The 72,089-nt window shown below is 42.4% G+C and overlaps 2 protein-coding genes across 3 annotated transcripts in view; both read right to left on the bottom strand.

Moving 5' to 3' along the window:
* Nucleotides 1–8,681, bottom strand: part of LOC143924874 (NADPH oxidase organizer 1-like) — a 16,129-nt gene extending 7,448 nt beyond the window's left edge. The window contains exons 1-4 of the mRNA XM_077449379.1: nucleotides 8,560–8,681; nucleotides 7,473–7,553; nucleotides 4,645–4,720; nucleotides 897–1,074 (exon numbers count right to left, since the gene is read on the bottom strand). Coding sequence (XP_077305505.1) covers nucleotides 897–1,074; nucleotides 4,645–4,720; nucleotides 7,473–7,553; nucleotides 8,560–8,640 — 416 coding nt within the window. The 5' untranslated portion in view covers nucleotides 8,641–8,681. The remainder of the gene's footprint in view (nucleotides 1–896; nucleotides 1,075–4,644; nucleotides 4,721–7,472; nucleotides 7,554–8,559) is intronic.
* Nucleotides 8,682–16,460: 7,779 nt separating this feature from the next.
* On the bottom strand, nucleotides 16,461–53,598 carry LOC143924872 (NADPH oxidase organizer 1-like). 2 transcript variants are annotated; one of them, XM_077449377.1, is made up of 8 exons: nucleotides 53,522–53,598; nucleotides 48,702–48,782; nucleotides 48,251–48,326; nucleotides 37,369–37,546; nucleotides 34,070–34,269; nucleotides 30,827–30,937; nucleotides 28,868–28,985; nucleotides 16,461–18,921 (listed from the first exon to the last, which is right to left on the bottom strand). In XM_077449377.1, the coding sequence occupies exons 1-8, from the start codon at nucleotides 53,579–53,581 to the stop codon at nucleotides 18,330–18,332; spliced, it is 1,416 nt and encodes a 471-aa protein (XP_077305503.1). In that variant the 5' UTR covers nucleotides 53,582–53,598; the 3' UTR covers nucleotides 16,461–18,329. The 2 variants fall into 2 exon arrangements, with proteins under 2 accessions (XP_077305503.1, XP_077305504.1); XM_077449378.1 differs by lacking the exon at nucleotides 53,522–53,598 and adding an exon at nucleotides 49,309–49,415.
* Between the last annotated feature and the right edge of the window lie 18,491 nt (nucleotides 53,599–72,089).

Below are 72,089 nucleotides of genomic sequence, written 5' to 3'. Positions count from 1 at the left end.
ATGTAAAACCTCATATATACCAAGTAAAGTGAACAGCCTCAGGTGATATTCAGAGATGAAACAAATCTCCCTACATAAGTTTTACATGTATATCTGTTGTCTTCAGCTGAATATATATCCTTTATAAAGTGCTCTTCGTTGTTAAAGATTTTCTCTTTCTGGTTAGCACTGCAGTGAAGCCTGGGCATACAGCCAAGAATGATTGGAAGAGAGGCACACACCCCTTCTCCTTATAGGTAGAGACTTTCAGCTCTGTTTGTTGAATAGTTCAGGGCTCTGCTAATCTATATATAGCATCCTCCCCAACACAAAACTCTGGCTGCTTTTATCATATGTGTCAGAGAACTTATCAGGCTGATAACAGAAGAATGGAACAGGAGACAGCTACACGACTTAGTGCTTTGACGAGAGATAAGAAAACATTGCAGATGTATGTGCCCAGCTCAAATTTCATGAATCGGGTTTACATCCACTTTAAGCAATTAGTGAGTGTAGTTTTAGTGCCCCCCCCCCACTAGGGCCATAAGCCCCACCCACTAACAGAAGTTCTAACTCTCCCCCAACACTATCCAAAACTTTAAAAACACATTTGGACTGCAGAATATAACAAAAACTAAAACATCAGTTTGCGGTGGACTGGGTCTTGGAACAATTTAAACATTTCACAAAGACTCATCGCATGGTTTCATGGGACAATACAGCAGTAGATAAGAGCACCAGCTGGGGGCATGCCCAAGCGACTTCACATGAACCAGAGAGCCACATGTGGTCAAAAGCATTGGGCAGGATGACCACCGATCCCCAAAACAAGCAAATTTCTGGTAATCTGCCATACAGCAGCCAAAGCTTTTTTTTTTTGGTTTATCCATAGTTCTTAGAAAATAGTGAGGACACACCTGTTTTGGGGGAAATTTGGGTTGAGATCACTGCTGCTGGGTGTGAAGAAAGCCTTTACCACATCACAATGGGAGATTTTCTCATCAGCTGTCAGGAGCTGTTGACAATGATTTTCTAGCAGTCTCAGTCTCTCGATGAAGCGGCTGGTATTTCGGTTCATCCTAAAGATAGGGACATCTGTAGGAAACAGGATAACACGTGAGTGGCTGGGACTTACCCTCCACTTAATTACAGCTGCAAGAAACTCGTCTGACAGGTAAGGTGTGTGGATTGGTTTCTAAAGTCAATTATAATGTCCTGTCACACATTCCACAAACATCACAGGCTTATAAGAAAAGGTGCGTCAGACTGAATAATCATTTTTAGGAATAATCGGTATATTTTACAGCCAGGAGAGCAGACACCTCAAGTGCTGTAATGTCAAGGAAGGCAGTTCATCAACATGGCAGATATTTACCCCAATATATGTTTGCTATGGACTGCCTGCAAAAACTGCATACTACCCATAGTTATGCAATTGTCTCCCATTCCAATTAAATAAGCTAAAATGGGTGCTGATTATCATGTGCCTGTAAAAGTTAACCACTTGGTAACTGGGCACTAAAACCCCCCTCCTAACCAGACAAATTTTCAGCTTTCAGTGCTCTCACATTTTGAATGACAATTACTCAGTCATGATACACTTTACCCATATGAGCTTTCTTTTGGTGGTATTTCATCACTACTGGGTTTATAAATTAAAAATAAACATTTTCTTCATTTCTGTTTTCAAATTTTGCAAATTACTGTATTTATCGGCGTATAACACACGTCGGCGTATAACACGCGCCCCAAGTTTAGGAGGGAATTTTAAGGAAAAAAAAAACTTACATTTAAATGCCCATCAATGCAGCCTGATCAGTGTTCATCTGAAGCCTTGTCAGTGTCATGTGCAGCCTTGTCATGCAGCCTGTCCATCATTGCAGCCTTGTCATGCAGCCTGTCCATCATTGCAGCCTTGTCATGCAGCCTGTCCATCATTGCAGCCTTGTCATTGCAGCCTGTCCATCATTGCAGCCTTGTCATTGCAGCCTGTCCGTCATGCAGCCTGTCTGTCATTGCAGCCTTGTGCATCGTTGTTCCCTCAGTGAGTCAGCTTTTGTTTTTAAAAATGGTGCAGCCGAGATGTCTGTTGTATCTCAGCGGCGCCCGGAAGTTCTCAGCGGCTTTCGGTCGTACTCGGCGGCACTCGGCCGCCTTCGGCCGTAGTCGGCCGAGAAGGGCCAAGGCGGCCGAAAGCCGCAAGAAGGGCCGAAGGCGGCTGAAAGCTGCCCAGAGCCCAAAAATCACGGGGGATCGGCGTATGATTTTAAGGGGAAAAAAGTGCGTGTTATACGCTGATAAATACGGTAGTAATTTATCTTCGGAAATTTTGGCCAAAATTTATGCGGCTACATATCTTTGGTAAAAATAACCAAAATCAGTGTATCTTATTTGGTCTGTGTGAAATTTATAGTCTGCAAGCTATGGTGCCAATCATTGAAAATTGATCACACCTGATGTACTGATGGCCTATCTCATTTCTTGAGACACTAAGGTCCTGTTCACACTGAGGCAGCACGACTTGCAGCGCGACTGCCTCAGGCGACTTGGACTCGACTGTTGCGGCGACTTGCAAAATGACTTCTCTATAGAAGTCAATGCAAGTCACCTCAAGTCGCCCCCAAAGTCACATAGTTACATAGTTAGGTTGAAAAAAGACACAAGTCCATCCAGTTCAACCACAGAAAAAAATAATTAAAAAATAATAATAATATCATACAATCCCATATACCCAATTCTATACCCACAGTTGATCCAGAGGAAGGCAAAAAACACCAGCAGAGCATGATCCTATTTGCTAAAGCAGGGGAAAAAATTCCTTCCTGATCCCCCGAGAGGCAATCGGATTTTCTTCGGATCAAAGTCGTACAGGAACCTTTTTCTAAGTCGGAGCGACTTGTTTCGCTCCATTTAGAATGGTTCCATTGTACAGAACGGGACGTGACTTGTCAGGCAACTAAGTCACCTGACAAGTCGTCCCAGTGTGAACTGACCCTAACAAGCCAGGAAAGTACAAATACCCCCCAAATGACCCCTTTTTGGAAAGAAGACATTTCAAGCTATTTAGTAAGAGGCAGGGTGAGTTTTTTGTTGTCATTTTTTCCCACAATTCTTTGCAAAATAAAGATTTTTTTCTTCACAAAAAGTTGTCATATTAACAGGTTATTTCTCACACACAGCATACTTGCAACTACACCCCAAAACACATTCTACTACTCCTCCTGAGTATGGCGATACCACATGTGTGAGACTTTTCCACAGCCTGGCTACATACAGAGGTCCAACATGCAGGGAGCACCATCAGGTATTCTAGGAGCATAAATTACACATTTCATTTCATGACTACCTCTTACACTGTTGAAGGCCCTGGAGCACCAGGACAGTGGAAACGCCACAAAAAATTACCCAATTTTGAAAAGTAAACAACCCAACGTATAATCTATGAGGCATAATGAGTCTTTTTAACATGTAATTTTTTTTCACACGTTTTTGGAAAATGTGGAAAGAATATTGAAAACGCTTTTTTTTTTTTTTTACACAAAGTTGTCCATGTATAAGATATTTCTAACACATGTACATAGCAGAAATGATGCCCCAAAATACATTCTGCTACTCCTCCTAAGTATGGCATTACCACGTGTGTGAGACTTTTCCAGAGCCTGGCCACATACAGAGGCCCAACATGCAGGGAGCACCATTGGATGTTTTAGGGGCATACATTTTAAATCTAATTTGACTACCTATTACGCATGAATTGTGAGGCACTGTAGTGGCATGAATGTGGCATGGATGAGCACTGATGAGCATGGATGAGACGTGGATGGGCACAGATCAGCACTGTGGGCATGTCAGATCCAGCCCACAAGCGCTGCTTCACTGGCCCCCTCATCTCCTCACACACTATACCAATTGGTGAGAGGAGAGGGGAGGAGCTGAAACTGACATTTTCCGGTTTGTTGGCAAGTGATCATTCCGTCATTGGACGGATCGGTCACGTGGTAAGGGGCCGCTGTCATTAGCCCTTTACCCAATCCATAACACGCTGGGTCTGGAGGACACAATGGTCACGGACATTACTGTGTGCGCACCCAGGAGTGCATTTAAGAACATTTGCGTTACTTGAGTCTAATCTAGCTTAATAGTAATTGTTTCAGGTAAAACGTGGTCCAATACTGAAGCAGTTCAATGCTTCAATCTTTCCTGTTGCAGGCCAGTGCTCACTTTATTCAGTTCTGCCACTTTGAAGTTTTCTATTTGCTTGATACCATGCCTTCTACTGTTTACCTGCTTTGATATAATACATTTACTTAACCTGCTATCTGTTAGTCTGGGTCTAATTATCTGTGTATTGTTACATAACATAAGCTGCTCCTGCAGGGATAAGTGCTACAACCCTTTAAAAGACATGCACACTTATCCTTTTTAACGAAACTCAGCATAGGTGTGTGCAGCCTATTGGATTAGGGTGTGCACCCAAAGCTCAAACACTTGTGTGTACTTGTCTATATATATGACCCTGGCACATTGATCTTCTTTTATGAGTAATTTGTGAAATATGAGAATCAACACACATCTGGGGTTCAAACACTTCGTATATAATGTTATGTGATCTCAAAATAGACTAAATTCAATGGAATTGTGTGCTGGGAAAGGGAGAGTCCTCACCTCTTAGTTTTGGGATCATATTGTCTGATTTCCGTATCAGCCCAGATTCAAGAGGAAATTTCTTTTTTAGCTCTCTCTGTTAGAATAAAAAAGAAACACATGCAGGCATAGTGAGTTTTACAGACAGACAGACCTATGGAAAAATAATAATATATATATATATATATATATATATATATATATATATATATATATACATACACACATACTGTATTGCCAAAAGTATTGGGACACCTACCTTTACTTGAACTTTAATGGCATCCCTGTCTTAGTCGGTAGGGTTCAATATTGAGTTGGTCCACCCTTTGCAGCTATAACAGCTTCAACTCTTCTGGGAAGGCTGTCCACAAGGTTTAGGAGTGAACCCTATGGACTATTGCCCTGTACACACGGCAACAAATGTAGGATGTGAGTTTGTTGTCGGAAAGTCCAACCGTGTGTATGCTCCATAGAACATTTGTTGTCGTAATTTCCACCAACAAGTGTTTGAGAGCAGGTTCTCAAATTTTCCGACAACAAAAGTTCACGCATGCTCGGAATCAAGCAGATGAGCCGCACTGGCTATTGAACTTAATTTTTCTCGGCTCCTCGTATGTGTTGTACGTCAGCACGTTCTTGATGTTCGGAATTTCTGACATTTGTATGACCGTGTGTATGCAAGACAAGTTTGGGCCAACATCCTTGGGGAAAAAATCCACGGCTTTGTTGTCGGAAAATCCTATCGTGTGTACAGGGCATTAGACTGGGATGCCGTTAAAGTTCAAGTGTGCATAGAGGTAGGCGTCCCAATACTCTTAGTAATATTATATATATATATATATTTGTGTGTGTTTATATCACAGGTAAAAGATGTTTTGATTGGTTACTATAGGCAATATGGGCAAGACACTTTTTTAGAACACTTTTCATCTCAAAGAGTGATCTACATATAATGATTCTCATTACAAAGGAGGGCTGTTACTGATTAAAATTTTCATGTTTGATTAATCTTTTTTTTTTTTTAATCGATTAATCAAATAATTTGGATTAATTATAACGCACATACAGATCCAACTACTTTTATCTGATCTCTTTGCATTGCAACTCTGCATTAGTCAGTGGTAAATGTGGTATACACTATATGCAATCACCCAACACTAGTTAGTTTCCACAATCCATGACTTAACTTCACAGTTCACACAAATACGTTTTAAATTCAAACTGTAGCACTGACATAAGTAATTTTTTTTATTAAACTTTAAGAAAAACATAGAAAGTTAGTTTAACTTTAATTATAAAACGTATCTAGTATATTGACTGTCAGTCACTTTATAGTAGGCAAGTAGGCATCACTTTAGCCGGTCACGCAGACACACCAGAGTGTTTATATTTTGTTGTTTTTTTACAACAATGTTAAAAATAGAGGTTATCAAATTTGCCTACACTTAGCTCACTGAATGATCCCAGTTAACCACATCCATATTTACCATCACTATACAGGCTGTCTGGTGACGTCGATGTCACCGGACTCCTCTCCCCTTCTCTTTGTTAGCAAACGGAGGCACTTGAGGAAGGGTGGAGGAGCCCGGTGACATCTATGTCTGTGATGTCACCAGATCTCTGACCGAACTCCCTGAAGACCCAGAAACCGGCGGAGAGGTGAGTACCGATCAAAACTATTTTGATCGATCAAAAAAATTAACGATTAGGAATGAATTTTTAATTTTCCCAGCCTTATTACAAATCCTAAAGTTTTTCCCCTCATATTCATGATATAAATCATTCCTTTCTTTTGTGCCTGTGCATTCAGAACTGCAGGTACAGTATGTACAACACAGCTGTAACCTCATATATTAATTTATAAATTAATTGTCATTGCCTGACAGCTGATCACATGATCAAAACAAAAGCTCGGTGATCGAGCAGAGGAGAAAAAAAACAGCCGATCACCGACTCATCTGAAAGGGACATCGGTCCAGAAGAGGAAGAGGCAATTATGCCTCATCTATACCACCTGCCATTGCCACCTGACAGTGCCCACAAGTGCCACCTATCAATGCCCACAAGTGGTGCCAATCAGTGCCACTTAGAAGTGCTCCCTATCAGTGTAACCGATCAGTGCCTATCACTGCCACCCATCAGTGCCCATCACTGCCCTCTATCGGTGCAGTGATCAGCGTACATCAAAGACGGACAAAGATTAACTGTTTTAACATTTTATAACAAAATTTTAAAAATATCTATTTTTTTTAAATTTCGGTCTTTTAAAATTTTTTTAGCAAAAAATAAAAACCTCCGAGGTGATCAAATACCACCAAAAGAAAGCTCTATTTGTCGGGAAAAAAATGATAAATTTCATTCATTTCATTTGAGTACAGTGTAGCATGACCGCGCAATTGTCATGCTAAGTGCATCAGCGCTGAAAGCTGAAAATTGGTCTGGATAGGAGGCGGGTTTAAGTGCCCAGTAAGCAAATGATTGGCGTTACTTTAGGTTTTGCTAAAACTCATCAGTGCAAGAACTTTACACTATTTCCGTGGAGTAGATATTAAATAGAAGCAGGATAGTATAGGCAAAGATGGCAAAGATGGCAAAAATAAATAAATAAGGTTACCCTTATTGCCAAATCAGGTAAATTCTCATTACAAACTTACCATATACATAAAACATATGTGGATTATGTGGTAATTGTAACATTAAGGTGCTAACATCCAAAAATACCATATCAATAGCATACAATAGCAAACAATACCATCAATTAACGGGGCTTCAGTGGTGTAAAATTGATCACACTGATATTAAACCATTAAAAAGTAGCTATTTATATACATGTTACTTTACAAACTTACATTCATGTTTTTGAAATCTTCATACTTTCGATATATAAGTATATTGTTGTGGTCAGACCATAGGATCGAAAAAATGTTAATCTGTCAAAAATAAAGCAATAAAGTTACTAGTGATCCTTCCACATAAGATACCAATCTCCTTCAGGTTGCAGTACATATTGCATGGTAGTGGAGCTGCAATGGAGTCTACCTTGGATGCCTTTTTGGGCCTTATTTATAAAGATTATAAACAAGTGTTCACTCCCCATAAATCAATCAAATAGCAGCTCTCATATTTATTCCAGGTAAGACAATAAAATTGCATCTATGATGGCTCAAATATTCAGCAAGTGGTCCAATAAACAATGTGGCTCCTTTGGCATTGCATTCAGGTTCTCTTGGGTGATGGTTTATAAGTCATAGTCCCAAACCAAACCACTTGGAGTGCCCCATAGAAGATGGCACCCAATAACACCCATCAGGACATTTGGTTATAATAGTTATAATAGGTTATAATAGTAAAACATTCAACCTAATTCACTAACAGCTATTGACTTTTTTAGATAAGGCTTTGGACCTCTTAGCCCTTGTACACACGGTCGGACATTCCGACAACCAAATCCGTCGGATTTTGTCCGAAACTGTTGCATACACACGGTCGGACAAAGTTGTCGGAAAATCCGTTCGTTCAGAACGTGATGACGTTATCTCGTTACGACGGGACTACATTCAGGCTAGTAGCCAATAGCTTTGATGTAGGAATTTGATCTGAGCATGCGTAGCACTTTGTCCGATCGGAATTCTCTACACATGATCGGAGTATGTCCAATCGGAGCATTTTCTCCGAAAATTTTACCAACAAGTTGGAAAACTTGGTCCGTCGGATACTCCGATGGAAACATTCCGATGGAGACCACACACAGTCGGAATATCCGACAAAACAGTCCGATCGGACACATTCCGTCGGAATCTCCGACCGTGTGTACAAGGGCTTAGGTATGTCAATAGCTCTTGATGAATTAAAAGGCTGATCTACTGAGTATATGGCTGCCTCTGTTGAGTATTGGTAGCAGTTTTTTTTTTTTTTTAAATAGAGCTCCAAAACTACCTTGAGTCTTCCATGCTGTAAAACTCCTACAGCCTTGGCCTCCAATGGATGACGGCCATTTCCTCTCATCTGCTCCGGCATGGTGCCTAGTCCAGTGTTTTCTGCTGAATGAAAATAATGGCAGCTCCTCTTTATCTTCTCATATCAGATTTTTCATCCTATCACGAACCTTGTATTTCGGAAGGGGAACTCCCAATAGCTTTTAAGCTTCACTCCCCTTTGGTAGGACAGGGAAATGCTGTGGGATAGTCAGCACCCAGGAACTTGGGTTTTTCCCATTGTTCTTCATTACGTGTTTTCATTAGGAGCAGAGCCCTGCCTATATATCACACGCATTCAGTTTCCATAGCCAGCTGTCGGGGAAATGCACTCAGCCAGATGGGTAGCATTCCTTGCTGATAATGTAGTTGGGTTTTCTCAGGTCCCAAGGCAGGGAAATGCAACTTGTATTTATTACAAACGTCACAATTTATTTATTTATTTATCTTGGTTTGCAGGAAGTCAAGTGGAGGCTTGTACTAAGTTTACTAAATAGATTGACATGGGAGGGACTGATGTAAATAGAAGCTGTCATTTAATTTTCCAATGACTAAAATCTAAATTTAGCACAACAACCAAACAACCTTTTACTATGGGGAAAATACACTATATTACCAAAAGTATTGGGACACCTGCCTTTACACACACGTAGGGTTCAATATTGAGTTGGCCCACACTGCAGCGCCGCTTTGCCAGGGGTTCGGCGCCGTTGCCCATTGATTTCAATGGGCAGGGGCGCTTTAGGACTGGTGTATACAGTGCTCCTACAGCGCTGCAAAGATGCTGCTTGCGGGACTTTTTTTACCATCCTGAAAGCACACTGCTCCAGTGAGAGGAGAGGCTCTTTACAGGGGCTATTTTTAGTGCTATAGCGTCTGTAAAGCGCCTCAGTGTGAAAGCAGCCTTAGGGCCTGTGTTGATGGGCTTCTGTGCACATCCGGCAGCTTTTCCATTTCTATACAATTCTATAGGAATGGGTGAATACAGTAGGTTAGTATGTTTAATAGGGCAGGTGGGCATTCAAGTTAAAGTGGCATTAATTCCCAAAAGCAAACATTTATTACATTGCCGTTCACCAATTCTTAGATGTGATGGCTACATCCGTTCTTTTAGTCTTTCTTTCTTGTATATTCATCTGGTGATCCAGCCAGTATGTCTGTTGTTTTTCAAAAGAACAAGCTGTCTTGCAGATTGTATCAGTTTTTACCACTGACAGGGGTGCTTACAATGACCAGCTTTTATTTATTTTTGTAACACCTTTATCCCAAAAGAAAAAAAAACAGTTACTGTAACTGCCTGTGTATGTGTAACGGCAGTGTGAGTTCAATTTGTGTATCTAAATCTGCTAGTACATGCAACACTCTTCTCCCATCAGGCTGTCAATGCTCAAGTGCAAAGGTGTCTCTGTTGTTCCTTCATCCAAAGTGGGGGCACGTTAATATAGCAGGTGTGTTACTGGCCAGATCACCGGGTTAAAACAGAGGGAAAAAAGCCTTATAAAAGAAAACAAATGAAGCTACATTTTTTATTTTGGGTGCTTTAATCTTTTGCTTCTTTTGCTTTGTTCTGCAAGATTTTTTTGTGCTCTCTGTGTCCCATTGAGGGGATTTACTTCTACTTCCTCTCCACAAGAGAAAACAATAAGTGTTTCTTCCAAGGGGAGGGAAATTATCCTTTAGGCATTATGTCATCAGAACGAATGTCCCCATTGAAAGATTTACACTCTATTTCTGTCCCAGTGACTACACAAACACAATACATATTTGCAGCATTTATGAAACACATGGCAAAGCGCATATTTTCTGTGCAGTTTGGCATACGTTTAGAAACACACAGATGTGAATAGACCCTCATTGTTCCTCTGTAAATGCACCAATTTCACTTTCAGGCCTAGAGTAGTGGGAGCGCATGTTTTTTGTCTCATCTTTCTAGTGACATACATAGGGTGGCCAGTCGATTTCAATGGGCTACGCACCACCTGGCAAAGTAGCTCATAGGACATTTTTGTAAATTTGTTACTGCATTTGCCACCTGTTTTTTCATGTGGCAAAATGTGTGTTTTCTTCTCTGTTTGGTGTGCCGTTAACAATTAATGACACTGAAAGAGCAACTAAGTAATTTTAGGTGTTTTACAATCTCGTTACGATTTAACAAAACAATATAATAGGAGGAGACACCATCAATCCAATCACTCTGTATCCAATCAGACAGGCGCTTGCACAAAATCAGCGATGTCCCATGGGCTGCATGTGGCCCCAGGGAATTTTAGCATGCACTCTGAGCCCATCTGAAGGAACACTGGGGAAGTCAGGCAAATTCACACATGGAGGAAAGCCAGGGGGGCTGTGAAAACTTAGTTGATAGGTGAAGGTGTGCTAATGAGGGCAGCTGGTAAACTCTTTCCTGGGTCATACTGGCTAGTCTGTCCTGTGTGTCTGTCCTCTGTCTACCAGGAAGCTTCTGAAGTGATCTGCAAACTACAGCCATGGATGGATGTAGGCCTGGCCTTCAAAACCAAAGAAAACTTGTAATTTTGTTCAGCAGAGGTTCATTACTGGTATAAAAGTGAACTTAGCTTTTAAGACCCCTTTCACACCACACCGCCCTTTGCCGCTATTTTTAGCTGCGTTTTACCGCTGGATTTGCGGCGCATTTCGGCCGCTAGCGGGGCGCTTTTACCCCCGCTAGCGGCCGCGAAAGGGTTAAAACCGCCGGCAATTGCAGCGTTTTGCCAGCGGCATTACAGCGCTGCCCCATTGATTTCAATGGGGAACAGCGGTGGAGGAGCGGTAAACACACCGCTCCTTCACCGCTCCAAAGAAGCTGCTGGCAGGACTTTTTTCTGACATCCTGCCAGCGCACCGCTGTAGTGTGAAAGCCCTCGGGGCTTTCACACTACAGACAATGGTGCAGCTTCTTTAGGGCGGATTGCAGGCGATATTTCTAACGATATAGCGCCTGCAAAACGCCCTGGTGAGAAAGGGGTGTTAAGAGTTAAGATTGCAAGGAAAAAAATATATGGAGTTGATTTATTATTTTTTTCATTCACGAGTTACTCATTTTTATATAAGATTTAATTGGAAAAATTAGTGAATCTTGGATGAAAACGATAAATGAATAGGCCCCTATCTGTTTATAATGATAGAAACTTTGTAATGAATCCAGTGGTAATATGACTTGCTGCACCACTCTAATCCTATATAATAACTGATACTACAGCTTGGTAGTTGTAATTGTTGTCTTTCACACAATGTATACTGCTTCATTTTGGATGCAGCAGTCCTTTAATAGATTATCTGGGTCTTCCAAAAGGGATGAAATAGAATAAATGGAAAAATATTGTAAAGACGACCCTCAAGCTAGGGGCATAATCTCGACCTTATATGTTCAATTGTTAGCTAAACCTGAAACAGTAAAACCAGCTTATGTCCAGAAATGGGAGGTGGACTTAGAACAAACACTGGAAACCACAGAATGGAATCAAGTCTGGTTAACAACCAAAACAGCCTCTCCCAACATATTAGCGGTAGAGGCAAATTATAAAGTACTAATAAGATGGTACCTTGTACTGGGTAGAATAGCGAAATATGTGCATAACTACTCATCAGATTGTTACTGTGGATGCGCTGAGTTAGGAACACATTTCCACATTTGGTGATCATGTCCCAAAGCTCAAATTTATTGGAATGAGATCTTTACTATAGCATCTAAAATGTTAGGAATATCCATTACCCCAGATCCCTCAATGGCACTCATCAATCAAAAGCCAGACTTTCTAACACACACCCAATTTAAATGAATTGTTAATTTATTCACCGCAGCAAAACAAACACTTGTAAGAGCCTGGAAATTCCCTTCATTGATTGTGGATGAGGTAGTGAATAGGATGAACAACACTATGACGCAAGCCAAAATGGCAGCTCTTGAAGCTGACATGCTTATCAAATTTGAAAAAGTATGGCATCCGTGGATAAAACATTATTTACCATCAAATTTTAACAAAGAAGTTCTATTACCATGGTAGCTGACCCGATGGGTAAGTGATTACAGTATATGGATTCTGAGTGATATGGCGGCCCTTGACTCGACCCTGCGGAGCTCTCTTCTTCCCTTCCTAATTTATTCTCTTCCTATCTTTCCTTTCTTCTCTATCTATTCTTATTATGATTTTGAAGCTCCTTCCTACTTAAGAAGCTAATTCCTCTAATAAACCATACCATTAAAGAGGAAGTAAATCCTGATGGGTTTACTTCCTCTTTCATTCCCTGCAAAGGTAAAGCATAATGGACTACTATGCATCGCATAGTAGCCCATTATGTGTCACTTACCTGACACAGGAGCCAGCGAAGTCACCGCTGTCCCCTGTAGTCCGGCGCATCCATCTTCTCGTTGGGTCTCGCTGCTCCGCCGCTGTCATTTGGCGAAGCCGCGATGACGTCACTCCCGCGCATGCCCACGGGAGCCACCACGCGTGGCATCTTCGCCCATGACGGTGCCACGCTCAGTGCGCCTGTGCGCCGCTGTCTACGGTGCATGCGCCGTAGACAGCGGTGCCTGTCTTTGGGCAAATATCTCCTAAACCGTGTAGGTTTAGGAGATATTTCTTGGACCTACAGGTAAGCCTTAATCTAGGCTTACCTGTAGGTCAAAGTGTGTTGTAAGGGTTTACAACCACTTTAATATGCGTTATTGTTATAGTAGTAATTATAGTTGAATATATAATTTACATTGTATTGAATATATAACTCTGAGCTTCATTACTTCTGTTCTATATTATGTACTTAACCTATTGTATGTTCAATAAAATCTTTTTGACAAAGAAATAGAATAAATGGTTTTAAAACACTCAAAATTGTGTAATAGGGAGACCAGTCATCTTCTAGCACCATATGTTCAGTGTATACCGGTTTATATAAACACACACCTAGAGAGACGTATGTATGCTGGTGTACAAGATTCTGGCATGTACACATATCCTTATGATTAATGTGGTAATTCCTTCATAGCTTCCTTTACATACAAAGCATAACTAATACAATAACTGAATAAAACATGCAGCTATGGACTTTCCCTGTCCATGCTTTTGCACACATGAACTTTAATGGCATCCCAGTCTTAGTCCATATAGTTCAATATTGAGTTGGTCCACCCTTTGCAGCTATAACAGCTTCAACTCTTCTGAGAAGTCTGTCCACGAGGTTTAGGAGTGTGTCTATGGGAATGTTAGACCATTCTTCCAGAAGCGCATTTGTGAGGTCAGACACTGATGTTGGACAAGAAGGGCTTTCTCGCAGTCTCCGCTCTAATTCATCCCAAAGGTGTTCTTTCTGGTTGAGGTCAGGACTCTGTGCAAGCCAATGAAGTTCCTCCATCCCCAACTCGCTCAGCCATGTCTTTATGGACCTTGCTTTGTGCAATGGTGCGCAGTCATGTTGGAACGGGAAGGTGCCATCCCCAAACAGTTCCCACAATGTTGGGAGCATGAAATTGTCCAAAATATCTTGGTATGCTGAAACCTTAAGAGTTCCCTTCACTGGAACTAAGGAGCCAAGCCCACCCCCTGAAAAACAACCCAAACCATAATCCCCCCTCCACCAAATGATTTGGACCAGTGCACAAAGCAAGGTCCATAAAGACATGGATGAGCGAGTTTGGGGTGGAGGAACTGGACTTGACTGCACCTCAACCCGATAGAAGACCTTTGGGATGAATTAGAGCGGAGACTGCGAGCCAGGCCTCCCCGTCCCAATACTTTTGACAATATAGTATATATCCTGACCTTACAAATGTACTTCTGGAAGAATGGTCAAACATTCCCATAGACACACTCCTAAACCTTGTGGAAAGCCTTCCCAGAAGAGTGGAAAAAAGGGTGGGCCAATTCAATAATGAACTCTACAGACTAAAGCCAGGTACAAACGATCGGATTATAGGACAAATTTTCATCCATTTTTTGTATGTTTCTAAACTCACATCGAAAGTGAAGAGGTTACACAACATATGACAGAATTCAACTTTAGAAGTGATATAATGTGTTGAATTGTTTTGTATGTGTTCTTTCGTTCCTGAGCATGCGTAGTCTTGCTCTTACGATTTATTTCAGACGAAAACTGTCCTAGTTAAACAAAAATCAGACGTTGTGTTCACATCTGACAAAAATTTTAGAGCCTGCACATCAATTTTTTGTCATCTGAAAATTTGGAATCGGTGTCACAGGCACCATACTAACGATTAGAAAATCGGCAAATCGTTCATAGGAAAAATTTACTTTAGATTTTCTAATCGTGTGTACGGGCCTTAACACAGGATGCCATTAAAGTTCATGTGTATATAAAGGCAGTCCCAATACTTTTGACAATATAGAGTGTGTGTGTGTGTGTGTGTGTGTGTGTGTGTGTGTGTGTGTGTGTGTGTGTGTGTGTGTGTGTATATATATATACACATATACACACACACACACACACACACAGTATCTCACAAAAGTGAGTACACCCCTCTTATTTTTGTAACTATTTTATTATATCTTTTCATGTGACAACACTGAAGAAATGACACTTTGCTACAATGTAAAGTAGTGAGTGTACAGCTTGTATAACAGTGTAAATTTGCTGTCCCCTCAAAATAACTCAAAACACAGCCATTAATGTCTAAACTGCTGGCAACAAAAGTGAGTACACCCCTAAGTGAAAATGTCCAGATTGGGCCCAATTAACCATTTTCCCTCCGCGGTGTCAATATTTTTTTTATTTCTCTCTGATCTATGGATAACCTGTGCCATTGCCATATGTCACATTCAAATACCCGACTATACTAACCACTGTGAACCTCTAAGTAAGCTTCACTTTTCTGGCGTCTCATAGGCCTCATTTTTTTTATATGTTACAATGTATGACTTTTCATAACTACATGTTTTTGTATCTCTGGTGTTCAAACTGTATAGTTGGACCACCTTGTCTTTTCTATATACAGTTTGCATGTTTTGTACGCTTTTGTACTGATGACATTGCTGTTTGTCTTTCTGTATTCTGTAAAAGTTTGAAAACCCAAAGTTTATACCTAAATACCTAAATTTCACCTATTATCAGCCTTATACAGTCCATCGGTCACACAGAGAGGGAGAAGCAGCTGTGCTCATACACACCTATATGGAGCATATTAGTAAGAGCAGAGTGACACAGAGAGGAGCTCATCATTGTGCTCCTTCACTGTCCAATTACAAGCAGGGGGAGGGACAAGACCTGTAATGCCCCGTACACATGATTGGATTTTCCGACGGGAAATGTTGGATGTCAGGCTGTTGGCGGAACATCCAACCATGTGTACGCTCCATTGGACAATTGTTGTCGGACTTTCCGCCAACAAATGTTGGCTAGCAAGTCTTCAAATTTTCCACCAACAAATTTGTGTTGTCAGATTTTCTGATCGTGTGTACACAAGTCTGTCAGGCAAAAATCCAAAGCACAAATACGCACGCTCGGAAGCAGAAGCGGTCGGTCTTGTAAACTAGCGTTTGTTATGGAGAATTAAAATTCATGACGTGGCAGATTATCAAATCTCCAAATGCAGCGCACAATTCTCTTCTTCTTTAATGTGATAATAATGAAGATGCTTTGCTAGTGATACTGATGGAGTTATTGCAAACTGATTTTCAAAGTTTTTTTTTCTAGTGATATCAAGAATAATATTATGTTTTTTTTTTTGGTTTTTTTATTTGTGCAAGTTACCACAACACCATTATCCCGTAGTTTTTAATATCAAAGATACAACTATGTTGGTGTCCCTTGTCAGTTTTACATTGTACTTTTTTAAATGTAACTATCTACTCCCAAACTGTCATTTGAAGTAAAATACATAGCCAAGTATTATTCTACACAATTTTTTTTATTGTGAATTAAAAAAAAAAATTTGATGAGAACTTAACCAAAAAGTACATTCTATGCATCCAAAAATATAGAAAATATACCAAATCAAATCATTATTATTCAACCCAAAAAATAATGTCAAAGCAATAACTCCAAGGCCAATAATAAATAACACGTTATATCCTCCGATTCTGCAACGTGTCTGGTTGATGAACGGCCGTTCAGAAACAAATTGAAAAGCGCAAACTTAAAAGCGCTAAAGGAAAAATGCGAATCAACACTCACCAAACTTCTACTAACAGGAAATTAGCAGAAGGAGCCCAAAGGGTGGTGCTAAAAAGCTGAAAAAACACGTAGTACGTCTAGTGTGTCATTGCGTTTGTAATTGTTGGCCAAGATTTGTGTGACCGCGTGTATGCAAGACAAGTTTGTGCCAACACCCTTCGGACAAAATATCACGGTTTTGTTGACGGAAAGTCCGATCGTGTGTACGAGGCATAAGTGTTACTTAACAACAGCAGAGAAAGAAAAAAAACAGGCCTTCTGTCAGAAAATCCCAGAACTGAATGGACAGGAGAAACAAGTCCTTGACATTAGCAAGTAAATCAGCAATTATGTATATATTTCATATGTGATTTAAAGAGGGATTCCACCAAAAAAAAATATTAAAAGCCAGCAGCTATAAAATACTACAGCTGCTGACTTTTAATAAATGGACACTCACCTGTCCCGGGTTCCAGCGATGCCAGCAGCCAAGGCCGATCGATCGCTCGGCTCTCGGCTGCTGCCACCACCATTCTAGGTGAGGGAATCAGGAAGTGAAGCGAATCGGCTTCACTTCCCGGTTCCCTACTGCACATGCGCGAGTCGCGCAGCACAATAGGAATTCTCCGCGCTGTCACTGGGACCCGTGTGTGTCCCAGCAGACAGCGCGGCAGGGCAGGAAATGGCGTAGACTCCCACGGGAGTCTATGCCCGGAAGTGGGTGTAAATACCTGTCTTTGACAGGTATCTCCACCCCCCTCCCCCCTGAAAGGTGTCAATTGTGACACCGGAGGGGGGGAGGGATCCGATCAGCGGAGGTTCCACTTTAGGGTGGAACCCCGCTTTAAGCTGTGTGTCTGATGTTCCAAGTCAAACGCTACAATAAAAAATGCCAGCTGCCACTGAAATTTTGGGGGCCCTTCATCCTCCTGGTGCGCTGGTGAGAGAGCCAAAATCAACACTGGTTGTCTGGGGAAGGAGGTCCACAAGACAGTCTCCTGAAGTTCAGGGCCTGGCACCCTGCACCAAAATGTAGCCACAAGACTTCCATTCATGTCTATTTTATAAGAGCTTGCCAGGAGTACAAAAGAGGTCAGCATCAGATACATTTTAAAAGGTATAGTTCATCATTTAAGAACCTGGAGGCAAGGATGTGTGGTAGCTGTGTGTTGTCTGAGCTATGGAAGGTCTGGTGTTTCTTTTTAGCTGCTCCCCCCCCCCCCCCCGTGGGATTTTGTTTGCATCAGAAGTTTTTTCCCTCTATGCAAGTCAATGGAAATGCCAAAGTAGCTTAATGCAACTTGATACAGTTCATAAAAAGTTCAACTGCAGGTTAAATAAACTTGTGATGGAATGTAGACGCATCTCAAACTGCTTTTAAAAACAGAGTACACCTAAAAGCATATTGTATTTGCTCACCTACTAAAGTCAAAAGGGACCCGACTGAGCCCAGACAAGGCAGAAATATAAAAAAAAAAAAAAACTGGTAACCAATAAGTGGACATTTTGTGCTCAGTTGCTGTCCTCTCTCACCCTCTTTCCCTAGGCACAAACCCATGTTTGTGAGTATTGATCCAATTATGGCTGGTAGTCACTAGAACAGGTTCAGATATTGGGTTGTACAACAGCTCTCCTAGTGATGGTGGTACATCTGGCACAAATCTCCTGCAGTGAAGGTCTTTCGGGAATAGGGGGTAGTGTGTCACCATGGTTTGAAGCAATAGATATTGGAGGTGAATGTTGTTCATCAAATCCTGAATCTTTCCTCTGTCTTTCTTCCTCAAGTCCTGTTTTGTACTCTGAATGGGACTCATAGTTCTTCTGGAACAAGGATGAGCTTAGAGAATGAACAGTCTGAGGAGACCCAGATGTTACCGAGTCCTGTTTGCACCATTCTACATCAAAGTTCATTCTACTTAAACTGCTAAAGTCTGCATTTTCCTTATCAGAGTCTTGCAGATTAAACAAAGACCTTGATTTCCTCTTTTCTAACCGTTCCTTGCATGTCGTCTCCTCAAGCACCCCACTCGGAAGTTCTGGGCTTAGGTCTTTATTAAGGTTTCCACTGCTTACTGCCTTAAGGAGGTTGGGTGTGGAACCGAATATCTCATGATTGAATGATACCTGCAGGTTTTGGTGAGGATTCTTGTAGGGTTTAAGGAACATGCCCGGGGCATATCCAAATCTTCCACTGTAACTGGAGAAAAGAGGCAAGATTTAAGGGAAATTATAATGGTTTTGAGTCGATTTTATCATATTGTTAAATTTATAAACTCATATCTTGTATCTGTTTATTTTCAAGTGTTTCTAAATTCTTAATTTCTGTCTTTGTCCCATCTAGGACAATTCACCCACTATATTGTTACCAGAACAGAATTAAAAGGGAAATATTTCAAAGTAGACAATAGTTCCATTGATAACTGTTTAAGATGGAATTTCTACTCATTTTGTATCAATCTCCTCTAACTTTCTGCTTTGTCTACCTGACAGAAAGTAAAGGGATCTCCTCAAAGGGACATAGATGGAAAAAGAAAACTGATAGGGGTTTTACCGCTTGCCTACTCTATTCAAAACTCATTCTCAAACTCTTATTCCCAAAGGTCCTTCGGACTTGATCACACAATAGCAATAGCACCGCACTGTTAGCCCCTGTACACACGGTCGGAGATTCTGCCAACCAAATCCGTCGTATTTTGCCCGTCGGATTTAGTCCGACGGATTGTGTCCGAAACTGTTGCATACACACGGTCGGGCCAAGTTGGCGAAAAATCCGATCTTTCAGAACGTGATGACGTAATTTCGTTACGATGGGACTACATTCAATAGCTTTGATGTAGGAATTTGATCTGAGCATGCGTGGCACTTGGTCCGATCAAAATGCTCTACACATGATCGGATTAGGTCTGTCCGGCCCAGTTGGTCGGGAAATATTTCCAACATGTTGGAAAATTGGGTCGGACGGAGATTCGGATGGAATCAGTCCGATGCATACCACACACAGTCGGATTATCCGACGACACGGTCCGATAGGACACATTTCGACGGATTCTCCGACCGTGTGTACAAGGCTTCAGAGTTTAATTCACCGTGGTGTTGTGATGCGGTGGCTTGCAACACGCTTTGCTGAAAAAATGCAGTCCATGCAGTACTTTTTTCAGCAATGGTGTGAACTGACACCATAGGAAGCAAGGCATTTTGCATTGTCTATGCGTTGGCGTTGTGCTGGAAGTAGCTGCCAGTGCAGCTCCAACGCATCTGGTGTGAACAGGTCTATAAAGATCATGCCAAAAGTCATGTTTCGGAACCTTTCTAACAAATTAGAAACATCTGCTGCATGTTTGCATTAGCAATCCGGCAAGCTGCAATGATTCTGCTCTCTATAGAAAGTAGTAGGAAAAGAGTTAACCTAGGTTCACGCTGATAGCGGGACTGACATGCGGGATTCATACCCGCATGTCAGTCCAACTTCGAGGGCGATTTCAGAGACATCTGTGCAGGTTCCTGCCAAAAGTACTAAAGAAACTACTTTTGGGAATCGGTGCACATTTTCATATTTCAAATTTCCGAATTTCTTAATTTCCGAAGATTTACAATTTTGGTAATTCAAAAATTCAAAAACATGAAATTAGCAAATTACGAAATTTCGGAAATGACGAAATATGAAAATGTGGAAATTTGAAAATCCAAAAATAAGAATGAAAATCTGGAAATTCAAAAGAATGAAAATCTGAAATAATAACTAACTAATAATAACTATCAAATTATAAGTATTGGAATTTCCTTTCAAATTTGGCTATTGGTAAACGTAAAGTGTACAAATTTATCCGAAGTTACAAATTATCTGATATAACCAATGCGTATCTAAAGGAATGGAATGTAACAATCTAATAATGATAAATAGCAATAATAATAATAAAACCTTTTAATTATTATTTATTATTAATTTGTTCCATTCCATTTGTTTAGATGTGGCATTCGTTATTTCGGATAATTTGTAACTTCAGATAAATTTGTATCAGTTACGTTCACAAACAGACAAATTTGAAAGGAAATTCCAATACCTATAATTTAATAGTTAGTTATTATTAGTTAGTAATTTAGAATTTGACTGATTTTCTTTCTTTTTTTCAGATTTTCAAATTTTCTAATTTTTTGAATTTCCGAATTCCAAAAATTCAGAATTCTAAATTAGAAAATTTGAAAATTCGGAAATCTGAAAATTCGAAATTAGAAAATTCGGAATTCGGAAATTTGAAAATCCGAATTCCGAGTTTTCGATTTTCCGAAAAAAGCATAAAAAAATGAATGAAACCGAAAATGAACACATTTTTTTGTCAGTGTACATGTCTAATTAAAACCTATAGATCAGTCACTGATCTCATATGATAATAAGATATGTGTATAAATTCCAGCTTGAGAAACTGAGCTTTATAAACAAATGAAGTTTAACCACTTCCCACCTGGCCAATGTACATATACGGCCGGATAGGAGCTCTCTACTTCTGAGAGGACGTTCAGGAACGTCCTTCAGAAGGAGGGGGATTGCGCACGTGCTCGCGCAGCGGCGCAATCCCAATGCGCTCGTGTCACCCGGACACGGCGCATCTCGGATCGGCAGGAGGGCTCTGTGATTGGCCCTCCTGATCACATGACGGCCGTGTCCAATCACGGCCGTCATGTGATGTAAACAAATAGCCGGTTGCTAGGCAATCGGCTCCTCCTATCCTCACACAGAAGTCATCGCTGAGGAGAGGAGAGCAGATTGCTGCAGCCGGCTGATGATCAGTGAGTATGAGCTGTTTTTACAGCTTTTTACTCACTGATCACCAGCCTAGTGTAAACACACAACACACCACACAGTATAAACACAATGTCCCCACATATGTCCCCAAAACACACATGTCCCCAAAACATACATGTCCCCAAATAATAAAAACACATGTCCCTAATAATAAAAACATGTCCCCAAAACACACATGTCCCCAAATAATAAAAGCACATGTCCCTAATAATAAAAACATGTCCCCCATATGTCCCACTAAAATCACATGTCCCAATGATTATCTGCACACATATGTACGTGATCACCTGTACACATATGTACATGATCATTTGCGCACATATGTCCGTGATCACACAAACCAATTATTATACACTTAACCAAATTTTTTTTACCAAAGACATGTCACAGAATACATTTTGGCTTAAATTTATGACAAAATTAGATTTTATTGGATTTCTTTTAAAATAGAAAGAAGAAAATATTGTTTTTTTTCCAAATTTCCGCTCTTTTTTCGCTTATATCACAAAAAATAAAAAACTGAGTCGTTAATAAATAACACCAAAATAAAGCTCTATTTGTGCAAACAAAATGATAACAATTTAATTTGGGTACAGCGTAGCATGACCGCGCAATTGTCATTGAAAGTGCCAGAGCTATGAAAATTGGGCTGGGAAGGAAGGGGTGAAAGTGTCCTGTATTGTAGTGATTAAACAATGGGAGATAAAAGAAAAAAAGAAAATGTCAACACTGGCAAAAAATGTTTCTACTTTAATTTATTTAACCCTGACCATAATGATCAATAAATGAAATATGTACAGAAACACAATGTATCCTCTTTAGGAGATCAGAATCTTACCAGATCGGGGAGGGGATGGAGTGCTGTCCGTGAGAGAGGGGAGGGACCCGATGACGGCGCCAGCGTGAGCAGATGGGGGCGGTCCTAACGATCAGCTGGAGCAGCGCGAGGGGAAAGGACGCCGAGCTCCATGCATGAAGCCGCCCGGCCCGTACCACCTCATCCCTCCCGCATCTCGACGCACACGGCGGGCATGAGCAGAAGAGTACAACCATAGTGTGGCGGAGCCTTAACGGACCGGCAAGAAATCGCCGATTTCCCCCTCCACCTCCCCGCAAAGTGCGTGATGTACCTACACAAAGAGGAAACGAGATCAGCCATGCTCCAGGAACAGAAGGAAAGATAAATCAAACCAAAGCCTCAAGTTTACCCTGAAGCACTGGAAGACAGCGGAGCCCTAAGTAGACACTTGCTGCTTACCGCCTTCCGGACAAGATTCCCCTTCCTCCCCAGGTATTTATTTTTCTGATTATTATTCACTCTGATTTTTAGTTGCTGAATATTTGTTGAACTTTACCTGATCCTCTCCCTGATTGTCTAAACCTGTCGAATGCCCACGGAACCTGGGCTGGTGAGATCCTGGGGAGTGAAGAGAGGAACAGCAGGGGCTCAGCGAACTGATGCCAGAGGATTACATATTAAAGATCAAGATGTAAAACAGGATCAAACGGAATGTAACTATAAAGGATGTGTAAGAGGTAATATACCTAAAAATTGATGCAGCGGCTCTGAGCACAAAGTACAGTGGTCAAGTGCCGGAAGGCTAAGCGGGTTAAACGTGTGGCCCTTGCCGTGGAATCGCACTGCAATTTTCATCTTGAGAGCGTGTGAAATCGCAGCAAAAGCTATATGGGAGAGTTCACCCCGCTTAAAATCATAGAGCAGGTGAAAACGGATCTGAGGCTGGAGCCTTCAGCGCAGGACAGGTGCCACAACTAAGGAGAGACTGTACAAAGAATTGTCGCTTTTCTTTTTTGTGTGTTGTTTTTTCTGCCCTAATAAACCTGGGGAGGCAAAGGACAAAAGGGGTAAACATGAGGGGAAGAAATCAAAAGGCGAACGATCCAAAAGAGAACCTGAATACAAGCACGATTCAGAAATATCTGAAGGAAACCAGTTTAAAAAGCCCCGGTATAGAAAAAAAACAGCAGGGAGTAAAGGAGAAAAAGAGAGAAGGATCCAAGACAGCAGGGGCCCCGGGAGCTAATTCAGGGGAGGATACGGACCCAGAAATAGATGGTAATTCGCGGGGGCAGAGGGACATCGCCCAAATCCCCACTAAAAGTGAAATGTTGGAAATGTTCGCCAAACTTGAAAACACCATCAAAGTTGAAATCTCAAATGTCAGGATGGATATGGGCCATTTACTGAGGAGAGTGGAAGAGGCAAAGGAACTAACAGGAAAACAGGCCCACGAAATATTAGAACTGCAAACGCAAGTAAAGAAATTGCAAACAGATCAGCGGGACACTTTGTATAAATTGGATGAACAAGAAAACCAGAATAGACGGCAAAATCTGAGGGTCAGAGCATTGCCGGAACAACAGGGAGAAGATCTAGAGGCTAAGATGGGAAAAATTTTTAACCCCATTTTGGGAAAAGCAATAGTAGAGGTCTTAAAGATCGATCGGGTACATAGGGTGAGGAAACCCCTAGGTCTGAGGGAAGAGGTCCCAAAAGACGTAATCATCAAATTCAGCCACTATGACGACAAAGTTAAGATATGGAGCAGGCTTAAGGGGTCGCCCCCGTTAATATACGAAGGGGTTTCTATACAGATTTTCTCTGACCTGTCGGCAGGTACACTGGCCCGGAGGAGACTTTTAAAACCTTTATTAGAACTATTGAGAGCGGCAAATATCAGATACAGCTGGGGATTTCCTGCGGCCCTATTGGTTCAAAGAGATGGACGAACATTCAGATTAAAATTCCTCGATGAGTTGGAGGTTTTCTGCAATAACCTAGGGATCCCAGTACCAACGAATATCAAAGTTCCCTAGTGGATGGACACGGGGGTCTTTGACGGGGGAGTATGACTTTTGGATGGTTATTTTCTTGCAGGGTGGAAGGGGGGAGGGGGTGAGAGGGGTGGGAGGTGAGGGTGGCGGAAGGATCATGTGGGACCCCGGGATATCATACCCCATCTGCGAGGGGACCTCCTGCCTTCTTAGGGGAAGGAGGCAGGGGGGACCCAGACACGGGGGGCCTTAGTCGGAGTCACACCCTAGCGGGAGAAGTCTGCAGAATGGAGGAGATCCTCAGCTGCAGAAAAGAGGCCAGGAATTGGCCAGGGGATGGGAGGGGGGGAGGTCGGGAGGGAGGGATGAGGGAAGGTAGGGATGGGGGGAGGCTGGGGGGGGGGGGAGGTGTCTTGCAGAGTCAACCAAGGTGTCATAGATCACGCCTTTTTCTTTTTTCATCTTATCTGGAAAAATTTAAATGTTAGATGTAAATTTCTTGTCTTATAATGTAAAGGGTCTGAATTCTGTGGGTAAGAGGCACAAATTGTTAAAGGAACTACAGCTGTACAGAGCAGAGGTGGTATTTTTGCAGGAGACTCACTTGTCGCAAGACTCAAATATTAAACTATATTCGGCTAACTATCCAAACTGGCTATATGGGGACTCACCGATAAAAAGGGCTAAGGGAGTGGCAATCGGGTTTGAGAAAGGCATAAAGTTTACAGTGACTGACAGGAAGACAGACCCCGACGGCCGTTATATGTTTGTAAAGGGAAAATTAGGGGACAAGATCCTCACCCTAGCAAATGTATATTGCCCCAACAAAAACCCTATAAGATATTTGAAGATAGTGCTGGGGAAGTTAGAGGAATTTAAGATGGGGGAAGTGGTCCTTGCAGGAGATTTCAACTTTTGTATGGATCCATCTTGGGATAGTACGTCTTGTGCCAGGGGGTTAAATACGAAGGCTCGGAAGATGATTAAACTTTGGCTGAAACAACACCAAATGATGGATGTATGGAGGTTACAGCACGATAAAAAAAAAGATTACACCTTTTTTTCCCACGTACATGGGACGTACTCCCGGTTGGACCACATACTAGTCGACCACAGGTTGTTGGATCTCGTAACAGAATCCAAGATTGGAATAGTTACACTGTCAGATCATGCTCCGGTGTCGGTGAGGATGAGGATACTCGAAATGCAGAGGCTGCCGTTCACGTGGCGCCTGAACGAGAGCCTATTGCAGGACGAGAAAATTGCGGAGGCAGTACTAAGGGAAATTGAATTTTATTTCTCTGTTAATGATACAGAAGAAATTTCGGGTGCCACTCTATGGGAGGCACATAAAGTATATATCAGAGGTATCCTCATCTCCATGGGCACAAGGAAAAAAAAAGAAAGACTAGAAAAAATTGAAAGTCTAAAAGAAGAGGTTTATAAACTAGAACAGGCCCATAAAAAAACAGGGGGGCAACAGCAGAAATATTTCCATCCACTGGTGACTAAACGAGATGAACTTAAAGATATGATGGAACAGGATTCAAAAAGGACATTGGACAGGAGAACCAGAGAGAGGTACTATCAGGGAAATAAAATAAGTAGACATCTAGCTAGGCAGCTGAAAAGGAAGAATGGGAATAACTTTATAGATAAAATTCAAGATAAGGATGGAAAGATGACCCACACATCCCGGGAGATATCGGAAGTGTTTAAGCAATACTACGAAGCTCTGTATAACATAAGCCAGAAAGGGGCAAAAGATGTAGGGAAAAAAGAAAAAATTAAGGAATTTCTGAACAAAGTGAAATTACCGACTCTAGACGAGAACGACAGAAGCAACTTAGACAGACCCATTACAGAAGAAGAGATTTACAAGGCGTTGAAAGATACCGCCTCTGGGAAAAGCCCGGGACCAGACGGTTTCACGATTTCGTATTTGAAAAAATACAAAGAGACGCTGGTCCCCAAGCTTTGTAAGCATATGAATGGCTTAGGTAAAGATTTTGCGATGGGAGGTGAGGCCCTGCGGGCTTCTATCACGGTATTGTTAAAGGAGGGTAAGGATAGTACGCTGTGCTCTAGTTACAGGCCAATAGCCTTATTAAACGCTGACACCAAATTATTCGCCAAGGTCTTAGCATCGAGGCTGAAGGACAGGATGTCCGACCTGGTGCACCCGGACCAGGTCGGATTTATCCCTGAGAGGGAAGGTCGGGACAACAGAGTACGCTCGCTGCTCCTGCTACAGGCCTTAAAAACGAATGGGTCCCCAGGACTACTCCTGTCGATAGATGCCGAAAAAGCATTCGACAGGGTAGACTGGGGACTCATGTTTGAAACTCTGAAAGTGATGGGTCTGGGACCAAGACTGATCCAATGGATCAAGGTGTTGTACAATCACCCTCAGGCGTCAGTAAAAGTGAATGGGCTGTCTTCCTCCCTCTTTCAAATGGAGAACGGCACCAGACAGGGGTGTCCGTTGTCCCCTCTTTTATTTGTCCTGTCTATGGAACCTTTATTGGCCTCTATCCGAGAGAACCCAGACATAAAAGGGATCACGGTTGGAGAGGAAGAGCACAAACTCGCAGCTTACGCGGATGATGTGCTGTTCTATATCTCCAACCCAAGGATCACGATTCCGAACTTGTTGAGGCTACTGGAAAAATATGGGGAAGTCTCGAATTTAAAAATAAACCTCAACAAGTCCGAAGTCTTAAATATCAACATTGAAGGACAGGAAAAGATTAGACTCCAGGAGGAATTTAGGTTCCCATGGCGAAAGGATATCAAATACCTAGGAGTCTACCTCTCCAATACTATCAAGAAAATATATGTTAACAATTACATCCCCCTACTAGAGGAAATAAAAAGAGAATTAAAAAAAATTACAATTAGCCACCTCTCCTGGTTAGGGCGGATCAATGCAGTCAAAATGGTTTTGACCCCAAAGATTCTATATAAGTTCCAAATGCTGCCCATATCGCTCCCCCCAGTTTTCTTCAGGATATTAAAGGGGTTGATTTCAAGGTATATTTGGCAACATAAAAAACCAAGGATAGCCTTCGCGGTACTGAGCAGAGAAAAAAAAAAGGGGGGCCTTGCCGTTCCGGATTTCAAAAAATACTATAACGCGGTAGTACTTACTCGAGTGGTGGAATGGGGAAAAGAGGTAAATAATAAAAGGTGGGTAAAAGTAGAAAAGGCAATGAGTCAAGCACAGTTAGGACGAATTATCTGGAACCCCCCTCAATACAGGACAATAGGGCCAAACACACACGAAATAACACGGATTGCTCTTAGATTATGGGACAGAACACATGCACAAAATAAATGGAGTTATAATTCACCTTTGATTTTTTTAAAAGACAATGATTTTTTTATGCCGGGGAAACAGGAGGTGGGGGGAAACTGGATAATAAATAATAATGCACAAGTAAAAGATATTATTTACAGAGGTAAAATAAACACGTTTCAAGCACTAAGAACGAGCACGGAACTTATGAGTATAGACACTTGGAGGTACCTTCAGTTAAGACACTTTATATTAAAATTGCCCCATCAAATTAGAGGCGAGGAAGACTATAGGCCTCTCGAGCGGCTTTGCCGTAGAGAGAAATCAAAAAATAACATAGGTCGAATATACAAAATTCTATCTGCGGTGGAAGGTCGGGAGGGTCCACCTTACATTAAAAAATGGGAAAGAGAGCTGGGGACTCGATGTTGTACACAGACAATGGAGAAAATAATGAAACTAACACATAGTGCGACGGTTAACCACAAGTTGACGGAATTAAATTATAAGTGCCTCGCAAGGTGGTATGCGACCCCAGACAAACTAGGTAAATTTGTAACCGCGCAATCCCCAGAGTGTTGGCGGGGGTGTAAGACAATAGGAACCATGGCTCACATCTGGTGGGACTGCCCGATTATTAAAAAGTATTGGAAGGAGGTGCTAGAGCTAATAAAAGTCGTTACAAATAAAGACATAGCAGAAGACCCCTGGACTGTATTGTTTCACGGGACCGAAAGCTCTGTGAGACAATATACGTCCTCTTTAATCCCTATACTGCTCAGTTCCGCAAAAAGTCTAATCCCTAAAAAATGGGGGGAGACGGACAGTCCTAAGATACGGGATTGGATACTCAGGGTAAATGAAATACAGAATATAGAATGTTCAGAGGGAGAGGAGGAAGAATGGGTAGCTGATGAGGGGCGTAAGGATAAATGGGTAGCATGGATAAAGTTCAAAAAATCATGGAGGTATGTTGAAGAAATAGTAAAATAAGTCTGGGTAAGATAAACATAGGGTTGGCTAGGGAGGATATTTCTCCAAACCCACTGCAAGGCAGGGAGGGGGGGGGGGGGGGTAGAAGAGGGAAAGGAAATGTTTATTTTGGATGTATGTAAAAGATTTTAAGAAAAGAATGAGATATGGATTGAATGTATTTTCATTGTACCCTCTGTCTTATTCTATGTGTAAGGGGAAAAAAAAATAAAAGAAAACTAAATAAAGAAAAAAAAAAAAAAAAAAGAATCTTACCAGATCAGCCACCAGCCGTTTTCAGATTTCTCTATCACTTCTACAACAACCCCGACTCTAAGAGAAATTTCATCAGAATTCTGGGCCTCATAGCCCTTCTGTACATAATAAAAGGTCCCTGGAAAATGAATGACATGATATGTTTTAGTGCTGAAGTGCTCACATTCTGATGAATCAGACTACATAACACCGCTGGTTCATAGAAATACCTTTTGAATGTTTTTAAAAGACATTTGCATTTTCAAGGGAAGAATATTTGATCAGGGAACTACCGTCTTTTTAAAGAGGCACTTCAGTCCCCCATAATTTGGTCCCCTGTTGGAATCTAGGGCATGCGTAGATGTGCCAAAGATCCCTGCCTGGCCTTGCACAGACACCCTGAGAGCCTGAACTTCATACCAGCCTCATCAGCTACATCACTAGCCCATACTCAAAATATCAACCTACTCGTTCTCTTCATTCCTCCCAAGACCTCCTGCTTTCTAGCCCCCTCGTCACCACCTCCCATGCTCGCCTCCAGGACTTTTCCCGGGCCTCTCCCATCCTACAGAACTCCTTACCCCAATCTGTCCGATTTATCTCCTACTCTTGTTAGCTTTTAGACTATTCCTAAAAACCCTTCTCTTCAGAAAAGCCTATACCACCCACACCTAACAACTGTATGTTTATTTTCTCCATCAGCTCATCCGCCACAGTTATTACCTTTTGTATCACTTGACCCTCCCTTCTAGATTGTAAGCTCTAATGAGCAGGGCCCTCCGATTCCTCCTGTATTGAATTGTATTGTAACTGTACTGTCTACCCTGAAGCTGTAAAGCGCTGCGCAAACTGTTGGTGTTATATGAATCCTTTATAATAATAATAATAATCTTCATGCATGTGTGGGAAACCTCCCACATGTGCTCAGATGTGCTGCCAGTTATCAGTGGTTTCCTGTGGCAAAAATCTGCGCACGTGTGAAATCCAGATTGCAGTATCATTATCGCCTAGGGGGCGAGAAAGAAAGCCGTGCTGCCCTGCACCACAAAAAAGTATCAGAAACACTATAAAAAAAAATTGTTTTTTTAAATCAAAATTGTGGAAGATGGAAGGGGAGCCAGGTTCAAATGAGCTGCTATATTGGATGAAGGTCTGCTTTCATGTGTTTTAGATATACAGTATATCTAAAAGAGATTTACATAACACCAAACTCCAGACATAACTATATTATTCCAAGTTTCAAATGATGTATTGTATGTGACCCCCCATATTGTAATTAATAAACATTTGCCTGTACTGTAAAAAAAAAATAGGGAATTGATGTGCTTTCATATAAATATGATACAATAATATTTCGGGGGATTGGGCTACAGCATGGAGCTTCTTAAAGTGGAAGTAAACCCATCGATCTAAACAGTTAAAAAAAAAGGCATGCCGGGAATGCTAACTGCACATTGGCTGTGCTCTCAGCCAAACTATCAAACCATCCAATGGCTGGTGTCATAACGAATCACATGTGCAGCACCATAGCAGTTGAAGATTAAACAGAGGCAAAGATGGCAGCTTCCTTGGCTGAAAACGATAAGGGAGTTTACTTCCACTTTAAAGCCACATTTTATCCTTTGTTAGAATTTTGGATACAAAAGGGATAGGGTAAACCTTCTGTCCATGACCCCCACTTCCTGCATCGGTGTCCTTAATACAAGAAATGGGAGGAGAAGACATTACCAGAGAGCAGGAAGGAACACATAGTAAGAAAAATATCTTTAAAAACTTCTCAGAAGTTCTAACACTTCTTACTACTAAACGTGTTTTTGCTTTTGTTTATGTCACTTTTGAAGAACCACTCCCCCCCCCATAGTACATTCAAAAAAGGACACCAACGAAAAAAAAACTTCCCCTATCTAAAATTAGAGAAAATTCTTTATTTGTTGTTTAATTTTTGGTGTAAAGTCACAGGTGTCCCTGCTCATTGATTACCTTTACTAAATGATTTCTCCTTTAAATCCTTAGGGGCCAACTCTGGCTTTACTAGGTATGGTGCTGGAAACCAAGCCAGACGTTTCTCTCCATTCTCCACCAACCACCAGCCTACGTGTAAGGACAAATTAAAAAGTTAAAGGAATATTCCAGTTTCATATTAAAACATGGCACACAGATAGATACTTTAGGTTTATGGAAAGGTCATCAAGATGAACCTTGCATCCTTAGGTCATATAACCTGATGCAGAGAAAGGCAAAATAAAACATTTAAAGCATAATCCAATTTGTTCCAAATTGGGAAATAAATCATTCCTGACCCTGAAGGCAATATTTGGATCAACATTCTGCCATGAATGAGGATTTGATATCAGTAGCATTTTTTATTCTATTTTATGGTTTAAGAAATGCATTCAGTCCTATTTTGAAGCAGTGCATTCCCGATGTAGACAATTCTACATTTTCACGTCTTACAGTGTAAAAGCCTTTCTGTATGTGGAGGTTAAATTAATTTTACAGTAAATAAAAATATTTACAAAAACGTGATAAAATTGGCGCCAACAGACCACAAAAAGTGATAAATAATCAACATAAATCAGCAGCTGCTCTTTTAAGTGAAAGGCACCACTTTTAGCAAACAATAACATCAAAAAGGTAAGGTGCTACTATTAGACAAAAAACGAAACAAGGTGGAACACATTAAAACTCCAATACTTAAAAAACATCCAAAAATTATATAAAAGCCAAAACGAATGTATGTGTTGAATTTAAAAAAACATACGTGATCAGTCCTTCGAAAATCCTCCAATCACCGGGCCTTGTAAAACATAGTGACTTCTTATCCTATTGAGGTGCTCCACCACAGTGTGAGTAAAATGCACACTCGTCAAGCATAAACGACCATTAAAGGCCCAAGTCACATTTCATAATACTCCAGTAAAAATCTTCAGGTTGTTCTTTAGATGGCCCCCAGATGATGGAATGATGGATTCAAACCATTCAGACACTCCAAGTATCTCCCTCTCACTCATTCAAATATACCAAAAATCCAAACAGGATAATGGAAAATATAGTCTGGTACTTTTTTTAAAATCAGATGAATAAACAAAAGATAACACTTAGGTCACAGGGTGCTCAGATAAGCACCAACATAGACAGCCAAGATGGAGGCAGGGGCTACTGAGTACAGCAGAACCAAAACCTATATTTAACCTGACTAATGCAGGGCGCTACATCTACTATCCGCTTTCTTCCAAGTCAAAAGGTAGCCCTCGTGTTCTCTGTATATTAGTATTAAATTGAAATTGTAGGTCTGCTGCTCTTACAGCACAACTCCAGGATGAAAGTAATACCCCTCCCATCTTTGATTGCTGAGTTAAGAAAAAACCTTTCTAAATTCCCATTTTCATTTATTTTAAGCAGTGGTCTCATGATCATCCAGAAGCTGGGCCTTCTTCACTCTGTTTACTTCTTAGATGGGTTGCCCTTTCGGGTGTCCACATCTCTGTTTGCATTACATGAGAAATTCTGGTTGGCTAGCTGGCGGGGGGTTCCTCTCAGAATCCAGAAGAAGACCAATGTCAGATTGAGGAAAATGATAGTGACCAGTCGGTGCGGGTTAACATGCAGCACTGGATTGCTGTCTCCACAGGTGGAAACAGCATCAGCGAGAGACCTATATTGGGAAGCTCATATGGGTATAACTGTCTTCATCGGGTATGGATAGTATACCCGTTGCCTGGAATTGAGCTTTAATGCTTTGGCTTCTCCATTATAGATTCACCCACTTCCATCCCCCTTTCTCCCTCCAGATTGTATGTTGCATGCCTCTTTTAGGTCTACAATTGCATAACTTTACATATATCTATATTGATTCTGATTTGCCAAGTAGCTTCTTAATCAACCAGTGAGTCAACATGCAAGTTGGAGACATCTTGCAAAGATTTTATTCTGGAACATTAAAACTGGTATTTGTAAAAACCTAAGCCCTGGATGTTCTTCAGATATTTAGCTCATGCCATCAGCTCTCAGATGCCCTTGGCACCATCTATGCAACAGGTCCCATGGAGGCCTTGCTGTTGCACCTCAGCCTAGCCAAACCACTCTCCTACCACGTTGCAACACTTATGACATTTCACTCCTCCAAACTGAAGATCCTTTTTATAAATGGAAGACATTTCCTTATAGAATCTACTTTATCCATCAAGGACTACACCACGTTTGACCTGAAATCTGAGCCACAGTACTTGCAATAAATGCCAATCTGAAGCTGGAATATACTTAGAAATGGTTTTACGCTGTCCCCTAAACCAAGACTATTAGTGTCAAGTGGTAACTAAACATGGCACTGTTTTGGGAACCTTATTGGGATTGGACCCACTTATCTTTTTACTGGAAATCCACGCTGACCCAGCCATATCTAATTATTGCAAGCTTTTCATCTTATATGTAGCATAGAATGCAAGGTGAGAAATTCTCCCTAAATGGAAACTTCCCCCTCCTCCTGTCCTTTGGGGACTGGTACCCTAATATCCAAAGGATATTATCAGAATATCAACTAACCTACATGAGCAGAGGTTACTCTGTAAAATTTGATAAAGTCTCGTCTGATGGATAACCACAACAACCCCAGTACATGAACCAACTCCTCATCCAAATTATACTTGTATACGCATCCACCCCCTTTCCCACTAATACTAACCCCCTCCCCTACCCTTGGCCTGACCTCTTTATTCAAAATGAATGGCAAAAGATACTGTATATAGAATGAATGATAAACTTATATTTTCTCTGAAGGACCTGAGAGCTTCAAATGTTTTTTTAACTCCAAACCTGGATTTCTATGTACACTTTTTGTACCTTATATCTTCCACCTTTCCTACATATTTTTAGAAAAATGTATTAAAATGTACCCCCCCTTTTCTTTTTTTTTTCTTCTAAACATGTGGCTCCAAATATCTCACTTTCTTTACCACCAGGTTTGATTATTGTTACTAATTACATGCTTTTCCTATTAACCACTTAGAATAGTCTACAATTCTGTGTCGTATTCTGTAATTCTGTCTCCTTGAATGACACTTAATCACTTTCTGACTTACTGTTGTCACAAAACTACTGTAAGTTACATATTGCTCTTCCCATTATTTTTTTCAATGAAATGTTCTTGGAACAAAAAGAATTAGAAAAAGAATTGGGAACATCTATTTCTGCAGTTAAGAAAACCTTTTTAGGTCTCTGACCTACCAGTAGCATCCTTGATGAGGACATCGACTTGTTCATTCTTCTGGACCTTGAATGGCTGGTTCTTAGTGTCTTTTGTTTCATAGGTGTCCAGGCATAGGTAAGGTTCTGTTACAATAGGCTGTGTGATGGGCTGGTCTGACTTTGATGGGGAGATCATCACTTTTTGCTTCTGGTCATTCTCTGGAGGTAGTATTACCAGACTACAAACAACAGACACTAGTCACAAGTCATGATCAGCCTCTGCTCTGTTTTATAGAGTTTATTTAGAACTAACCATATTGCTGTGTGCTGTGTATGGTTGCTTTATCACAGTATAGATCCTTTTAAAAGGTACACTTTAAAAAGTTCTTAGTAGAGGGAAGTAAATGTAAACCTCAGCCAATCATATTCCATGACAATTGTGAAAAATGTGAATTTAAACTCATGCCCCAAATTTTAATTTCTTAGGGCTTGTGTAGACTTTGCTTTTCTGGATTTGGTCTACTATTAAAGCGTGCTTAAGGCTGGGTTGACACTATTGTGAATTCGATGCGGGTTCCCCGCATTCTCCGCATCCAATTCGCAGTAGCAGGAGATTTTGACCGCCTCTCTACGGAGTCAGTTCACATATCTCCGATGTGGCTTCGGTGCGAATTTGCACAGGAGTCCTGTGTGTCTTTTGGACCGTTTCAGGTTCTAATTCACAGGCCGGGCCGTCTTTAATATTGATTGGACTCTGGGCAAACATTTTCTTGCCCCCCCCCCCATGCAATTTCACTCTCCAACTGCTCTGAGACATACAATAAATAGCAGCTAGACTCAAAATCAGTTTACTGAATGAGATCAGGAAGCGATTGCCATTGGTTACCAGAGGTTACAGTGTATCATTACTGCTTACTGACTGGTTGCTAGAGGCAGTGCCGGGACAAGGTCAGGAGGCGCTCAGGGCAAAGATGCCAAACTGCGCCCCCTTTCCCTTAGGGTTAGGGTCAGGGTGCCCCCTACCCCTGAAATAAACCATTGCGCCAGGGGCAGCCGCCCCTCCTGCCCACCCCTTGTCCCGGCCCTGGCTAGAGGTTACAGCACACATTACGGCTCACTGGTTAGTTGCTAGAGGTTACAGCACATGATTTCTGCTTGTTGATTGGTTGTTAGAGATTACTGCACATCATTACTGCTCACTGATTTGTTGCTAGAGGTTACAGCACATCATCTCCTCACTGCCTGCACACCATGGGCTGGGGTGGTGAGGGGACCCATCAATAGACAGAAAACTCCTAGGTATCTTAGAATTCTTGGGATCAGGGGCAGTGCTGGGGGGAGGGGAGAAAGTGATCAATGGCAATGCTGTTTTTTGTACCGACTACCAACATAAACTGGAGTTTCAACACTGATCACCTATATAATAGGGGTTTACACTGACCACTAATGTAATAGAAGCATTCACAGTAACTACCAATGTAAGTAGGGATTTACACTGATCACCAATGTAAAGGAAACCTTCACACTGGCCACTAGTGTGAATGAAAGGATTGTACACCAAGCACCAGTGTAATGAGATTTACATTGACCACCAATGTAACTGAGACATTTAGCCTGTGTTAACATTTGTGTGTGTCCGGAGTGCATGCAAAATCGCTTTCCTGACACCACAGAAACATGCTGCCCTTGAGCAGATTGTTAGTGACACCCTCATGCATCTGCAGATATGTGCCGTGGAACTGTGTAATTTTGAAAAAGCGTTAGGGACTTTCTTCCGCAGCCCATTGAAATGAATGGGCTGCCCTACACGTGACCTACATCTTTATACCCTGTCATTACGCCTTTGCATCCTAAAACCCATGCTAACCTCTGCACCCCAAACCTCCCCTATCCTCTCCACTTCAACCCTCCACCCCTTTAACTCTACCTGCCTCTTCTGCTCATCTTTGCACCCACCTTCCTTACCTCTATACATCCCCTCCTTGCTCACCTGTGAGCCCAAGCTGTAATCTCTTCTCTACCTACCTCTGCACACCCCACACTACCCCCCCCCCCCCACCAAATTTCTTACCTTTGCAGAACAGACTGATGTTAGGCTTAATGACCACAGTTGCAGGCAGGACTTTCAAGCATGCTCCTTTATCTCCCCAGTGGGCAGCATTCAGTAAGAAAAATAGCGCATGTATAGCGCCTGGAAAAAACAGCCTTTTTACTCCAGTGTGAATAGCGGAGGGCTTTCACACTGGAGCGGTGCACTAGCAGGATGGTAAAAAAAAGTCCTGCTAGCATCATCTTTGGAGCGGTGAAGGAGCGGTGTATTCACCGCTCCTTCACTGATCCTACCCATTGAAATCAATGGGGCAGCGCGGCTATACCTCCGGCAAAGCGCCGCTGCAGCAGCGCTTTTAACCATTTTTCGGGCCGCTAGCGGGGGTTATAACCGCTCCGCTAGCGGCCAATTACCGCTGCTAAAACAACGGTAAAGCGCCGCTAAAAATAGTGCCGCTTTACTGCCAAAGCCCGCACCGCCCCAGTGTGAAAGGGGCCTTAAGGTGATGGTGGATATGACCTCAGGGGGGCATGATATACATATGAATACCACCTTTATTTACATATCAATGCTGTTGGTCCGCAGCTATTTAAATATGAATGCCGGTTATTTACATATAAACACAGGGTCTGCAGGTGAGTCATCTGTACATGGCAATAGGCAGAGCTGGGCAACATTAGTAGCAGGACTTCACACTGAGATATCGGGACACAGCACAGGACTAAAAGTTTGAGGGACAAGGGAATTTAAACTGGGATAGTTGCCTTAAGGACAGTCCTGTCAACGGGGACACATGAACGGGGACGCATGCAAAGCTAGTGTGAACCCAGCCTAAAATGGAATTGATCAGTTTTCAAATTACTTTTATGACTTCAATTATACAGTGTGGATGTCCACCAGGAAGCTTTTTTGCATATCTTTGGACAGAAATTTGTAGGAAATTTAAATCCATTAGTGTTGCAGGTAAAAGCAGGTCAGACACAACTGAGCCCAAACGTACGCATCAGTGGCTCTGCATTTGAATGCAAACCACAGCACTTAAAACCCTCTAGTTCTGGGATTTTTTCTGGCCAGAAAAAACGCCCCTGCCAAAAAATAGTGATAACAGCCAATGTGTGCATGGACACATAGGATAACAAGCTGGGGAGTTTAATGGCTGTAGAAAAAAGCCTGAATTTAAAAACAGCAGCTGTAAAAATGTTCATTCTGCATGAGGCCTTAAACAAAATCCATCTACAAGGGCCACTCTTATAGCGAGAAAACCAATGTATGCCATAGTTGTTCAAACCTGTTTTCAGGGAAGGATGGGGTCAGATCCTGGGTGTTAGGGGAGAAGAAATAAATGATATCCTCACACTGGGAGACCTTGGGGTCAGCTTGAAAGAGCTCCTGGGAGTAAAGCTCCAACAGATAGAGCCTATCCATGAAACGTGATGAGAATCGAGTCCGGAAAAGCAGCGGAATATCTAAAAAAAAATAAACAATAAATCCAGTAAGTAAATTGTAGGCCCTTCTTGATCAAAAAGAATAAACAGATCTATAGACCGTATACAGAAACAAGTATCTCTTTTTAAGCAGACGTAAACCCTCCTATTCCTTTCAGCCATGGAAGCTACCATCTTAGCCTCTGTTTGATCTGCAGCTACCATGGTCCTGCACATGTGATCAGTTATGACTCCAGCCATTTGATGGTTTGACAGTTTGGTTGAGAGCACAAACAAATGCCATTCTGGGAATGTAGCTGTTTTTTTTAACCGTTAAAGGGATAGTTCACCTTTACCACAAAACTGCTTATGCAGCTAAGGGGCATTTGTAGATAAAAACAAACTGTGCAGCTATGACTAAAGTTGAATTAAGCCCTTGCTATGGGTGAAGTCCATTTACATACCTTATGAAGCCTGATTGGAATACTCCCAGTACGTTGCTAAGTACTCCCAGTATGTTGCTAAGTACTCCCAGGACGTTGCTAAGTACTCCCAGGACGTTGCTAAGTGAGGCCTAGTCATCACTGCTCACCTCCACCATCACAGGAGTGAGCTCTCAAATGCTGAGCTCAGAGCTATAGCATCCGGGAGAGAGATCATGTGAGGGGGTTTGAATCAGAGAAACAGTTTACTCCTGTGTTGGTGGAGGTGAGCAGTGACGACTAGGCCTCACTTAGCAATGTCCTGGTAGTATTCCAGTCAGGCTTCATGAAGTATGTAAATGGCCTACACCTATAGCAAGGACATTACTCAGCTTTAGACAGAGCTGTACAATTTGTTTTAATGTACAAAAATCCCTTAACTGCATAGGCAAGTTTTTTGTAAAGGTGAACTATGCTTTTAAATTGATGGGTTTAGTTCCCTCAATTTCCCTCATTTATCCCTCAACTGTCATTTTACAGTTTTAATCTCAGTGTATATTCCTCCATGATAACAGTCAAATTTGAACATTTACTTTTGGAGAAAGTGGAAAATTCTTAAAGGATAGCTATAATCTTGTAAAAGAGCTACTATTTTTCCTCACATTCCTTAACTAAACTAACCTTCTACTACAAATCTACAGTATATATACCTGGGTCAGGCCTCTGAGGCCTGCTGGAATCTTCACATCTGCAAAGTAGAACCACATAAACTTCTCAGGAGATTGCCCATTAGAAGCCCATAGGGTTTTACTGCATAGGTGTCTATCCGACCCAGGTGATTAAACATCTAGGGTGGAGTGGGCTCGTTTAGAACTGAAGGCAGAGAAAAAAGTATACCTCTACCTTATATGAAAGTATAGCTATCCTTTAAACTTGCGGAGGCAAAGGACATACTGCCCAACTATACAACTTGAGAATGTGGGGTACTTTAGGGAGATGGAGATCTGCAGTGCAGGAAGAGGAATGCAGCGTGAGGGGTGTCCACTATCTGTCCTTCTGCATTCCTCTTGTCACTGTTTGTCCCAGGAGCAAAGTGCTCTAAGTGTAGATAAACACCAGTTAATAAGCATCCATCTTCCTGCTAGCTATGACGTCGGCACATGCAAGCCGCAGTCCCAACTCTGTGCTGCCCTGGATAGGCCCTCACACAGCCTGGCAGCCAGATGCCCCCGGGATAGGCCCAATCTCTGGCCTAGCAGCCAGGGGAGTACAACACACTTCCACCCAGACAGCCACCCAGGTGGCACAGAACAGCGATCCCCTGACCCGAATATATAGGTTCTCCCAGCAGGCCAATGGATTGAAAGAAAACCCCTGCTCATTGGCTGAGATACCCCATATACCCATAACCTGACCTTGGGTTACCCTTCTCATATCTAGTATCTTCTGCTAATCTCTTGTGTATCTCATGTTTGTAGAAGTTTGGTGAGAGACGGTTCTCGCTTTTCAGCCTCCTGTTTTTCAGATCGTTACTGCTCTTCAGTTTGTGCTTGTGGGTTCGTATCTGGTTTGTCAGTGTGTGTAGTCAGTTTGCATTTGTTTGTCAGTGCGTATTTTTATATTACTTATTTAATTTTCAGTGCGTTCTTGTCCGCTCGTTTCTGATTTTCAGCTCGCTCTTCTTAGGCCTTACTGATTTTCCGTGCGTTCTGTTAGTCCGTTCTGACCAGCCGACCGTTTTGAAGCCATGTTGCGGGTACGTACTCATCATAGAGTTTGTGCTGTGCGGGGTCTTGGTGTTGGGGTTGTAACTTTGACCCAAGCCCAGTCCATGAACAGGGCAAGGAGGAGTTCATGGATGAAGAATTGGTTGCTCCAGCGTGACCAATTTTCTCATAGACTTTTGCTGCGGGAGATCCGGGAGAATAATCCTGATGATTTCAGGAATTATCTCTGGATGACGGACCCGTTTTTCACTGTCTGTTGGCTTTGCTGTTACCTTATATTACAAAGCAGGACACCTGCATGCGGCAAGCCATCACTCCGGAGCAGAGGCTAGTCGCCACCTTGCGGTACTTTGCGACGAGGAGAAGTCTGCAAGACATCAAGTTCTCGACAGGCATCTCCCCCAGGTTCCGGGAATCATTATTCTAGAGACCTGTTCTGCTATTTTTCAGGTCCTGCAGAAGGACTATATTAGGGTAAGATCCTTTAACATCACATTCTATGTATTTAATGTTTGCTAATGTATTGTATTTCTTTCATCATTCCCTAATTACCATGATTGTAATATTCTGTGAATGTCCTCTTTATCCTCATGCATGCTGGATGTTTTTAAATTTCCTTTACGTTTAAGTTTCCTCCTCCAATTCATTGATTTGTACAGAAAGCTGCCCTGTCTGTGGCAGACAAAACACTCCTTTTATACAAATTGACTAAAGAGGCAAGCAGCACTGGATAAATTGCTGGAATTTGTGAAGCCGCAGATCCCTACGGCAACCATCCCCTATTTGAAGTGCAAACTTTGTGGCCAGAGGAGCACTTATAATAGGGAGCGCAAGAAGGTCCAGGATTCCCAGAGATCAGGAGCAGCAGCAGATGACATTTATGTCCCCAGGCTGTAGTGCTATGACAGACTGTGGTTTTTGTCAGGCCAGACTGAAATCAGGCCATCACTCTCAACCCATCCTTCCACTCTTCTTTCCATCCCAGCTGAGGCTTCTGACGTCCAACCTGGGCCTTCCACCCAGGAAGTAGATGTTGAGAAGCCCAGCTTGAGTCAGGTATAGCATTGTTAAACATATTTCGCAAAATTGTGTGTGATTGATGAACAATAAACTAAAACTATGTCCAAATATGACTCTATATTGTTTTGCTTTGTGCTCTGCAAAAACCTAGCCTCTTGGAGAAGCCACCAGCCCTGGAGCTCCCTCCACTTAGCCCACTGGTTCTCACTTCTAAAGCAGCAGCACTCCCGTTACCTGCGGACCATGCTGTCTGCAGATGCAGTGACGCCAGACCCAGCATGTGATGAGGGGGGTCTCTTCTTTGGTTCATCCCCTTTGTGGTCAGCTGACCTAAAGTCTCCGCCCTGGCCCCAATGTCCATGCTGTGCATTGAATGGGCGGGCGCAGAGAGCCTGGGTGTGTGGTGCGGGTCCACATATTCAAGAAGCAGCCCTGCTGCCTATGGCATGCAACCCGCCCCACCGGGCACATGCCCGATGGCCAGTCCAGGCCTGTTGACACCCCTCCCAGTCCCCCCAACATGTGGCACAAGGTTGGACCACCACCCTGTTGGTATGCCACTGGGAGGAGAGAACTCTGCACCTGATCCTGCCAGGATTGGTTCTGGGCACCACTGCAGCCACAGCGCAAAGGGGACGGCATTCCTGCTGTGGAAAAATACAGGACCGCCGTTGTTCTGTCATTTTCTCCAACCCATCAGAAACTCCAACCACTTAACTTACGTTTTTTTTTTAAACTAGCAGTAATTGAGTCCGCTGCAGGATATTATGAGTGGAGATTCTTGCTCCACTTCGATACTAGTCAACAAAATGGCCGCCTCTGAGGCGGCACCAACTTTTTCCTTGTTAGCCGCTGTGGTTTCAAAACAACTCAATCTTGCTGTATCAGACTCTATTCGGTTGTCCGTGTTGTGTCCAAACAGCAATTCGTCAAAATCTCTAATTACTGCGGAAGTGACGTGTTTGGAGTTTCTGATGGGCTGGAGAAATTGAGAGAACACCATCCCCATGCGTTCCCACAGGACTCGAGCCCTGGATGTTAGCCCAAAATTGAATATTTCATATATGTGTCTGTGTGTCCAGGTAGATGTTTGTGGAGAAACACCTGGTGATGATGCCAGTCTCCCTGCTTTCCTTTTGCAATCTAACCAGATTCATGCTGGCGTGGTCAGTTTACTTCCATCGACCATTACAGGACACTGTGATGGCGCACAACGTGCTTGTATCTCCCGTAGTCTGTTTAAAACCTATATCTATATACAGATCTAAAAATGTTCTACGTATACTTAGAAAAACAAAAAAAAACAATTATCTAAAAACAATAAAAATATAACGAAAAAGAAAATGTGACAGACTTGATGGACCACTTGGTCTGTTTTCTGCCGTCACACCTCTATGTTTCTAGACTCTATGTAAGCCACCCATGACTGACAGTGGCTCCCGGCAGGATCATAAGAGACTAAAAAAAGTCTTCTGTAATTCAGTCAAGGAATGTACTCCCCCGCTGTGTGACATAATGAATGAATGAATGAATGAATGAATGAAATACTTATATAGCGCACAATGCGAACTGAATCGCCTCTAGGCGCTGTGGCGAGCTTTGATCATCTGCTAAAAGAGGAAGGTCTTGAGTTTTTTCCTAAAAGCCAGGTGATTTTCTTCCAGGCGGATGTTGATTGGTAGAGCATTCCATAGCAGAGGCCCTTGGACAGCGAATCTCCCATCACCCTTGGATTTATACCGGGCTTTGGGCACGAGGAGGAGGTTTTTGTTGGCTGATCGAAGACTGCGGTTTGGTGTGTAATGATTTATTTTCTCCATTAGGTATTGCGGAGCTTCTCTATGCACGCATTTGTGGGTGAGGCAAAGGGTCTTGAACATGATCCGATTTTTTACGGTTAGCCAATGTAAGCTCCTCAGTGAAGGAGAAATGGATTCACAGGTTTTTTTTTCCTGTTATCAGCCTTGCCGCCGTGTTTTGGATCAGTTGTAATCGCGCAAGTTGATATTGTGGTAATCCTATGTAAAGCGAGTTTGCGTAGTCCAGTCCTGAATTAATGATTGTTCCAACTACCACTGCTTTGTCATTCTTTGGGATAAAAGGGATGAGTCTGCGAAGCATGCGCAGTAGATGGTGAGATCGACTGACTACAGATCCTATTTGCGCATCCATTGACATTTGTGCGTCTAAAATAACCCCGAGACTCTTCGCTTTGGTCTTTGGGGAGATAGTCTGCCCAAAGACGGTTGGTGGAGACCAGGAGGTTTTGGTTGCGGGCTTATGATTTGGGTGTAAGATAAGAAGCTCTGTCTTTGATTGGTTCAGCTGGAGGGAGTTGGTGGTCATCCAGTCCTCTATTGATTTGAGGCAGTTTTCAAGTTGTTGTTGGTGATCTTTTTTTCCATTGATCCGGAAATAAAGTTGCGTGTCGTCAGCGTAAGAGTGGAAGCAGAGATCTGAGCATCTGATGATTTGAAGGAGTGGGCGAATGTAAATGTTGAAGAGAACGGGTGACAATGGAGAGCCTTGAGGGACTCCGCAGGTGACTGCCCGAGTTTCGGAGAGGAATTTTCCTAGTTTCACTGTCTGTGACCGATTTCCTAGGAAGGACGCGAACCAATGGAGATCTATGTCTTGGACTCCGGCTACTTCTGTGAGGCGGACGAGTAGAGTATTGTGATCTACTGTATCAAACGCTGCACTTAGGTCTAGCAGTACGAGGAGACACGGCTCTCCGTCATCTGCTGCTTCGAGGGCGTCATCCCAAATCTTGAGGAGAATACATTGGCCAACTGCATTCTGTTTAACCGCCATTCCCAAGCCCATGATTGACAGTGGCACGCCCTTCTAGAATGCAGACCCAGAAAGATGGGGAACATTCTACCCCACGGTGGGTGAGGAAATACACTGCCTACCCACTCACTGCATAGACATGCCCCCATCCCCTCTTTCTATGAGGAAAAACATATTTTGTTAATAAAACGAATTCTATTACAGTCAAATATTACTGTTAGCTGTGTTACAATGGGCTTTTCTATTAGTTTTTTTTTTTTAAAGCCATACTCAACTAGGGTTCTGGGGAGTGTTATGCCGCGTACACACGAGCGGACTTTTCAACATCCAAAGTCCGACGGACTGATTCTGTCAGACTATTCGATCGTGTGTGGGCTGCAACGGACTTTTGATTCGCCAAAGTCTGACAGACTTTAGAATATGGAACATGCTTCAAATTTTTCCGACGGAACTCCGCCGGACCCGGTCCCTTCGAAAAATCCGTTCGTGTGTATGCTATTCCGACGGACTAAAACCAACGCTAGGGCAGCTATTGGCTACTGGCTATGAACTTCCTTATTCGAGTCCAGTCGTACGTCATCACGTTCGAATCCGTCGGAGTTTAGTGTGATTGTGTGTGGCCAAGTCCGCTCAGTCGAAAAGTCCGTCAGAACTCTGTCGGAAACTGCGGCAGAACTCCGGCAGAACTCCTTTGGAAGTCTGTCGGACATAAGTCCTCTCGTGTGTACGGGGCTTTAGGGTTCCTCCAGAGTTCTTCTAATGCCCCGTACACACGAGAGGGATTAAGTCTGACAGACTTCCGACGGAGTTCTAGCGGAGTTCCGCCGGAGTTCTGGCGGACTTTTCGACCGAACGGACTTGACCACACACCATCACACCAAACTCCGACGGAGTCGAACGCGATGACGTACGACTGGATTCGACGTAGGAAGTTCATAGACAGTAGCCAATAGCTGCCCTAGCGTCGGTTTTAGTCCGTCGGAGTAGCACACACACGAGCGAATTTTTCGAAGGGGACCGGGTCCGGCGGAGTTCCGTCGGAAAAATTTGAAGCATGCTTCATTTCTAAAGTCCGTCAGACTTTTGCGAAGCTAAAGTCCGTTGCAGCCCACACACGATCGGATAGTCTGACGGACTCAGTCCGTCGGAGTTTGGATGTCGAAAAGTCCGCTCGTGTGTACGGGGCATTAGGGTTCCTTTAGCTGTGGTTGATTGACCTCTCATCTGATGGTGGCTGCATAGCTTGTGGTCCATAGCCAGTTCTACACCAATGATCTTTTAGATCGTCTTTAAGGGTGGCACTGTGACCACCACAGTAAGGGGATATTCTTTCCACTGACTACCAATGTAAGGGCCATTCTTTCCATTGACCAACAAATTAAGGAAAATCCTTCTTGCAGATCACCAATGTAAGGGACATTCTTCCCACTGACAAGCGACGTTGCGTCTATTAATGGCGCACGGGCGCCGCCCCCTCTCTCCAGCCACCCCCCTCTATGACTAATGGATAGATTCATGTATTACATGAATCTATCCATGGCCGCTGCCACCACCCCCTATTCAGGCCTCCGGCCCCTTTTTGGATGCCGGGTGCCTGAATTACAGCAGCGGGGGATGATTTTTGCACCTGCTTAGAGCCTTAGACTCTAATAGGCATCAAAAATAGTGAACTGCGAGTGCAGAGCATTGGGAATGAATATTCACTTTCATAACACTGAACCGCCTCTCTGCCAATCAGGTGCATGGGTCTGTTATCCGTCACCTGATTTAGTGAAAGGACAGTCGCTGTGATTAAGTACCTATCAGGAAAAGGGGAGGAGACACATGGAGGACACAGGAGCTGCTGTCTGACCCGCTGCAAGGTCCCATGGGCACAGTGGCAGCATTTGATGGGGCACAGTGGCACTATTTGATGGGGCACAGTGGCAGCATTTGATGGGGCACAGTGGCAGCATTTGATGGGGCACAGTGGCAGCATTTGAAGGGGCACAATGGCAGCATTTAATAGGGCACAGTGGCAGCATTTAATGGGGCAGAGTGGCAGCATTTGATGACCCATAAATTTTGAGCACCAGCCGCCACTGTCACTGACCAATAAATTAAGGAACATTTTCCCTCTTGTAAGAGGGACTAAGATTGGGCAGGTGTTTGCGCCAAACTATACAAGTCCCATTCTACTTCTTCTTTGATAGGACAGCCACCCACCTGTTGTTAAGAACCCTCTGCCATATAGCATCATACTCCTGGGCTGAGGCCCACTCATGACATCCTCAGCCAAAGGCCGAAATCTTTGAACGTCCACATTCTGTACATTACTGTACATATTCAGTGACATATCACATTGACATACTTATAGAATCTTTGGCATGGAACAGCACATACAAGCTTAGATATTCTGTAGCAGTCATCTTAGCACAGAGCCCAAGTGCACATGTTTTAAAACATCTTCCCTCTACATCTCCTCTCATATCTTTGGGAGCATCACAGAGTTGGCACCACTTCCCTATGTATACTAGGTCCACAGCGTTAAGCTTTTGTCACCAATCACACGACCTGCAGCTGAGGGTCAGGGAGATCAAGATGCTTCCTTATACCATGCTTCCGTATACCATTTTTAGTATACCATTCTCCCAATGTCCCTTCCACAGCTCTACCTAGCCAGGCAAGCACCCAGATGGCACCCTCATTCGCAGGCTCTGCCATTACTCACCCCAGAGGTCTCTGTCTAGGCCTCCTAGGTCTTATGCACCCTGCTGCAGGACCTGTAGAAGAAGGTCAGGGGAGATGGGGCGACTACAGCTGTATCTCCCTTGTTCTGGGACTTCAGCCCTACAAAGGGCCCTTTAAATCAGCACTGCAGGAGACTATATCTTAACAGCTCTGGGGTTTCTGACTCCCATGCCCCATCTACCTGGGGCCCATCCCACACTTACATTTATATGTACACTAACTACACACATGACATCACTAGGAGTAGGAACTTTTCTAAAAGGGGAGCTAACACCAAATTACAAATTTCCCTTTACCATACTCTAATGGAAACAGCCATCTAATGGTGGGCCAGCTAACTGCATCCAATTTAGGGAGCATTCTTCTCACAGACCATCAATGCAACGGACATTCTTACAGCTGACCATTAATGTGAGTATTCTTGCCACTGACCACCAATGAAAGAAGAATTCTTCCTGCTGACTAGGGTGGATATAAATCAATTATTAAAAAAAAAAAAAAAATAATCAAAATAAACCTGATCACATTAGCGGGCATCCACTCACCTGCTGCCGCCATGTCCCTCACCTTGTTGTGTCAGTGCCGCATCACCAGCCGTCCCATTAAAGTGAATGGGACTGTCAGTGAGTCAACAGCGGGTCAGAGGAGGAGCCGCCGGGGGACAGAGATGACAGGTGCTCTTTAAACATTATGATTTAAATCAAATTGATTTAAACCAAGCCTTTTTACTAGTGATTTAAATCAAATTGATTTAAATCAAATCCACCCTGCTGCTGACCAACAAATTAAGGAAAATTCTTCCCACTGACTACAAATGTAATGAGCATTAAAAACAGCAAAGGATCCCCTATGTGGTGGACTTTTAAGGCACAAGATTTTTCACATGAAAAAAGGAATTGAATAGTATATTTTAAACGATTGTAAATTATTTATTACAAAAAACAGAAACATGTACGTGTATGCATTAAAAGCAAAAAAGCATGAAGTGTTTGAACGTCTCTCAAAATAAGTACAGCATGTAAATATACACTATAGTCAAATGATTTCTCACACCCGATGCGTTTCGGAGACTATAAATCCCTCCTTCTTCAGGGGTGAGAATGCAAGAGAAACTAGATGCTCAAATGGTATGTGCAAAGACACTTCAATGATTTATAACCATATGCTAGGATAGAAGAATTCCCGGGTCTTCAGATCCCCAGAGAGCATGCACAGATAGAAAGTCTTTGCCCATCAGCTGATAGATCTAGTGTCTAGATGACAGCTCCCCCTCCTCCACTATTGGGTAGGGTTGCACATGCACCGCGGAAAGCAGAGAGAGCCAAAGGGCACACTGGGGCTGGAAGCAAAAAGAGAGCCCTAGAGAACCACTAATGATGGGGCACGATTCCTGCCAATGAGACCAACAATGCGGCACAATTCCTACCAATGCGACCAACAATGCTTCACAATTCCTACCAATGACACTAACAATGGGGCACAATTCCTACCAATGACACTAACAATGGGGCACAATTCCTACCAATGAGACCAACAATGCGGCACAATTCCTACCAGTTACACTAACAATGGGGCACAATTCCTACCAATGACACTAACAATGGGGCACAATTCCTACCAATGAGACCATCAATGCGGCACAATTCCTACCAATGACACTAACAATGGGGCACAATTCCTACCAATGACACTAACAATGGGGCACAATTCCTACCAATGACACTAACAATGGGGAACAATTCCTACCAATGAGACCAACAATGCGGCACAATTCCTACCAATGACACTAATAATGGGGCACAATTCCTACCAATGACACTAACAATGGGGCACAGTTCCTGCCAATGACTCCAGTGATGGGGCACAATTATTCCCAATGACACAAACAATGTCTCACTGACACCAAAGATGAGTAATTTTCTACCCCTGGTGGCCACAGTCCAGTCCCCCTGAAGTCTGAAGAACAGTAAACTGGCCCTTTGTTTAGAAAGTTTGGTGAACCCTGTTGTAGAGCATACCCAGCCTGTCACTTCTAGGTAAAATGGATGGCTTACCTTTCAGTATGGGAAGTGTTCTGTCCGATTTATTGACAAGCCCGGCCTCCAATGGAAAGGTCTGTGAAAGCAGTTTCTGAACGATCAAAGGAAACACTTGTTAAATTACAGGACTACTAAGGTGTACAATATATCTATTCAAGTGTAGGTCCACCAGTCAATGACGGGACATTTATGGTCAGATAATTATATGTCCCATTGTCAGATAGAGAAGGTTGGCTAGTAGGTAATAATGGCAAGCCTGAAGCTAGCCATAGATGTCTTGTTTTTTTCTTTTCTTTGATCAGCCAGGCGGATAGAGGAATCCTGCCCGCTGTGCCACTGTATTCTGGCAGCGGGACACTCCACTGTCTAAATACTGATACTGATTGGCGGCTGCAGCTGCTGATCAAGAACATTTTTCTTGATCTCTGAAATAGACTTTAGGTCCACCGTAATTCATAATACTTACTGAAAGTTCCTTAAAGCTGTCATAGGTTCTGTATATGATGATGTTATTGCGATCAGACCACAGAATGGACAACATGTACAGCTGCAAGCATAGAAAACAGAAAATGAGGCACAACTTCCAAAGAATATAGTTAAAAAAAATCACCCATTTCAACGGAGCCCAATAATGTTTGTGGTTGATGCTGTTATGCCTACTTAGTAGCTAAAGCCTTGTACACACTATCGATTATTTTAGTCTGAGGAACTTTCGTATGATTTTCGTATAGTGTGTACACAACTTTCGACAGCCGATTCTAACTTTTCCTATATAAAAAAGTGACAAACTCCAAACTTTTTCCCGTACGGGAACATAACAAACGATTTTAGTTTAATGTGTATTGTTTTTGTACGATTTTTTTACAAGAAAAATCAGAATAGAAAGACTGTGCATGATCAGAAACAATAAACAGTAAAAAAACAAAACAAAAAAAGACGCATTTGTCGTATGAGAATTTTCATACAAATTTTCGTTCATTGGTTCCGATTTGCTGTGAAGCAACAAAGAAAATCGGACGATCGTTCACACTGAGAGACAAGAGGCAGTAAAGTAGAATTTGGGGTGCTCTCACCTTTGACAGTTTGAATTAACCACTTCAGCTGTGGAAGGTTTTACCCACTTCCTGACCTGGCCATTTTTTGCAATATGGCACTCCGTCGCTTTAACTGACAATTGTGTGGTTGTGCGACGCTGTATAAAAAAATGTATATAAGTTTTCCCCCATAAATAGAGCTCTCTTTTGGCGATATTTGATCCCCTCTGCGCTTTTTATTTTTTGCACTATAAACAAAAAAAGCGACAATTTAGGAAAAAAATGTTTTGGGACTTTCTGCCACAGTACATATCCCAAAAAAATTATATATAAAAAAAAATCTATTCATGAGTTTAAGCCAATATATATTCTTCTACAAAAAAAATCACAATAAGCACATATTGATAGATTTGTGCAAAAGTTATTGCATCTATAAACTACGGGATAGATTAGGGACTTTTATTTTTTTATTGTTTTTACTAGTAAAGGCAGCGATCTGTGATTTTTAGCAGCACTGCGACATTGCGGCGGACAAATCTGGCCCCAAATGACACTTTGGGGACCAGTGACATTATTACAGTGATCAGTGCTATAAAAATGCACTAATCAATGTAAAAATGACACTGACAGGGAAGGGGTTAACACCAGGGGGTGGTGTTCCCTGGGTGTGTTCTAAATGTAAGGGGGATGGGCTCAATGAGACATAACAGAGATCACTGTTCCCGAACACTGGGAACAGAAGATCTCTGACCTGTCATTAGGCAGAATGGGGAATCGCCTTGTTTACATAGGCAGTTCCCCGTTCTGCCTCTGTACACAGTGATCACGGGTCGCTGGTAGACACCGAGCTCCCAGGACCCGTGGGCACGCCAGCTATCCTCCTTGCACAGACCGACGTACACCTATGGCGATTTGCGCAAAAGAGGCAACCTGTCACAGTATAATGATGGCGGCTGGTCAGCAAGAGGTTAAAGTGTAACTCCACTTTTGTTGAGAAAAAAACATTCCCCTCTGGGTGATCTCTGTACATTGCAAGGATTATAACAACCTTTGTTGCAGATTCCTACCTTTTGTTATTCTGAAGAAATCCATGAGTATTCCTCTGTGCCCCTGTGCTAAGTGGGTCTAATGGGAGTGGTGTCATAATTATCAGTCAGCTGTGACAGCTGCAGGGCACTAATGAGGAAATCTGCTGGGCCTGCATCCCTTTAGACGTGTTCCTATTGGAAGTATCTCACCAAAAATGAAATTTTTTGCTGCAGGGGATGCCTGAAATCTGAAAACCTGAAATCTGAAATATGTATCTTAGGCAGACTTCTGGGAAATTGGTGAGCCAATCAGACAAGCAGGAAATGATGTTTCTAGGGAGCGGTCAGTAGACATTCTGTAAACAGAACACCTCCAGGTAGCCATATTGCATTGCATTTATAGAAAATTATAGTGGCTGCAGATTGAAAAGGAGAGGTAATTTTTAATAGCATTCAATTACAATATGACTTGTACACGCTATATTATTTTTTCTTTATTTGCTATTTTTTTCCCCCACAAAAGTAGAGTTACCCTTTAAGCCTAGTAAACACCATGAGAATTTAAAAACCTGACAGCTCCGGTCAAAGCAGCTGTACTAACAATCCAATGTTAGTACAGCGATCTCCCCAGCTGAGCTATTGTATTCTGACAGGGGGATGCCCCCTCCCCTGCCAGAACACTCCGGTCAGCGCTCTCATCCATCAGCCACTGGTTTTCTTGCATGCATGTCCAATAGAAGCCTGCTGAATGACCAGCTTCTGTCGGACCAGCAGACATACACGGGGGCCAAACTTCGGACGATTTTTACTGAACCAGCCAATGTCACCCGACATCCAGCCCCTGTGTGCTAGGCATAAAGCTCACATACACGTACAATCTCACTGTACAAACCAACTTTGGATTTGCCAATTTCCATTAAGTTGGTAGATCTAAAAGAGATTTTACAATCAGATTGCAACTTCTGTAGTGAGATTCTCCCCTATTTTACATCTCCCCTATTTTACATTTCTTGTCATTACAGTTGAGGATGAATGCTGGTATGACCCCATTAGCCATTACACAATTGTACAAATGTTCTAAAGACAAAAATAAAAAAACAGAGAATTAAAAAATTGTTTAGTTTCGATTTGGATTAATTCGATAATAAAAAATATTTTTTTTTAATCATATTAGTTTTCATTTTTGGAATTAGTTTAGTATATTTAGATTCATTTTGTATATTCGTTGTTCTGAATCGATTTGTATTTTCTAAAGCTATTTCTGAAGATTCAGATTCATTTGTTACGATGTGGTTTGGAGATTTGGAGATTAGTAGGAATCATCTTATTTCACTTTTATACCTTACTGTAACTACTTACTGCAATATGTGTCCATTTCATAAGTAATTTGAAGTGCATTTTTCTATAATTTACACTACACTACACTTACTAGAATTAAAAAAAAGGATCCAAATCAATTTGGATCATTTGTTATGTTGTTATTTCGGATAATTCAAATATTAACAAAAGTCCCAAGCTATTGCATCCTGTCATCCAAATTAACCACTTCAGCCCCGGAAGATTTGGCTGCTCAATGACCGGAGCACTTTTGCGATTCGGCACTGCACCGCAGCACCGCTTTAACTGACAATTACGCGGTCGTGCGACGCTGTACCCAAAAAAAATTACGTAATTTTTTCCCCACAAATAGAGCTTTCTTTTGGTGGTATTATCATCCCTGATCATCTCTGCGGTTTTTATTTTTTGCGCTATAAACAAAAAAAGGAGTGACAATTTTGAAAAACCCCCACAATGGGGGTTATTTACTAAAGGCAAATCCACGTTGCACTACAAGTGCAAAATACAAGTGCAAAGTGCACTTGAAATTGCACTGAAAGTGCACTTAGAAGTGCAGTCGCTGTAGATCTGAGGGGGACATGTAAGGAAAATTAAAAAAAGCATTTTAGCTTGCAAATAATTGGATGATAAAATCAGCAGAGCTTCCCCTCATTTCAGATCTACCCCTTAGATTTACGGCGACTGTACTTCCAAGTGCACTTTCAGTGCAATTTCAAGTGCACTTGTAGTGCAAAGTGGCTGTTCCTTTAGTAAATAACCCCCAATATTTTGTACTTTTTGCTATAATAAATACCCCCATTTAAAAAAAAAAAAAAAAAAGCTAATTTTTTTTCTCAGTTTAGGCTGATGTGTATTCTTCTACATATTTTTGCTAATAAAAATCGCAATAGGCGTATTGATTGGTATGCGCAAAAGTTATAGCGCCTACAAACTAGGGGAACTTTTTATAGACTTTCTATTTATTCATGTTACTAGTAATGGCAGCGATCAGTGATTTTTAGCGAGACTGCGACATTGCAGCGGACAAATCGGACACACAACCGACACGTTTCACACTTTTGGGGACCAGTGACTCTAATTCAGTGATCAGTGCTAAATAATATGCACTGTAATTTTACTAATGACAGTGGCAGGAAAGGGGTTAACATCAGGGGTGATGAAAGAGTTAAGTGTGCTCCTAGGGAGTGCTGCGACTGGGGGAAAACAGAGATCCGTGTTTCTGCTTAGCAGAAACACAAGATCTATATCTTTCTCACTCACAAAACGGCCGTCTGCCTTGTTTACATAGGCAGAACACCATTCTGCCTTGCGGCCATCGCACGCGCCCCAGACCCACTGCACAAAATCGCATATTGGGAGAAGAATACATATTGGCCTAAATTGATGAAGAAATTAGAATTTTTACATTTTTTTTTTATTGGGTATGTTTTAAAGCATAAAGTAAAAAATATTGTTTCTTCATCAAAACTGTCTGTCTTTTTTTTGTTTATAGCGCAAAAAATAGAAGCCGCAGAGGTGATCAAATACCACCAAAAGAAAGCTCTATTTGTGGGAAAAATATTTTATTGTAGGCTTTCAGGTATCCTGTATTGTTTCTGCTTTGAGAACAGTGCTGTGTTAACAGCCTTGCAAGGCTCATTTTGTGTGAATATTGTATTTCATGCCCTCATTTTCTTTAAAATAAATAAAAATACATTAAAATAAAAAAAAATAATAAAAAAAAATTGTATTTGTGTGCAGCGTCCCACAACTGAAAACTAAAAAACTAAAATGAATAAAAATACGGTAAGTAAAAAAAAAAAATGGAATGGAATGTATGACAGTTCTCTCAAAACAACCAATTCTACTGTACAAACAGCATACTGTAAATAATTGCTGTGCCTCACCTTCTGCCTCCCATGCTGCACTAATCCAATCGCTTTTGCATCCACTGGGTACCTGCTCATTGCTGTCCCAATGTCACCTGCTCCGATAGTGACTGGCTCACCTGTGCAGAGCTGGAATTCATAGGCACAGCGGGTGGGCTGGACCATGACCAATCACCCAGCCCAGGTCCTCCACCTCCCACCTGAGGATGGCACACACTCACCATTATGTGATAAAAGTAACCCAACACCCCTCTACAATCCCTGTATAAAACCAAAAACTACTAACCAACAATGTGTCCCTTTTGTGTATAAAATAACAAAGTATATCTCTCCACTGCAATAAAAAAAAACAAAAAAAACTATGCAAACAGTGCATATATTTGTTAATAAATAATAATGCCAAAGATACAAATACAAACCCAATTTATGTAAATATATAAAAATACAACAAAGCAATCTGAGTTTGTATTCTTGTAAATTATCCTTCTCTCCCCATTTGCTTTCTAATTCAGTCCATGTGCCATCCCACACCTTGTGCATACAGAGACCTCGCCAAAACCATGTCAAACTTTTTATTAAAGGTTCAAAGAACTTCAATAAAAGTTAAAGTGGTTGTAAACCCACGTTTCTTTTATTAATAAAAATTATACACATGCCTATACGTACCTGCTCTGTGCGCCAGGCCCCTCCTCTTCTCCTCTTCATCGTGTGCCCCCCACGGAGAACCATATTCCATGGGGGCACCTGTGGGGGCACACTACAGAGTCACGCTGCTGCGTCCATTGACATAGACAGTGGGACTTGACCCTGCCCCCCCACCCCCATTCCCCTGTCACTGGATTTGGCGCCCGCTGCTATCAATCTGTCCAATGAAGAGAGAGACAGCGGCTGGGCTGAGTTGCTGTGCTGAGTGCTGAGTTGCCAGGTCTGTACACCTGCTGTGTGTCCATTATGAGGGGTTCCCACCATCCCTGTGCTGAGTTGCCAGGTCTGAGTGTATACCCGCTGTGCCCATTATGAGGGGTTCCCACCATCCCTGTGCTGACTTCCTGAGGTTTTAACTTTTAGGTTTGTTAACTTTTCGTAACAATTACGAATTTTTGTTATGAATTTGGATCCAAAATTCGTAAACGAAATTTCATATTTCGTACAGAATTCATATGCATAAAAATTTGTATTTCGGATTCGTACGAATATACGAATTTTCGGAAATTCGTACAAATTTTCGATTTGTACGAAACTAATCGCACATGTCTAACATTGGCACAGGATTGGAGGGGGCAATGCCAGGCACCTGCAAACTCTTCCTCCAGCTCCTTGCCTATACCAAGGTTTGGGCTTTCAGTTGGAGTGCTGGAAGAAGTGTCAATGAACTGATCACTGCACTTGTATTCAGTTGGGAACTACAAATCACTACTGCAGAAGGGTCTTGTTGATTCATTCACAGATCTTTGAATAAATGATGTAGAGCCCCAAACAGCTGTGCTGATTTCAAAAGTGAAGCACGCCATGTACCACGCCTGCTGTGCCATGTACTAGTAAGAAAAAGTCTCCCGTTCTCTTTGTATTGCTTTGTTTCTGTGAAATCTCTGGTGTTCCTGCCAGTCCCTCTGCTTTTACTATTAAAAACTGACCACACGAAGCAGGACAACACACTGTGGTCAGTTCTATAGTTCTGGGAACTCAGTGTGCTCTCCTACAATGATCAGACTTGTCCTGACGCTCCTCCCCTTGAACAGCCTTTCACTGGGAAGATCAGTGTGCTGCAGCTTCTCCTCCCCCAGCTCTTATACAGCACAGAGGGAATGTAAACACTTAAAAAAAGAGAGAAAATAAGGTTATTTATTATGTTTTTTATTTTATCTATTACACAAATGTTATGCCTTTCATTTGAGTTTTAAACTGAATGTGTTGTTTTACAAGCTGATCGCTTACAATAACTTTAATGTGGGTATAACATGTTGAAAAGGTGAAATACGCCAGTAGATTTCCGAACGAACATTCTTAAATCAATGAATGACTTGTATAGTGCTACAAGTGCGAAATGATACGGCCTCAAGGTGCTTGATCCGTCTTGTGCTTCCTGCTTCTTAGAAGAGGTGGTTCTTGAGTTTTTTTCTGAAGGCCCGATGGTTTTCTTCCATTCGGATGTTAGTGGGTAGAGCGTTCCATAGCCGTGGTCCTTGGACTGTGAATCTTCGTTCTCCTTTTGATTTGTAGCGGGATTTAGGGATAAGGAGGATCTTTTGGTTAGTTGATCGGAGGCTGCGCTTGGGTGTGTAGTGTCTTATTTTCTCGCATAGGTTTTGAGGAGTGTTTCCTTGTATGCATTTGTGGGTGAGGCAGAGGGTCTTGAAAGTGATACGGTTAGCCAATGTAGGGTCCTTAGGGATGGAGAGATGGATTCAAAGGGGTTTTTCCTGTGACTAGTCTTGCTGCCGTGTTTTGGACACCTTGTGGGCATGCAATCTGGTATTTTGGTAGTCCTACGTACAGGGAGTTTGCATAGTCTAGTCGGGAATTGATGATTGTTCCAACTACTACTTTCACTTTTTATGGAATGAAGGGGATGAGTATATGTAGCAGGCGGAGAAGATAGTGAGATCCATTGACTACTGATCCTATTTGTGCATCCATTGACATCTCTGAGTCGAAGATGACTTTTGGCTTTGGTGCTTGGGGAGAAGAAGCTCTGTTTTGGATCCATTGAGTTTGAGGGAGCTCGTGGTCATCCAGTCATCTATCAATGTGAGGCATTTTTCTTGCAAGCAAGCATATGAATATTCTGATCACCACATTCTATGACTTCAAAAACATATAAAAAGAAGGCGCCCCTATCAATGTGTATCAGTTTATTTAAAAAAGGAGTTAAAATGCTCTAACAGAAGTGGAGGAAAGATAGGCAAGTCATCAGTCCAGGCAGGGTGGTGTAGAAACCCCAAGATGGAGTTGCAACCACACTGAAACGCATGCCAGCACTGGGACCGGGCATGGTGACGCATTCCAGCGTGGTTACGATTCCAGCTTGGGGTTTCTTCAACTTTCTGCCTGACCAGTGTAGACCTCTTCTGATGCCACACAGCCACATTCCCTACTATCCACAGCAGACCCAGAGTGGCATCACAGTTTCCTCCTGACCCTCAGTCTCCTGAGGCTGACAAGCACATTAGGACTGATGACTTGCCTATCTTTCCTCCACTTCTATGAGTGCATTTTAACTCTGTGTTTTATTCATGTTTTTTAATAAACTGATACACTTAGATGGCAGCGCTTTCTGTTTCATTTATTTTTCTAGTGTGCAGAGGAGATGTGGTAATACTGGTCTGACAAGAGGAGCTGCAGCTACCTTTATAGTGGACTTTGCTATACCTGGATTTTTTACCTACAGACATTTAGGACTTTGTGGGAATTCCACCCAATCTCTATTCGCGCTATTGAGGTTTCTTTTTGTCTACATTCTTTGACTTCGAAAAGTCTTTTAAAATTTTGCTTGCGTTCAACATTCAATTTTGAAACAAATGGACTTTTCCAAATTATAACTATATACATTGTGAAATTTGCTTGTTTAACCTCCCTGGCTGAAAGCGGTACAATTATTTTGCATGGAAATTTGGCGTTTTATATTGTAGTCCTGTAATTCTTAGGAATAACTCACTTAAATCTGTCCAAACCAGAGTCTAGCAGACATCCCGGGTATGATAAAGTTTGAAAAATGAAATCATAAATTATAATATAATAAATAACTATAAATAATTATACCAAATAATAATATAACAATAATAAAAATTATTCAATAATGTAATCAAATCAAAAACACTGAAATTTGCTCAGTTGCAGAATTGTCACTGTCATTACTTTTCAGTATTTGATGACGGATCTCCCCACAAATCACTATCGTTCAATTCTGCGAGTGATTCTAATTTATTATTGCTGTTTTCTAGCTGGTCTAAAATCATTTTTGATGTAAAGGGACAGTTTTGGTTGCTATGGACAATCTCCAGTTTCCAGGCATAAAGAACAGTTTTTATAATATAAAACTTCATGCAGGACACTGGGCAGACCACTAGGGACAAAGGGGATGTGAAATAATTACATACAGTAATGTAATCTGTAAGATTACATTATACTGTATGGAATGTGTGTGTTTCACTTTTTGAATTTGGCACCGCTCTCCGTCCCCGTGAGTCGCAACGCTCGCAGGGAACGGAGATCAGCTCCGTGATAGATCGAGCGGAGCATGGCTCGCTCGTACAGCGGAGGGGACATCGCTGGATCCAGGGGAGAAGGTAAGTAACATCTCCCTGCATTCAGCGATGCGGTCCCGAGTCTGGCTTGAGGGTTACCGCTTTTGGTATAAAATCTCCACCCCGAGCCAGACTCGGGAATACTGCCAGGGGGGGTTAAAGAGGAGGTCCACCTAAAAAAAATATTAAAAGCCAGTAGCTACAAATACTGCAGCTGCTGACTTTTCTCATTTAAAAGTTTTATTGAATGCATTGGACAGGGCAAAACAAACCCAACACCACCATTTTATACATAAGGGATAGGTTGTTACAAACATTAACAGCAGGTCAACAGCAATTAGTATAAACATAACAAAACTGACGTGTCAAAAAAACAAAGGAAACACATAAAAAACCGAACATAACCCCTAAGTAAAGTGTAAGGTACAGCACACTATCACAATATTCCTGCCTCTAGTCAGGTGCACACCAGCAAATTTTCCAAATACTAAAGGAGAAGGAACAGAATGGAAATTGGAAAGCTGAAAAGAAAGCAGAGGAGAGGACCAAGGCAGATTTTACAGGAGAACAGAAGCACAGGAAAGTAGAGGCTTAAGGGGAGAAAGGAGGGGGGAAGGAGGAGAGAAAAAAAAAAAAACACCAAAAAAGGGTAATTTTTAATATAAAGTGGAGGGGAGTGAAGGTCATTGCAACTGCTGACTTTTCATAAATGGACACTTACCTGTCCCAGGGTGCCCGCAATGACGGCAGTCGAAGCCGAGCAATCGCTTGTCTCTCGCCTGTCCCTGCCGCCATCCTCGGTGAGGGAATCAGGAAGTGAAGCTTTGCAGCCTCAGTTCCCGGTTCCCTACTGCGCATGCGCAAGTCACGCTCCGCATCCTCACTGGTCCCCGCTGTATTCTGGGACCTGTGTGTTTCCCAGAACACGGGGGGGGGGGGGGGTGACGCGAAGGGGCGTGACAGTCAGGAACACTAAAAGAAATAAAAGCATGAGACAACAAGCTCTAATGGAAAACACTAGTTTGTGAAAACAAATGGTATACTTTTCCTTAGCTTTACTGTCTGCGGGTGGCACAGGCAGGCTGGAAAAAGTGCCCATATGTCGCTGGCTTGCTTCTGGGTTTGGGGCACACATGTTTGGCAGCTGATTTCAGCCGATGATTTGGGTTGAAATCAGCTGATCGGCTGTGGCCAATCACACACAGAGTTCTGTGCTTACAAAAACAGGGAGAAAAATTAGCCAGATAGTACAGTAAAAGCAGCACACTTTAAACATTATTAGGCACACAGTTATCCCCTTGATTGCCCCTAGATGTTAACCCCTTCCCAGCCATTGTCATTAGTACAGTGCCAGTGTACAGTATGAGAACTGATCACTAGCGATGTCAGTGTAAGTTAGTGACCCTCCCAGTCAGTGTCTGCTATCGGCAGATTGCCCGCCACCCTATTACAGTCACACTATAAGTCATCACCTTACTAACTATGAAACTATGTTCGCTTTTGGCATGAGGCAATTGTAAGTCAATGGGCTCCAAAAATGATTTGGATATGCTACAGCTTTTGAGCACTTACTCAGATGCAGACGTCAAAAACGTGCTCTCACAGTTGCTAAGAGACACCTGTGGTATCTATCAGAAACAAACATAGGATTGGCTTTTTTGGACAAACGTATTACTCAGGCTGTTAAGGAAAATATGACAAAAAATTTAGAAACCAAACCTGCAAAGAAAAAGGAAGTGAAACGATTAGAGGGTAAAAACATGGTTTTTGAAGGAAAATACCTGAGCCATTTCATTACTAATAAAACAAAGACGTTCTTTGAATTGTTTGGGATCCACAACATGACAGAATACTGCAGTGATTCTCTAAGAAGCCATGTGAATGCTCTTAAGGTTGTCAATGATACCGCAGAAAGAGGAATTGCTCTGATAAAGAAGTTTAATGAATCGGTCAGGGATGAAGAACAAAAACAATTCTTGTTGAGGGTAGTCGAGCATCACAGAAAAGTCGTCACCAAGCGAACAAAACAAGGGATTGTATCGTTCAAAGTTGATTAATATAACACATTTTGCCTTTCATATTACCTATTAATCTTAGTGTATAGTTTTAATAGTATTTTAAGTTTGTGATTTATAGTTTTCCCAATAAAAGTAATTAACATTGAAAAATCTTATTTTTTGCCTACTTTTACAAAACATTATCCAATCTTCTTGAAATGTAGCATATATATCTTTTATGTCACTCAGACTCGGGGCGTAAGCAAAGTCTGCAAAAATGTTACAGTTTATTTTTTTTCATTCGAAAATGAAACACCCTCATGCAGATGTATCAGCAACCACATGCGCCTTTGCAACGGTTTGGTGCTGCACAATTTTACAAAAGGGTCAGGAATTTCTTTCACTGTGTTTATCACAGGTAGGGCAGCCCATTGAAATGAATGGGCTGCACTACATATAGCACACACAGATGTGAACCAAGACTATATACTGATAAGCATCAATATACACTCACCAGCCACTTTATTACATACACCTTGCTAGTGTGGTATAGATTCAACAAGGTGTTGGAAATATTCCTCAGAGATTTTGGTCCATATTGACATGAAGGCATCATGCAGTTGCTGCAGATTGTCAGCTGCACATCCATCATGCAAATCTCCTGTTCCACCACATCCCAAAGGTGCTCTATTGGATGAGATCTGGTGACTGTGGAGACCATTGGAGTACAGTGACCTTATCGTCATGTTCAAGAAACCAGTGGTGAGATGATTTGATCTTTGTGACATGGTGCATCATCCTGCTGGAAGGAGCCATCAGAAGATGGGTACACTGTAGTCATAAAGGGATGGACATGGTCAGCCACAATACTCAGGTAGGCCGTGGCATTTACATGATGCTCAATTGGTACGAAAGGGCCCAAAGCATGCCAAGAAAATATCCCCCCACCATTACACCACCACCACCAGCCTGAACTGTTGATACAAGGCAAGATGGATCCATGCTTTCATGTTGTTTAAGCCAAATTCTGACCCTATAATCTGAATGTCGCAGCTGAAATCGAGACTGCTCAGACCAGGCAATATTTTTCCAGTCTTCTTTTGTCTAATTTTGGTGAGCCTGTGCAAACTGTAGCCTCAGTTTCCTGTTCTTAGCTGACAGGAGTGGCAACCAGTGTGGTCTTCTGCTGCTGTAGCCCATCTGCTTTAAGGTTTGATGTGTTACATAGTTACATAGTTGGTGGGGCTGAAAAAAGTCCAGGCCAACCTGTGTGTGTGCTTTTATGTTAATAGTACATTGTATACCCTGTATGTTGTGGTCATTAAGCTACCCATCTAATATTTTTTTTAAATTATTGCTGCTCCCTGCTGATACCACTGCTTGAGAATTCCACATCCTTGCTGCTATGACAGTAAAGAACCCTCTATGCAGTTTAAGGTTAAACTGCTTCTATTCTAATCTTAGTAAATGGCCGTGTGTCTTTTTAAATTCCCTTTCACTGAAAAGTTTTTTCCTTACGCTAGGGTCACCAGTACTGTATTTGTACATTGATATCATATCTCCTCTCATGTCTTCTCTCCAGAGAGAATAAGTTCAATGCTTGTAGTCTTTCCCCATAGCGGAGATCCTCCAGTCCCTTAATTAGCTTTGTTGCCCTTCTCTGGACTCTCTCCAGTTCCAGCACATCCCTCCTGAGGACTGGTGGCCAAAACTGGATGGTATACTCCAAATGCGGCCGCACCAGAGCGGGAGAATTATCGTTTTATCTCTGGTGTGAAACCCCTTTTTAATGCTTAGCATTGCATGTCATTGCTGAACCTATCATCTACTATTACGCCCAGGTCCTTTTCCATCCTAGATTCCCACAGAGGTTTTCCCCCTAGTGAGTAAATTGCATTCATATTTTTGGAATCCAAATGCATTACTTTACATTTTTCAACATTAAACCTCATTTGCCATGTAGTTGCCCATCCCATTCATTTGTTTAGGTCATCTTGCAAGATTTCCACATCCTGCGTAGAAGTTATGCTTAACTTTGTATAATCAGCAAATATTGAGATTAAGCGGTTTATCCCATCTTCCAGATCGTTTATGAATAATTTAAACAGGATTGGTCCCAGGAAAGAACCCAGGGGGGACCCCACTTTCCACACCAGACCATTCCAAGCACTCATTTATCTATACCCTTTGGACTCGCCCATGTAGCCAGTTTTCAATCCATGTACTCACCCTATGGTCCATGCTGACAGACCTTAGTTTGTACAGTGAACGTTTGTAGGGAACTTTATTGAATGCCTTTGCAAAATATAGGTACACCACATCCACAACCCTTCTTTTATCTAAATGGCAGCTCACCTCTTCATAGAAGGTTAATAGATTTGTCTGGCAAGAACGATTCTTCATGAATCCATGCTGATTACTGCTAATGATACCATTTTCATTACTAAAATCTTGTATATATTCCCTAATCATCCCCTTCAATAGCTTGCAGACTATTGATGTTAGGCTACCGGGCCTATAGTTCCCAGGGATATATCTGTAGTTCTGCTCTCGTAAGGGCAACTGGTTAAATCAGTTCTCCTCTGGTTGCCCTGACCCTGCAAATCCTCTGCCACCTCTGACACCCTGGGTCCATACATTCTCTCTCTTACAGTGATAATAACAATAATTAGGTAGACAGAGTTAGTTAAACCAATTAACTTGCTTACTTAGGAAAATGAAGAATGATGGGTAAATCAATACAAATTTACAGCTGAGAATAATAATTCCTATTAGAATGTTATCAATAACTAGATGGCAATCACAGATTCATGTTAAGCATTAAACAGTAAGAATCATAATCTTTGTATATATCAAAGTACATACAAGGCCTATGTGAACAGGTTACAGAAGAGCAAAGGAATGGCTATTATTGATGTCAAATCTTTCTCTTCCATCTCTCAACACACGGACACAGAATAGTAAACACAAACTTAGAACCCCTTGTAGTAAAGAAACTGTATTTAATTCAACCTGCTCTTTCAGAGAGTTCTTGGTGAATTTCAGTTTTGTGAACTAAATAGAAACAAACCCTTAAAGTGGTTGTATACTCTTTTTTGTAACTTTTACCTACAGGAAAGCCTATAATAAGGCTTACCTGTAGGTAAAAAAAATATCTCCTAAACCTGTACGGTTTAGGAGATATTCCCCTCGGTATGCGCCGCTGACTGCAGCGGCGCATGCACACGAGGGGATTCTCGGCCTGAAAATCCGGCAGTGGCCGGCGGCCGGAAAGCAATCTCCCGCGCGCATGCGCGGGAGTGACGATATCGCGGCTCCGGCCACTCACAGCGCCGGAGCCGCGATACCCAGAAGAAACGCAGAGGGAGCATGTCAGCTCCCTCGGCGTGGATCGTGCCAGATGTCGGGGCCTCGTTCTAAGGTAAGTATTTCATAATGAGCTAGTATGCGGTGCATACTAGCTCATTATGCCTTTTGCTTTGCAGGTGTTAAAAAAAAAAAAAAAAAAATAGCGGGTTTACTACCGCTTTAAGTGGAGAAGGAGGTAGAGAGTAGTCACAATATACTGTAAAGAAATCCAGTTGATCTTTGGCTAGCCCATTAAAACTATTGCATGCAATAATTTCTGGATGGTAGGACAAAACAACTTGGATCAATTGGTTGTGAGAGAACAAAGAAGCAAATCTTCCTGTGTTGAGTAACCGGCAGCTGGAATCACAGTGATCACTGACTTAAAGATGTTTCTCTCTGTGGAACTACAAGTAGAAGCAGGGTAATAAAAAGTAAGATGTCTTTATATAGTGTCTATGATGTTTGCCTAGATCCTTGGTACTAAAAATGATGACTTATGCAGGAGACAATGTTGTCTATATACAGTGTCTATAAGGTTGGGCTATTGCCCGCTCACCACACTGGAACAAAGATGATGATGATGACTGTCTCTCAGGACATGGCTCAGGGGATGATGTCTGGCCTCCACCACACAGTGCAATGGCTCACAACCAAATCTGAAGTCGCTGCAGGATAGATGGGACAGGAGCGGCCTCCAAGCTATCACAGAGCAAATAAGGGTACCCGATCGCAGATTTCTGGAATGAACTGGTATTTAGTTTAAAATGGTTGTAAACCCTTACAATCCACCCTCCGCATAGCCACTGGATTGCTCGGCTTGTGCAGGCTATGACTCAGTTGCAGCTCACACTCTCACAGACTCCCATCCATACCAACTACATATCCGAAGATGCTTTGCTTTGCCTTGTCTCTGAATAAGGGGGTAACATGTCAGCATCACACTCAGCACTAGAGGGAACACAGCTCCCCCTTCAGCAACACCACATAGTGTCTCCTGATTGCAGAAATATTTATATATCCAGCTCCTGGCTACATCCTCCCCCCACTTAAATTCTTTGGTCCCCAAAGAGGCAGGGATATTTTATCAACAATTGCTAGAAAGAAAGGGATTAATCAACACTAACCATTATTCAAATTCAACAAATATTGACATACTTCTGAATTCTGTTGAAACCACTTGTATACATTTTCAGTTAACTCATACTCGGTTTTCTGACAGGCCAGGGCAATAGCCGTGTCCCACCCAGTGGTGTTAGAGGTCACAGCAAGGTCACTTTCTACCCAATTGATGGTAACAGAATCAAGTGTGGAGACTGGCCTTTTAATAGTAGGAATCAATTTATCAGAAATCTCTCCCAGCGTATAATAGGTGAGTCTTCTAGGAGGACGTATATTTCTCCTCAGTCTGACAGGAGAATGAGCTTCTGGTCTTTGTGTAAAGTTTCTTTCAGGACTTTTCACTGGAGAAGAGTTCCTTTCCGGGCTTTTCACTAGTGTAGAATTACTTTCAGGACTTTTCATATTGATAAGGTCATCAGCAGTGGTGTATATAGGTTTTGTGCTGCCCTAGGCCTGACTAAAATTATGCACTCCCTAATTTAAATATGACCCATCCCTTCCTGTCAAAGTCACACCCCTTCCTGTTTAAGACATGCCCTATCATCTGTAAACCACACCCCTTCCTCTTTAGGCTCCACCTTTTCCTCTTTGTACATTAGCATGCACAATCGGGCACCATTCACTCCATACTTACATCAACCAATCCAGTTGTAGTTGGCTCCTGTCTAAATTGTTGCCCCTACCATGTGTATTTATGAGTTAGAGACCTTAGATTGCAAGCTCCTTGAGGGCAGGGAGTCACTAGCTAGGCCTTTAGAGTTACTCGCCACCACTTCGCCCACCCAACCCCTACCCTGCCCCGCCCCTAAACACACCTCACACCTAAACATATCTCATGAAATTACACTATTAAATGTTTTATGCAGAATTAAGTTCCAAAAAGAAATATTAACCATATCAACATAAAGCATATCAGTACCCATCAGTACAGCCTTAACAGTGCACATCAGTACAGCCTCATCAGGGGCCACCAGTGCAGCCTATCAGTGCCCATCAGTGCAGCATATCAGTGCGGCCTTATCTGTGCAGCCCTATCAGTGCAGCTTAAGAATGCCACTTCATCTGTGCCCAACAGTGAAGCCTTATCAGTGCAGTCTCATCAGGGGCCACCAGTGCAGCCTATCAGTGGCCATCAGTGTGGCCCTGTCATGGGTCACCAGTGCAGCCTATCATAGGGTGACCAGATGTCCCCGGTTTCAGGGGATAGTCCCCAGACTTAGGACACTGTCCCCTGACCAATTCTGTCCCCGTTTTGTCCCTGGATTTGACTTCAATAGGACCTGGGGCTATTTTCACAGACAGTCGGTGCAGAATTAAAAAAAATCCTACTAGCTTAGGGGGGTGTATTTTTTCCATTATCTGTGTCCCTTTCTGATGATGATGTGCTGGTCAGAGCCAATCAGCGCCTAGTGGTCTGCCTATGTAAACAAGGCAGTTTTCCATTGTGTCCGTGTTGAAGACATTGATACTGTGTTCCTGCAAAGCAGGTACAGGGATCCATGTCTTCACTTGTTAGGCACACATTTTACCCATTGATTGCTCTAGAGGTTATCCCCTTCCCAGCCAGTGTCATTAGTACAATGACAGTACATATTTTTAGCACTGATCACTATATTAGTGTCACTGGTTCCCGCAACGTGTCATAAGTGTCACTAATGCCGTGTACACTGAGCGGAATGTCCGACAGAAAAAGTCCAACAGAATCTTTTCATCATATATTCCGATCGCGCGTGGGCCTCATCTGACTTTTTATTTTTTGGAAAACTCTGATGGACCTAGAAATAGAACATGTTCTAAATATTTCTGACTGAACCATTTCCTATCAGGAAAACCGCTCGTCTGTATGTTGTTCCAACGGACCAAAAATGATGCATGCTCTGAAGCAATTACGAGACGGAAGCTATTGGCTACTGACTATTGAACTTCCTTTTTCTAGTCCCGTCATACGCAGGGGTGGACTGACCATTCAGCCACTCGGGCACGGCCCGGGGGCCCCAGGCCGCTAAGGGGCCCCATCAGGGTTGCCAGCTTCAGTAAAACCCGGGACAGTATGTAAAAATCTGTGTTTTTTTTACATCTGTCTCTGAAATGTCCCTTACCGACATACTTTTAGTCTAAAAATCCAGAGATTATAGCTGACCTCTCCTGTACCTTCTCAGCCAATAGAAACATGTCTGTGTATACTGTGTGTACATGTATGTGTATACTGTGTGATTGTATACTGTGTGTGTGTATACTGTGTGTGAGTGTATACTGTGTGGCCCCATAATCTCTGATTGCCTGGGGGCCCCATAATCTCCTATTGCCCGGGGACCCCATGAGTTGTCAGTCCGCCCCTGGTCATACGTGTTGTATGTCACCACGTTCTAGACGGTCAGACTTTGGTGTGATCGTGTGTAGGCAAGACAGTTTCAGTGGAACTCAGTCGTAACTCTGTCAGAAAAACCTTTGGAGTTTATTCCGACTGGAAAACCGGTCGTGTGTACATGGCATTAGTGTCCGATTTGTCCATCGCAATATCGCAGTCCCACTATGAGTCGCTGATTGCTGCCATTACTAGTAAAAAAAAAAGTATGTCCCCAGATTTCATTTTAAAAATCTGGTCACCTTAGCCTATCAGTGCTGCCTCATCAGTGCAGCGTAAGAGTACCGGTTCTTCTGTGCCCAACAGTGCAGCCTTATCAGTGCCCATCAGTACAGCCTATCAGTGCAGCCTCATCAGTGCCACTTACCAGTGCTCATCAGAGCCGCCTATCAGTGCTCATCAGTACTAGACATGTGCGATTCGTTTCGCACAAATTTCCGGAAATTCATACATTCATACGAATCCGAAATACGAATTTTTATGCATACGAATTCTGTACGCAATTTAATTTATGAATGTGGGATCCAAATTCATAATGAAAATTCATAATTAATGAAAAGTTAACGAACCTAAAAGTTAAAAACCCAGGAAGTCAGCACAGGGATGGTGGGAACCCCTCATAATGATAAATTCATCATAACGAAAATTTGTAATTGTTACGAAAAGTTAATGAAACTAAAAGTTAAAATGCCAGGAAGTCACGACAGGGATGGTGGGAACCCTATGGGAATTTCTATGCATACGAAATTTCGTTAACGAATTTTGGAATTTCAGATCCAAATTAACAGAAACATGACTGGTGTTTTGTTCACCAATCAGAGGAAGTCAGCACAGGGATGGTGGGAACCCCTCATAATGGGCACAGCGGGTGTACACTCAGACCCAGGAACTCAGCACAGGGATGGTGGGAACCCCTCATAATGGACACATAGCAGGTGTACAGACCTGGGAACTCAGCCCAGGAATGGTGGGAACCCTACAGGAATTTCTATGCTTACGAATTTCATACAAAATACGAAATTTCGTTAACGAATTTCAGATCCAAATTAACAGAAACATGACTGGTGTTTTGTTCACCAATCAGAGGCAGTCAGCACAGCACAGGGATGGTGGGAACCACTTAGGCCGCGTACACACGGGCGGACTATCCGTCCAACTAAGTCCGTCAGACAATCCGACAGACAGTCCGTCCTACTTTTGAATGAACGGACTTGACCACACACGACGAACAGACAGTCCGCTGAAAGCTTGCACGATGACGTGTACGGCACGTACGACGGGACTAGAAATTCGACGTCCAATACACTGCAATGCAACCTTCGGCCGTGTAAATCCTTTCTGAGCATGCGCCATACTTAGTCCGTCGAACTAGCCTACTCATGACCGTTTGGACGGACAATATTACGGAAATTCCGAAAGACTTAGTCCGCCAGACTGTCCGCTGAAAAAGTCCGCTGAAGCCCACACACGAGCGGATTGTCCGCTGAAACACGTTTCAGCGGACTAAGTTGGACGGACAATCCTCTCGTGTGTACGCGGCCTTATAATGATATATTCATCATAGCAAACTTTTGTTATTTTTAAGAAAAGTTAACGAAACTAAAGGTTAAAAACCCAGGAAGTCAGCACAGCACAGGGATGGTGGGAACCCCTCATAATGATAAATTCATCACAGCGAACTTTCGTTATTTTAACGAAAAGTTAACGAAACTAAAGGTTAAAAACCCAGGAAGTCAGCACAGCATAGGAATGGTGGGAGCCTCTCATAATGATAAATTCATCATAACAAACTTTCGTTATTTTAACGAAAAGTTTATGAATTTAACGAAAATTTGTATTTCATACGAATCCGCATTGAATTTCGTACACAAAGTACAATTTTTTTTCCGTACAGAACAAAACGAAACACATTTTTTGACGGCACCCATGTCTAACCAGTACCGCCCACCAGTACTCATCGAGTGCCGCCTACCAGTGCTCATCAGTGCAGCCTACCAGTGCTGCCTATCAGTGCAGCTTAGGAGTACCGCCTTCTCAGTGGCAATCAGTGCAGCCCCGTCAGTTTCAAAATATCACGGCTTACTAGTGTATATTAATTATGTTTTGATCATAGCATGGAACACTTTGCAGTGCATGAATGTGGATTGTTTAATGGGTTTGCATTGATTTCAGCATGGAGCACTTTGCATATGCTAGAATCTATGCAAACTTATTAGACCGTCCACAGTCAGTGAAAGTTCATGTACTGCAAAGTGCTCCATACATGCCGGAATCTATGCAAACTTATTAAGCAGTCCACTACATGAACTTTCACTGAATGTGGACTGTTTAATGAGTTTGAGCATGCATGGAGAACTTTGTTGCAAATGCTATGAAAATTTGCATTTAATCCATGTTTAGCACTGCCACTTTATATGGATGATCAGTCATCATTGATGACTTACAAAAATGTAATGTAATTACCTTACCTGCTGTCCTGGCTACCACTTGTGGGGTTTCCCGTCATCCTCCTCTCTCTTTTCCTCCTACAATCACAGAGACCCTGCCCCCCGGGCCGGGGGTAAGATACACACATGCATGTCATGCGGAGGAGAGTAGGCAGAGCATTAGTCTCCGCCTCTGCCACTGAAATTATATGCACCCGGGCTGGCCAGTCACCGGGTGTTTAAGTATGCACCGTCCATACTGCTAATCATTTAAGCAAGTGCCATGCTACAGGCTGCCGCTCCAGGGGCTATATTTGTGCTGAAGCCGGAAGTCGGCCGTGGGAGCCCCCCGCAAAGTGCTGCCCTAGACCTAGGCCTTATCGGCCTAGGCCAAGGTACAACACTGGTCATGGGTCACTGACAGTAAGTCTGTACAGGGTCAGGGTCTCAGATGACCCTCTGGATATCCGCTGGATGGCTCCGCTGGTGCAGGCCTCGACTCAGCTGCAGCTCACGCTCTCACAGACTGTCTGCACTCAGATCGCCAGTCCCAAGAGAGCACGCTAGGCCTCAATCCATCTCTCTTATAGTCTCTCCCAGCGGTCTGTTCTTCCTCATCGGCCAGCTGGTAGTTTTAGTTCCTGATGTTTCAACCAGAGGGCAAATCCCATCCATTAAGACTACATATCCCGAGATGCTTTGCTTTGCCTTGTCTCTGAATAAGGAGGCAAAAGCTCAGCATCACACTCAGCATTAGAGGGAATCGGCTCCCCCTGCAGCAACACCATGCAGTGTCTTGTGATTGCAGAGATATTTATCCAGCTCCTGGCTACATATCTCTGCCCTTTTTTAAATGTTGGTGCCACGTGGCTTTTCTCCAATCAGCTGGTACCATTCCAGTCAGTAAACTGTTCACAAAAATTAGGAACAATGGTCTGGCTATCACTTAACTGAGTTCCTTAAGGACCCTCGGGTGTAAGCCATCTGATCCTGTTGACTTATTTATGTTGTGCATTCAGGGACGGTATTCTGAATACCTTGTTTGTAAAGAGTGGTTATTTGAGTTACTGTTGCTTTTCTATCATCTGCCCATTCTTCCCTGACCTCTGACATCAACAAGGCATTTTCGTCCTCAAAACTGTCGCTCACTGAGCCGTTGCGCGCACGACCCTGCCACGAACTCCGTGAGTAGGGTCATGGGTCCCACGGACTCGATGTCCGCAGGTATACCCGCGATCGTCACACAGAGCTGAAGAACGGAAGATGCTAATGTAAACAAGCATCTCCCCATTCTGCCTAGTGACACTGTCACTGATCATAGATCCCTGTGATTGGGAGCTATGATCAGTGAAGTGTCACTTATAGCCACACCCCCTAACAGTTAGAATCACTCCCTAGGACACACTTAACCCCTTCCTAGCCCCCTAGTGGTTAACCCCTTCACTGCCAGTGTCATTTTTACAGTAATCAGTGCAATTTTATAGCACTGATCACTGTAAAAATGACAATGGTCCCAAAAATGTGTCAAAATTGTCCGAAGTGCCCGCCATAATGTCGCAGTCGCAATAAAAATCGCAGATCGCTGCCATTACTAGTAAAAAAAAAATTATGAATAAAAATGCCATAAAACGAACCCCTATTTTGTAGACGCTATAACTTTTGCGCAAACCAATCAATAAACGCTTCTTGCAATTTTTTTTTACCAAAAAAAATGTAGAAGAATACGTATCAGCCTAAACTTAGGAAAAAACATGTTTTTTTATATATTGCTTGGGGATATTTATTATAACATAATGTAAAAAATAATGTGATTTTTCAAAATTGTCGCTCTATTTTTGTTTATAGCGCAAAAAATAAAAACCGCAGAGGTGATCAAATACCACCAAAAGAAAGCTCTATTTGTGGGGAAAAAAAGACGTCAATTTTGCGTGGGAGCCATGCTGCAGTTGAAGTGACGCAGTGCCGCATCGCAATATGTGCTCTAGTCTTTGGCGAGCCAAATGGTCTGGGGCTTAAGTGGTTAACTATTAAATGCAACCTATATATTTGCATATACATACAGTATATGGGTGCCTCTGCAGCGACCTGCATTTACTCCTTGCTGAAAAGCACAGGTCAGCATTTATAGTGTGTAAGAGCCCTTAAGGTCATCACAATATACCAGAACCTTGCCAACTATAAATCTAGTGCAGGAAAAGAATGATTGGCAAACTGATTAAAGGTGAAAGCTGTTTTGCTTTGTCTACAAAAGCAGTAAAGTTAAAGTATGAAATAAAAGTGGAAGATTTTTTACTAGCCGCAGATTATCTGAAGAACGCATTTACCGTATTTTTTGTTGACTCAACATACTACACATGAATTGCTGTCACTCACCATGACAGAAAATTACACTCCGTGCTAAAAAGATACTACTGCTTTTATATAATACTTCACCTTTAATCAAGGGGTTGACTATTTGTCTTGCACAATTTTCCCATGTCAGTTGTTTAGAGTCAACCCGCTCTGAAGTAATATTTCAGGTCTAGGAGGAATGTGGTAACCAAAGTCACATTATAGTAAGTCTTTATTGAATTTCCTTTTTACAGTAAGTATTTTTATTTTCTTATTTCTGTTAGGGACTGAACCATTGAACTCTTCCCTTACTAATTTCCAATTCTGTCCCCACCTATATCTAGCCAAATATCTATATTGGTTGCATGCACCCAAAAACCTTTTTTTCTAGATAAAGTAAGGAGGGGTTAGGAACTGTGCCATTGTTCTGCCTGTGCCCCCCATTGGGGAGAGTCACCCTAGTTATCCTAGGTTTTACCCAGTGCCATGGTAAGGCCTTGTTTCACCCAAGACGAAGATGTCAAAATGCATCCACCAACACCTCAGCCCCCCAACACATACACGCGGAAGCTTACTCATCCATGTATTGGCTAGTCCAGTGCAGAAATAACAGTCCTGAAAGCTGAAGTCTGCATTTTTATACTCCTGATCGCATCACGGTAAGCTTCAACGGCAATGACTTGGGATGTACACATGCTGTGGCAGGAAATATACCCCCTGTTGTGTTCACTGGGCATTACCACCCACCGAACA

Source organism: Lithobates pipiens, unplaced genomic scaffold, assembly GCF_037356315.1.
Source record: "Lithobates pipiens isolate NorthernLeopardFrog02 unplaced genomic scaffold, aLitPip1_a1.2 Scaffold_22, whole genome shotgun sequence".
Classification (NCBI taxonomy): Eukaryota; Metazoa; Chordata; class Amphibia; order Anura; family Ranidae; genus Lithobates; species Lithobates pipiens.
The sequence above is the reverse complement of the archived record's forward strand: the minus strand, read 5'-3'. Positions and strand labels throughout refer to the sequence as shown.

Bases quoted from the DNA above. Each gene is read 5' to 3' on its own strand.
- LOC143924872 (XM_077449377.1), bottom strand. From the start codon at position 53,581: ATGAGCAGGTACCCAGTGGATGCAAAAGCGATTGGATTAGTGCAGCAT. The intron at 37,547-48,250 runs GTAAGCCATCCA...ATTTTTTTTTAG, and splicing joins AACACTTCCCATACTGAAAG to ATATTCCGCTGCTTTTCCGG. The intron at 30,938-34,069 runs GTAGGTCAGAGA...CCTTACACGTAG, and splicing joins CCTCATCAAGGATGCTACTG to GCTGGTGGTTGGTGGAGAAT.